At 42.9% G+C, this 61,503-nt stretch overlaps 2 protein-coding genes across 2 annotated transcripts in view; both read right to left on the bottom strand.

Annotated features, from left to right (window-relative positions):
* Positions 1-3,187, bottom strand: part of sorbs2b (sorbin and SH3 domain containing 2b) — a 70,884-nt gene extending 67,697 nt beyond the window's left edge. Inside the window, exon 1 of the mRNA XM_070444633.1 lies at positions 2,818-3,187. Within this exon, the coding sequence (XP_070300734.1) occupies positions 2,818-3,187 (370 nt within the window). The remainder of the gene's footprint in view (positions 1-2,817) is intronic.
* A 32,117-nt stretch (positions 3,188-35,304) lies between these two features.
* mtnr1ab (melatonin receptor 1A b) lies at positions 35,305-54,028 on the bottom strand. The gene is made up of 2 exons (XM_023991904.1): positions 53,730-54,028; positions 35,305-36,637 (listed from the first exon to the last, which is right to left on the bottom strand). Exons 1-2 carry the CDS (start codon positions 53,914-53,916, stop codon positions 35,775-35,777), a joined length of 1,050 nt encoding a protein of 349 aa, XP_023847672.1. The 5' UTR covers positions 53,917-54,028; the 3' UTR covers positions 35,305-35,774.
* Positions 54,029-61,503: the final 7,475 nt, after the last annotated feature.

The following is a 61,503-nucleotide window of genomic DNA, read 5'->3' as shown; positions in this document are numbered from 1 at the left end:
TTTTTTTTACCTGGAATTTGTAAAAGTTACTGCATTTTGCTATGCCTCAGAATAAGTTTATGTATATAATTATTGTCAATAAATAAAATTATAGTGATACCAATCCATCTAGGAACTCACTTTGGTGAACCACAGGACTGAAAATGAATGAGATTACCAATTCATGTTCTTTTCCTAACAATACAGTCATGGTGGTAACTTACAAGTCACAGAAAAGGTAAGGCAACTGGGAAAATATTTTGAGGTATGACTTAGTGGGGGCGTTACTCAAAAGGTTCAAGCTGTCTACAACTCAAATCTCTTACCCCTACAGTAGACTGTTCACCAACCGTGACTGGCAATCTCCAGGGAATTCCTAGTCGATTCACAAACATTTCTGTAAAAAACACAAACGATACAAGCCTTGTGTTACTGATTTTGATCATGGTTGGCGAAGGTGCAAATTGATTCAGCAGCCCTAGCGGCTGGGGAAGGCAAAGTGTTTCATTTTGAATCATTTCATCTGTCTGAAGTTAAATCTCTCCTACACGGCAGGCCCGAAGAGCAAATCAAGCTGCACCTTAGGCCTACCGTGTAGCTAATCAGTAAAGCTCGAGATCAAGCTGAGTCTGCATAAGATTGTAAAAAGAGCTGGAAACAGCAAAGTTGATACTGTGAGATTACAAAACGTTTTAAACCATGACTAAAAAGACTTTGACGATACAGCAAAGAGCTCGCTGTTTTATGAGTAAGTTTAAGGATGTTTAAGTTGTTATTTCAGCACTCAGTGTCAACACTCTTGTCCAATACTTTTATAAGCCATAAAATGTTGTTCTCCCTACTTCCATCCACACTACAACCAGCACTGCAACAAGCTGCCATGAATGAGTATAGCAAAGTGTTCCCATAAGCCTTGCCGCATATTAGCATCTTTTGTCTATTAATTATCAAGGAAATTTAAAACTTTCTCTGATCATAGGAAAACAACATGAATTGGTGGTGAGGCAGAAATAATGCAGTGCGACTGAGTTTCGCCATCAGCTGGAAACCGTGGGCTCCTTTTCCAGCGAGGAAGAGAGCGAAGGATGGGAGTCCGGTGAGAGCAGCCTTACTGCTGCTCTCTCCCCTCAGATGACCATCAGATGCAGGTCATCAGCCAGGAAAAAAAATTATGCTGTATTGTTATGCACACTTCAGCTGTGCCTCACAAAATATAAACCAAATTATCTATACCAGTGTGATCATATACCTACATTTAAAAATATATAATTTCAAATGGTCTGAGAAGAACAACATTGACAGGGCAATTCAAGCCATAGCCCAATTTTGGGTGTAATTATTGGGCCTACTGCACAAACCTTCATTGCTACAAAACTGTTTTTAATTGGTTAAGTGCATAGGCTTATGTTTTTTAATCATGTTTAAAAATAATCGAGCACTATATCTCGGCTTGGCATTTTGACTCAGCATGATCTTGACTCAGAAAAGGTTGGTACCACTGCCCAACAGGGTCACAGTACTTTATCAGTTTGAGTAATGGACTGACAAAATCACTTTAAGTAACGTACTCAGATATATTAAGTGCAACAGATCCTCAAACGTTTTGAGTAATGATGGCACATTGTGGAAAACCCCCCCGGTGAACCCCCCCCCCCACTTAAAAAAAAAACCCATATTCCAATAAAAATGAGTGTCCTTGGATTTACACTTTACTTATGTTACTCAGGTTATGAGACCAGACTGTTGAAAAGGGGAGAGAGCTGAATAAAGCTGCCATATGTAACTGGTAGCTTGACCAACACAAGAAAGGTGAGATAGAGTGTCATCCATGAAGCAAGTCTAATAGCGGAGATCTGTCTAGCGTGGTCCAAGGTTGGTTCCCAGTGTGGCGCGGTAGGACGGAGTTAGGCGCAGGACAGAAACTGAGTAAAACTACTACTCGAATAAAATCACAAAACTAAGTCCATACAGGGGAAAAAGAGTCAGTAGCTATAACGATACAGGCAGGTAGCCTGCGGTGACAGGCAGGAGCAGGGTCAGGCAGGTAGCCTAGAGGTACAGGAGGTAGCTAGAGTACAGCAGGGAGGCCTAGCGGTACAGGCAGGTAGCCTAGCGGTATACAGCAGGTGAGGCAGCGGTAACAGGCAGGAGCTACGGTACAGGCAGGTGCCTAGCATACAGGCAGGTGCCTAGCAGTACAGGCAGTGCTAGCAGTACAGGCAGGTGCCTACGGTACAGCAGCTGCCAGCGGTAGAGAGTGGCCAGTAATCCAAAAGGTGTGGGAATCCAGAGCTGACAGGTGAAAAATCGTCCGTGCCCGAGCAAGGCACTAAACGCTAATGCCCAGGGTCGCCGTCAATGAATGGCTGATTGCCCTGGCGCTTGACAATCGCTCTCTCAGGGTGCTCAGGGGGAAGATGGGATAGCAAAAAAGAAAAGAAAAACACACTGTATAAGTAACAGACTGTCACATGGGAAAAGACACATAAGCACCCACCTACTTATATACTATAGTAACTGGTGCAGGTGGGTAAAGGCCAGTCCCAAACATGTAAACTGGCAAGCTCGTACCTGGTCGGTCGATCGGTGACTTAAATGGTGTAGTGCATACAAAGGTGGATGCAAAGTGTGCTCTCGTCTGTACAGAACTGTGTTTCCATGGCAGGAAGCAGAATGCTATCAAATCACACATCCCAACTGTAGAAGACATCTGTCTATAAAATATGTCCCGCGAGTGATGCCTGTGTCAGACGGTGTCCTCTATAATGAGGTGTAGTAGTCCAAGTGCAACACAGCATGCGCGACCACACTTCAGAGGATACACTCAACCCCCCCCACTCTCTCTATCCCTGCCCTCGCTGATCGCTCTCCCTAGCTCCCTCTCCTTCTCTGCCGTCGCGCGCTGCTGTCGGCTGCTGCGGCTGGCGTCTGTGCGCTGTCTGGTGCGGGCGTCGTCTGCTGGTCGCTGCTGCTGCGGCTGTCTGCGCTGTCTCTGCCGCTTCTTCTCGCTTCTGTCGCGCGTCGCCTGTCGCGTCGCGTCGCGCCTCGTCCCGCGCTCGCGCGCTCTCGCGCGCGCTGCTGCTGTCTGTCTTCCGCTGTGCGCGCGTCCGCTCCTCCTGCTGCTCGTCTCTGCTGTGCCTCGTGCGTCTGCTGTCTTCGTCGTTTTCGGGATGGGCGGCGGGAAATTTTGTTGTTGGATGAGATACATTTTCCTGTACCAATTCACTTTCCTGTACCAATTCACCTTTCCTGTACCAATTCACCTTTCCTGTACCAATTCACCTTTCCTGTACCCATTCACCTTTCCTGTACCAATTCATCTTTCTTGTACTAATTCACCTTTCCTGTACCAATTAACCTTTCCTGTACCAATTCACCTTTCCTGTACCAATTCACCTTTCCTGTACCAATTAACCTTTCCTGTACCAATTTAATCTTCCTGTACCAATCACCATTCTGCCTGTGCAAATTTGCCATTCTCACTGCTGACCAAATTCAACCTCCCTGTACTACCATTAACCGTTCCTCTACAAATCACCATCTTTTTAATCAATTCACCTTCCTCACCAATCACTTTTTCACCTCTAACCAGTTCACCTTTCACTCTACCATTCACAGTTCACCTTTGCCATCTACGCAGTCACCTTTCGCGCACCAGCACCTCACTCTAAATGAGATCAACTGTAATATGCACCCATAATGCATACTGTACACCTTTTTATACCAGAAATCAAACATTACCACTCCTTACATAATGTAGGTTTACATACACTTCCTTATTCTAATGTAGGTTTACATACACTCCTTATCTAATGTAGGTTTACATACACTCCTTATCTAATGTAGGTTTACATACACTCCTTATCTAATGTAGGTTTACATACACTCCTTATTTCATCTGGGGTTACATACACTCCTTATTTCATCTGGGGTTACATACACGCCTTATTTCATGTAGGTGTACATACAATCCTTATCTCATTTACAGTGGGCTGGTACAGTAGGCTGAGGGTAATTTTCCAAAACATGCAACATAGATTCCCACCCGTAGCATGCGCTCCAGCAGGTATATTTCACTGGTCATCCCCAAAGCCAACTCCTCATTTGGCCGCCTTTCCTTCCAGTTCTCTGCTGCCAATGACTGGAACGAATTGCAAAAATCACTGAAGCTGGAGACTTATATCTCCCTCACTAACTTTAAGCATCAGCTGTCACTGCACCTGTACACAGCCCATCTGTAAATACCTCATCCCCATATTGTTACTTATTTTTGCTCTTTTGCACCCCAGTATCTCTACTTGCACATCATCATCTGCACATCACTCCAGTGTTAATGCTAAATTGTAATTATTTCGCCACTATGGCCTATTTATTGCCTTACCTCCCTAATCTTACTGTATATTCTACCAACATTTCAGAAAACTATGAAGCTGCAGGCTCCCTCTGGGGCTTTTCACCTATTTCCTTGTAAAACTGGGAGAATGAACTGGTCAGGGATTTCCTGTGTGTGAGTGTAAATCTGTTTCATGCTATCATTTCGAAGCTATCAACACTGAATCACATTGTATGGTCCTGGACAGGGGTCTTAATGTTATGTGATCCATTTGGGATCCATGAAGACCACTTTAAGGTCTTCTGTAAGTGAGAGGTCCTCCCATCTCATCCTTCCAAGATGCTTAACCTGAAAGAGTCCATAATTCAATGTTCTATAGACTGTCAGAGTTATCACACTGATTAGTTCATTTTGGCTGATTGTCTGGTTTCCAAATGGCACCCTATTCCCTAAATAGGGTGCCATTTGGGACAGCCTGAAGCTGACCAGAGGGTCAAAGGACTGAATATAAAGTCATTTTGTTAATTTTTTTGATAAGGTGTGGGAAAAAGGTTCCACAGGTAGAAACCAGGTCACATTAGACAGAAATAGCCAGACTCTTTTAGTGGAGAGAAATTGGATTGACACCATGTTGACCTGATCTAAGTATGTCACTTAATTAAAAACATCCAGATTTATTCTATTATAGCAGGTTCTTGGAATATTTTTTTTCTTGGCTGTTACTAGGGACATAGTCAGAAGCCTATTAGGGATTCATCTAGAATCTAATTAAGGAGTGACATGGCATAATTCACATTTTCACATTTGAGCTTTACAGATGATTATCTCAAACATTGTTCACAGATATCAAGGGCCAGTTTCCCGGACATAGGTTTAAAATAGTCCTGGATTTAAAAGCATGTTCAATAGAGATTCTCCATTAAAAGTGCATCTTAGTCCAGGACTAGGTTTAATTGGTGTCTGGGAAACCATCCCTAAAGATGTTAAAAGGTTTTCAATGAAATATAAAATATGTTAAATGTTCATTGTGGATTAAACATTTCCATTGAATGTTGAGAGGCAGATACATCAGCCACAGAGCTGTACCATCTGTTGGAAGACCGGAGACTTCAAATGCCGTAAAGGAATCGTAGATTACACTTGTAACTGTAGATTACAACAAAAAACAAAATCAACTATTTTCTGTTGCAGTTGAGAAAATTCTACTTGCCATAGGGGAATTTCTAAAACGCATCTTATTCCCTCTGATGGTTATTTTGCTGGATTGTGCTCAACTTTAGTACAGCATGTTGCCAAAACAGCAGACTAATTGCTGAAAGTCTGCTTGCATTACACATAATCTTCAATGACGACATCTGGTTTTACAGTTACACTGACGTCCTGCTCTCCAATACCCACAATTAAACAGTAGCTATCGGCCGTCAGTGTTCTTGGTGTGTCTCACCTCTAAGTGAACATCCTACCACTAATAGTCCTAAAAACCTTTCATGGCGTCAAACATTTACGTGATGCAGTCTGAGTTTGTCATGTCAACATAGTATCTGCTTAAAAAGTAGTTTGATTGAGGAAAAACGTGCATCTTAAGTGACAAAAAGGTCAAGAAAGCGTAATTAAGGTCTAAGCCATTTGAATAGGTTTCTGAGGTTTGGTTTGCACACTACAGTCCATATAACAACTATTTACACATGTAGTGACATCACTGGACTACGTTTCCTTCCTCGCGGTCATAAGGCCTACTAGTTAGTGTGGCTGACTGGTTGAAGGGACTCCTTAACACTGTGTATCCTTGTAAATTAACATTTACCATTAAGGTGCAACATATCCGTCACATTGATTAAAATGAAAAAAAATATATTTGTCACATGCGCCGAATGCAACAGGTGTAGACCTTACAGTGAAATGCTTACTTAAAAGCCCCTAACCAACAATGCAGTTTTAAGAAAATACCTTAAAAAAAGTAAGAGATAAGAATAACAAATAATTAAAGAGCAGCAGTAAATAACAACAGCGGGGCTATATACAGGGGGTACCGGTACAGAGTCAATGTGGAGGCTATTTATACATGCGGGCAGGGCTGGTACCGGTACAGACGTCAATGTGGTGCTACTATACAGGCGCGGTACCCGAGTACATGAAGGTCAATGTGGCAGGCTCATATAGGCACGGCGGGTACCGGTACAGAGTCAATGTGGAGGCTATATACAGGCGGGTACCGGTACAGATGTCAATGTGGAGGCTAATATACAGGGGTACCGGTACAGAGTCAATGTGAGGCTATATACAGGGGTACCCTACAGAGTCAATGTGGAGCTATATAACAGGGGGTACCGGTAACAGAGTCAATGTGGAGGCTATATACAGGGGTACCGTCAGAGTCAATGTGGAGGCTATATACAGGGGTACCGGTACAGAGAGTCAATGTGGAGGCTATATACAGGGAGGGGTACGGTACAGAGTCAATGTGGAGGCTATATACGGGGGTACCGAGTACACGAGTCCAATGTGGAGGCTATATACAGGGGTACCGGTACAGAGTCAATGTGGAGCTATTATCAAGGGGTACCGGTCAGAGTCAATGTGGAGGCTATATACAGGGGTACCGGTACAGAGTCAATGTGGAGGCTATATACAGGGGGTACCGGTACAGAGTCAATGTGGAGGCTATTACAGGGGGTACCGGTACAGAGTCAATGTGGAGGCTATATATACAGGGGGTACCGGTACAGAGTCAATGTGGAGGCTATATACAGAGGGGGTACCGGTACAGAGTCAATGTGGAGGCTATATACAGGGGTACCGGTACAGAGTCAATGTGGAGGCTATATACAGGGGGTACCGGTACATAGTCAATGTGGAGGCTATATACAGGGGTACCGGTACAGATCAATGTGGAGGCTATATACAGGGGGGTACCGGTACAGAGTCAATGTGGAGGCTATATACAGGGGTACCGTACAGAGTCAATGTGGAGGCTATATACAGGGGGTACCAGTACAGAGTCAATGTGGAGGCCTATATACAGGGGGTACCGCGTACAGAGTCAATGTGGAGGCTATATACAGGGGCGGTACCAGCTACAGAGTCAATGTGGAGGCTATATACAGGGGTACCGGTACAGCAGTCAATGTGAGGCTATATACAGGGAGGTACCGGTACATAGTCAATGTGGAGGCTATATTACAGGGGTACCGGTACAGAGTCAATTGGAGGCTATATTAACAGGGGGTACCGGTACAGAGTCAATGTGGAGAGGCTATATACAGGGCGGTACCGGTACAGAGTCAATGTGGAGGCTATATACAGGGTGCGGTACCGGTACAGTAGTCAATGTGGAGGCTATATACAGGGGTACCAGTACAGAGTCAATGTGGAGGCTAAACACAGGCGGTACCACAGAGTCAATGTGGAGGCTATATACGGGCGGTACCGGTACAGAGTCAATGTGAGGCTATATACAGGGGACCGCGGGTACAGTACAGAGTCAAGTTGGAGGCTATATACAGGCGGGGTACCGGTACAGAGTCAATGTGGAGGCTATATACAGGGGGTACCGTTACAGAGTCCAATGTGGGAGGCTATATACAGGGGGTACCGTACAGAGTCAATGTGGAGGCTATATACAGGGGTTACCGGTAAGCAGTCAATTGTGGAGGCTATATACAGGGGGTACCGGTACAGAGTCAATGTGGAGGCTATATACAGGGGGTACCGGTACAGAGTCAATGTGCGGGGGCACTGGTGTTGAGGTAATTGAGGTAATATGTACATGTAGGTAGAGTTATTAAAGTGACTATGCATAGATAATAACAGAGAGTAGCAGCAGCGTAGAAGCGGGGAGGGCAATGCAAATAGTCTGGGTAGCCTTTTGATTAGCTGTTCAGGAGTCTTATGGCTTGGGGAACAAAATAGCATGATTGGTTAAGAGCCGATAAGACAGCAGCCATCCCCTCCGGCGCCATCATCCTAATATGGAATTCAATATTCCCACTTGAGAAATAGCAGTAGATGAACATTTGTACTATGTCTACAGTGTTTCAGTCTGTTGGCATAGGTAGGTGGGTTACAGAGTGGGTGGTGTACTGTCCCTTAATCATCACTACACGAGGCACTGTCTATTGAATGGAGCTTAAATATATCCTGCTCGACCTGAAATCTCAGGAAAACCAGCTTATTTTGGCTCCACCCCCTCACAGTGCTACTTTCGTATCCTCTGTGTCCCTGCCAAAGTGTGTACTCATCTCACCAACATAAAGCGCTGGCAGAGAAGAGGAGTGGGCCTGAGGGAGAGCTGATTTGAGTTGCATAAAGGGGATTAGAGGTTGCATCTTAAAGCATGGGTTTGCATCCCAAATTGCACCCTATTCCCTATATAGTGCACTCATTTTGACCAAAACCCAATGGGAACAGGGAATAGGGTACCATTTGGGACACCATTGTTATGTCCATCCCAGGGAGTCAGTGATGATACTCCTTAATATGAACTGCGACTAAATTCTCCAGAATAGAGAGGAGCCTTGTACAGTACAGTGGACCACAACTGAGACTGGCCATAGAATCATGTAGCCAATAGAACCTGTATGTGTGAGCCCAGGGTTAAGGCTTTCAGAGAGCACTGACTGAGGCTACATGTTAGGTAACAGCTAGTGTAAAGGACATCGTGCTGCTTGATTAGCGAGCACCACTTCCTCCTGATTCGGCACACACAGAGTTTCAAACCCAGGACCTCTGCCTTGCTAGCACACTTGACCGCCTTCCTGAAGCTTCTTACCAGTCGACGTCAAGCAAAAAGCTAGCTATTCACTGGCACAAGTGGGAAATTTCAGGTTTCACTCTTCTTACACTAGGTTTCTATCATTGAACGTCATCTCTAAGCACAATAGGATATGAATAGGATAAACTAGGTATTGTTACAGAAATAAGCACATATTCTGTACATAGGCTCCCCAACAGTCAACAAACAAAACCCAATGTGTCATGGTGAATTGTCATATTTGCTAAACATATATCCAAAGCATGACCAATATCTCAGTATCAGTAATGTGTTGTTAGGAGATAACAATATGTCAGGGTATAAGGCATGTAATTGTAGTCCTGAATCATGAGCTTCTGATCAATTCACTTTATTTGTAAGGGAAAATGTATCATTGTATCAAATTAATTTAAAATAGCTTCAATAAGGCTTATATTTTACATAAACAAAACACATTTTGTATTGCACATACGAGGAGTATGTTGAAATTCATTTAAATCCTTTCACAACTCCAACTAATCTGTTTCAAATGCTATATTGTTTTGTTGACATTTCTGCCATGCATTGGAACCATACTGATGTAGGATCTTAATTTGATCACTCTTTTGTTGCTGAGGAAATGCAAACTTGTAGTGTATTCGAGGTTTGAAAAGACTTCTAACGTTTGTAATTTCCACTTTAAAATGTCAGACTTGATTTGCAAACTTGTAGTATATTCCAGGTTTAAAAATGCTATTAAAGTTTGTAATTTATACTTTAAAATGTTAGACTTGATTTGCCCTAATGAACCACTACAAAATATGTCCATTAATTATAATCCACATAATAATACTAATTCACATTTCCTGTTGCTGCAGGATTATTTTCCTGCTGTAGCAAATTGGCTCAAATTAAAATCCTACATCTGTATGACACCTTGAGGCAGCACATTTTGAGTGAATAATTTAACTGAAATAGAAACCCTGTTCATATTTTGAGACCTTCAGTCAGAGGCTATGAATAGAGCGTGGTATTCCCAAAGGGTAAAGGAAGTGTGGATAATCTCCTTCTACTAGCTAGCTACATTGATATATACATTGGTGTCTGAAATCATTGACATGCTTGATAAAGATTAGCAAAAATAACTGCATAAAATAAATAATTAAAACACTGAGCTATATTGAAATGATATTATATATAATGCCTTTCAAAACCTTTCAATACCTCACCTTGCGAGGATAACGGCACTGAGCCTTTTCTAAAATGTTTTATGAGATGGAAAACACTTTGAGAGGGACCATTCCTACATACAGAAACCTTCCAGATCCTTGAAATTCTTCATCTGCGCTTATTGACTCCCCTCATCAACTCAAACCACAGGGCCGGAGACTTTAATGGCCATTGCAAAATGTTGATTTTGTGGTCAATTAATCATGTTTTTGTGGATTTTTATGTGTGATTGGAGTTATTGTCTTGTCGAAGATCCACTTGCGCCCAAGTTTCATCCATCTGGAAGAGGCAACCAGGTTATAGGCTAAAATATTGTCGTACTGGGTAAGTTCATGATGCCGTTGACCTTAACACGGGCCTCAGGACCAGTGGAAGCAAAATAGTGCCATAACATCAAAGATCCACCATCATATTTTACAGTAGGTATGGGTTATTTTCTGCTAATTCTCTGCTGGTGTGTGTGGCCAAATAACTTTAATTTCATGTCATCTGACCAAAGCACCACTTCCAATCCAAATGCCAATGCTGTTTAGCAAAATCCAGACGTTTACATTTGTTAGAGGACATGAAAACAGGGGTGCCAATATATATAATATATTTGTTGTACTTGTTAAAACAAAATCTGTTTCTCTGAGCAATTGTATTAGTAAACTAACTGTCTCCATTGGTTGGTCAGGAGGTTCAAAGTCTTTGCCATGCAGATGTGTTTACCTGGATCTCAATGTGAATTCGTTATACCTGTTTTGACAGTTTGGCCCGTGAGAATTCAAATTGTGTACCAAAAGATATTGTGTCTGTGTTGATGAGGAACTATGATGCCTTGAAGCAGCACATTTTGAGTGAATAATTTAACCGAAATAGAAACCCTGCTCATATTTTTAGTCTTCAGTCAGAGGCTATGAATAGAGCGTGACATTCACAAAGGGTGTGTGGGAAGTCCCCTTCTACTAGCTAGCTATATATATAGTGTGTCTGTGTTGATGAGGAGCTATATATATATATATATATATATATATATATATATATATATATATATATATACACACACTGTACGGTGCATTCGGAAAGGATTCAGACCCCTTGACTTGTTTAATCCGCTTTAAAATAAGGCTGTAACGTAACAAAATGTGGAAAAAGTCAAGGATCTGAACACTTTGTGTGTGGACACCCCTTCAAATTAGTGGATTCAGCTATTTCAGCCACTCCCGTTGCTGACAGGTGTATAAAATCGAGCACACAGCCATGCAATCTCCATGGAAAAACATTGACAGTAGAATGCTCTTACTGAAGAGCTCAGTAACTTTCAACGTGGTACTGTCACAGGATGACACCATTCCAACAAGTCAGTTCGTCAAATTTCTGCCCTGCTACAGCTGCCCCGGTCATTGTGAAGTGGAAATGTCTAGGAGCACCAACGGCTCATTCACGAAATGAAAGGCCACACAAACTCATAAAACAGGACCTCCGAGTGATGAAGTGCGTAGCCTGTAAAAATCGTCTACCATTCGTTGGGACCTTCATGAAACGGGTTTCCATGGCCGAGCAACCGTACACAAGCCCAAAATCACCATGCACAATGCCAAATGCTGGAGTGGTGTAAAGCTCGCCGCCATTGGACTCTGGAGCAGTGATGAATCACATTTCACCATCTGGCAGTCCGACTGACAAATCTGAGTTTGGCGGATGCCAGGAGAACACTACCTGCCAGAAGGCATAGTGCCCACTGTAAAGTTTGGTGGAGGAATAATGGTCTGGGGCTGTTTTTCATGGTTCGGGCTAGGCCCCTTAATTCCAGTGAAGGGAAATCTTAATGCTACAGCATATAATGAAATTCTAGACGATTCTGTGCTTCAAACTTTGTGGAAACAGTTTGAGGTAGGCCCTTTCCTGTTTCAGCATGACAATGCCCCCGTGCACAAAGTGAGGTCCATACAGAAATGGTTTGTCGAGATTGGTGTGGAAGAACTTAACTGGCCTACACACAGAGCCCTGACCTCAACCCCATCAAACACCTTTGGGATGAATTGGAACACAGACTGAGAGCCAGGACTAATTTCCCAACATCAGTGCCCAACCTCACTAAGGTTCTTGTGACTGAATGGAAGCAAGTCCCCGCAGCAATTTTCCAACATCTAGTGGAAAACCTTCCCATTGGAGTGGAGGCTGTTATAGCAGCAAAGGGGAGACAAACTACATATTAATGCCCATTATTTTGGAATGAGAGGTTCGACAAGCAGGTGTCCACATACTTTTGGTCATATAGTGTATATACTGAACAAAAATATAAATACAAAATGCAACAATTTCAACGAGTTACAGCTCATATAAGGAAATCAGTCAATTGAAATAAATGTATTAGGCCTTAATCTATGGATTTCACATGAATTGGCAGGGGTGCAACCATGGATGGGCCAGGGAGGACATAGGCCCACACACTTGGGGGCCAATCACTGGGGAGCCAGGCCCAGCCAATCAGAATGAGTTTTTCCCCACAAAAGGGCTTTATTACGGACATAAATAATATTTGGTTTCACCAGATGTCCACTTTGCGCTGTTTGACAAAACTGCATATTTTAGTGGCCTTTTATTGTCCCCAGCACAAGGTGGACCTGTGTAATGATCATGCTGTTTAATCTGCTTCTTGATATGCCACACCTGTCAGGTGGATGGATTATCTTGGCAAAGGAGAAATGCTTACTAACAGGGATGTAAACAAATTTGTGCACAAAATTGCAAAGAAATAAGCTTTTTGTTTATGTGGAACATTTCTGGGATCTTTTTATTTCAGCTCATGAAACATGGGTCCAACACTTTACATGTTGTGTTTATATTTTTGTTTAGTATACAGTAGAAGTCAAATGTTGGACACACCTATTCATTCAAGGGTTCATTCAAGGGTTTTTCTTTGTTTTTACTATTTTCTACATTGTAGAATAATAGTGAACAATCAAATAAGATTGTATTTGTCACATGCACTTGTTTAGCAGATGTTACTGCAGGTGTAGTGAAATGCTTGTGTTTCTAGCTCCAACAGTGTTGTAATTTCTAACAAGTAATATCTAACATTATCACAACAATACACACAATACACACAAATCTAAAGTAAAGGAATGGAATTAGGAATATATGCATATTTGGGTGAGCAGTGTCAGAGCGGCATAGACCAAGATACAGTAGAATAGGATAGAATACAGTATATGCATATGAACATTATTAAAACATTAAACATTATTAAAGTGACTAGTGTTTCATTATTAAAGTGGCCAGTGATTTCAAGCAGCCTCTAATGTGCTACTGATGGCTGTTTAACAGTCTGATGGCCTTGAGATAGAAGCTGTTTTTCAGTCTCTCGGTCCCAGCTTTGATGCACCTGTACTGACCTCACCTTCTGGATGATAGCGGGATGAACAGGCAGTGGCTCGGGTGGTTATTGTCCTTGATGATCTTTTTGGCTTTCCTGTGACATCGGGTGCTGTAGGTGTCCTGGAGGTCAGGTAGTTTGCCCCCGGTGATGCGTTGGGCAGCCAGCATCACCCTCTGGAGAGCCCTGCGATGGTGGGCGGTGCAGTTGCCGTACCAGGCGGTGATACAGCCCGACAGGATGCTCTCAAATGTGCATCTGTAAAAGTGTGTCAAGGTTTTAGGTGACAAGCCTAATTTCTTCAGCCTCCTGAGTTTGAAGAGGCGCTGTTGTGCCTTCTTCACCACACTGTCTTTGTGAGTAGACCATTTCAATTTGTCAGTGATGTGTACGCCCAGGAACTTGAAGCTTTCCACCTTCTCCACTGTGGTCCTGTTGATGTGGATAGGGCGGTGCTGCCTCTGCTGTTTCCTGAAGTCCACGATCAGCTCCTTTGTTTTGTTGACGTTGGGTGAGAGGTTATTTTCCTGGCACCACACTCCCAGGGCCCTCACCTCCTCCCTGTAGGCTGTCTCGTCATTGTTGGTAATCAGGCCTACGACTGTTGTGTCATCTGCAAACTTAATGATTGAGTTGGAGGAGTGCGTGGCCACGCAGTCATGGGTGAACAGGGAGTACATTAGGGGAATGAGCATGCATCTTTGTGGGGCCCCAGTGTTGAGGATCAGAGAAGTGGAGGTGTTGTTTTCTGCCTTCACCACCTTGGGGTGGCCCGTCAGGAAGTCCAGGACCCAGTTGCACAGGGCGGGGTTCAGGCCCGTCAGGATGTCCAGGACCCAGTTACACAGGGCGGGGTTCAGACCCAGGGCCTCAAGCTTAATGATCAAATCAAATCAAATGTATTTATATAGCCCTTCTTACATCAGCTAATATCTCAAAGTGCTGTACAGAAACCCAGCCTAAAACCCCAAACAGCAAGCAATGCAGGTGTAGAAGCACGGTGGCTAGGATAAACTCCCTAGAAAGGCCAAAACCTAGGAAGAAACCTAGAGAGGAACCAGGCTATGAGGGGTGGCCAGTCCTCTTCTGGCTGTGCCGGGTGGAGATTATAACAGAACATTGCCAAGATGTTCAAATGTTCATAAATGACCAGCATGGTCAAATAATAATAATCACAGTAGTTGTCAAGGGTGCAGCAAGTCAGCACCTCAGGAGTAAATGTCAGTTGGCTTTTCATAGCCGATCATTAAGAGTATCTCTACCGCTCCTGCAGTCTCTAGAGAGTTGAAAAACACAGGTCTGGGACAGGCAGCACGTTCAGTGAACAGGTCAGGGATCCATAGCCGCAGCAGAACAGTTGAAACTGGAGCAGCAGCACGGCCAGGTGGACTGGGGACAGCAAGGAGTCATCATGCCAGGTAGTCCTGAGGCATGGTACTAGGGCTCATGGCTTCCTCAGAGAGAAAGAAAAGAGAATTAGAGAGAGGTATACTTAAATTCACACAGGACACCGGATAAGACAGGAGAAGTACTCCAGATATAACAAACTGACCCTAGCCCCGACACATAAACTACTGCAGCATAAATACTGGAGGCTGAGACAGGAGGGTCAGGAGACACTGTGGCCCCATCCGATGATACCCCGGACAGGGCCAAACAGGAAGGATATAACCCCACCCACTTTGCAAAGCACAGCCCCCACACCACTAGAGGGATAACTTCAACCACCAAACTTATCATCCTGAGACAAGGCCGAGTATAGCCCACAAAGATCTCCACCACGGCACAACCCAAGGGGGGCGCCAACCCAGACAGGAAGACCACGTCAGTGACTCAACCCACTCAAGTGACGCACCCCTCCTAGGGAAGGCATGAAAGAGCACCAGTAAGCCAGTGACTCAGCCCCTGTAATAGGGTTAGAGGCAGAGAATCCCAGTGGAGAGAGGGGAACCGGCCAAGGCAGAGACAGCAAGGGCGGTTCGTTGCTCCAGAGCCTTTCCGTTCACCTTCACACTCCTGGGCCAGACTACACTCAATCATATGACCCACTGAAGAGATGAGTCTTAAAAGTTGAGACCGAGTCTGCGTCTCTCACATGGGTAGGCAGACCATTCCATAAAAATGGAGATCTATAGGAGAAAGCCCTGCCTCCAGCTGTTTGCTTAGAAATTCTAGGGACAATTAGGAGGCCTGCGTCTTGTGACCATAGCGTACGTGTAGGTATGTACGGCAGGACCAAATCGGAAAGATAGGTAGGAGCAAGCCTATGTAATGCTTTGTAGGTTAGCAGTACAACCTTGAAATCAGCTCTTGCCTTAACAGGAAGCCAGTGTAGGGAGGCTAGCACTGGAGTGATATGATCAAATTTGGGGGTTCTAGTCAGGATTCTAGCAGCCGTATTTAGCACTAACTGAAGTTTATTTAGTGCTTTATCCGGGTAGCCGGAAAGTAGAGCATTGCAGTAGTCTAACCTAGAAGTAACAAAAGCATGGATTCATTTTTCTGCATCATTTTTGGACAGAAAGTTTCTGATTTTTGCAATGTTACGTAGATGGAAAAAAGCTGTCCTTGAAACAGTCTTGATATGTTCGTCAAAAGAGAGATCAGGGTCCAGAGTAACGCCGAGGTCCTTCACAGTTTTATTTGAGACGACTTTACAACCATCAAGATTAATTGTCAGATTCAATAGAAGATCTCTTTGTTTCTTGGGACCTAGAKCAAGCATCTCTGTTTTGTCCGAGTTTAAAAGTAGAACGTTTTCAGCCATCCACTTCCTTATGTCTGAAACACAGGCTTCTAGCGAGGGCAAATTTGGGGTTTACCATTTTTCATTGAAATGTACAGCTGTGTGTCATCCACATAGCAGTGAAAGTTAACATTATGTTTTCGAATGACATCCCCAAGAGGTAAAATATATAGTGAAAACAATAGTGGTCCTAAAACGGAACCTTGAGGAACACCGAAATGTACAGTTGATTTGTCAGAGGACAAACCATTCACAGAGACAAACTGATATCTTTCCGACAGATAAGATCTAAACCAGGCCAGAACTTGTACGTGTAGACCAATTTGGATTTCCAATCTCTCCAAAAGAATGTGGTGATCGTTGGTATCAAAGGCAGCACTAAGGTCTAGGAGCACGAGGACAGATGCAGAGCCTCGGTCTGACGCCATTAAAAGGTCATTTACCACCTTCACAAGTGCAGTCTCAGTGCTATGATGGGGTCTAAAACCAGACTGAAGCATTTCGTATACATTGTTTGTCTTCAGGAAGGCAGTGAGTTGCTGCGCAACAGCTTTTTCAATTTTTTTTGAAAGGAATGGAAGATTCGATATAGGCTGATAGTTTTTTATATTTTCCGGGTCAAGGTTTTGCTTTTTCAAGAGAGGCTTTATCACTGCCACTTTTAGTGAGTTTGGTACACATCCGGTGGATAGAGAGCCGTTTATTATGTTCAACATAGGAGGGCCAAGCACAGGAAGCAGCTCTTTCAGTAGTTTAGTTGGCATAGGGTCCAGTATGCAGCTTGAAGGTTTAGAGGCCATGATTATTTTCATCATTGTGTCAAGAGATATAGTATTAAAACACTTGAGTGTCTCTCTTGATCCTAGGTCCTGGCAGAGTTGTGCAGACTCAGGACAACTGAGCTTTGGAGGAATACGCAGATTTAAAGAGGAGTCCGTAATTTGCTTTCTAATGATCATGATCTTTTCCTCAAAGAAGTTCATTAATTTATTACTGCTGAAGTGAAATCATCCTCACTTGGGGAATGATGAGCTTGGAGTGTACAATGGTGTTGAATGCTGAGCTATAGTCAATGAACAGTATTCTTACATAGGAATTCCTGTTGTCCAGATGGGATAGGGCAGTGTGCTGTGCGATGGCGATTACATCGTCTGTGGATCTATTGGGGCGGTAAGCAAATTGAAGTGGGTCTAGGATGTCAGGTAGGGTAGATCCTTTACTAGTCTCTCAAAGCACTTCATGATGACAGAAGTTGAGTGCTACGGGGCAATAGTAATTTAGTTCAGTTACCTTTGTTTTCTTGGGTACAGGAACATGGGTGGACATTTAAAGCATGTGGGGACAGCAGACTGGGATAGGGAGAGATTGAATACGTCCGTAAACACTCCAGCTGGTCTGCGCATGCTCTGAGGACGCAGCTAGGGATGCCATCTGTAGTTACCTAAAAATAGTTAAACAAATCAAAATATATTTTAGATTTTAGATTCTTCAAAGTAGCCACCTTTTGCATTGATGACTTTTCACATTCTTGACATTCTCTCAACAAGCTTCATGAGGAATGCTTTTCCAACAGTCTTGAAGGAGTTCCCACATATGCTGAGCACTTGTTGGCTGCTTTTCCTTCACTCTGCGGTCCAACCCATCCCAGACCATCTCAATTGGGTTGAGGTCAGGTGATTGTGGAGGCCAGGTCATCTGATGCAGCACTCCATCACTCTCCTTCTAGGTCAAATAACCCTTACACAGCCTGGAGGTGTGTCTTGAGTCATTGTCCTGTTGAAAAACAAATGATAGTCGCAAACCAAATGGGATGGCGTATCGCTGCAGGATGATGTGGTGGCCTTGCTGGTTAAGTGTGCCTTGAATTCAAAATAAATCACAGACAGTGTCACCAGCAAAGCACCCCCACACATCACACCTCCTCCTCCATGCTTCACGTGGGAACCACACATGCGGAGATTATCCGTTCACCTACTCTGCATCTCACAAAGACAAGGCAGTTGGAACCAAAAATCTCAAATTTGGACTCATCAGACCAAAGGACAGATTTCCACCGGTCTAATGTCCATTGCTCGTGTTTCTTGGCACAGCAAGTCTCTTCTTCTTATTGGTGTCCTTTAGTAGTGGTTTCTTTGCAGAAATTTGACCATAAAGGCCTGATTCATGCAGTCTCCTCTGAACAGTTGATGTTGAGATGTATCTGTTACCTGAAATCTGTGAAGCATTTATTTGGGCTACAATCTGAGGCTGGTAACTCTAATGAACTTATCCTCTGCAGCAGAGTAACTCTGAATCTTCCTTTCCTGTGGCGGTCCTCATGAGAGACAGTTTTATCATATGGCTTGATGGTTTTTGCAACTGCACATGAAGAAACTTTCAAAGTTCTTGAAAATTGACTGACCTTCAAGTCTTAAAGTAATGATGGACTGTCATTTCTCTTTGCTTATTTGATCTGTTCTTGCCATAATATGGACTTGGTCTTTTACCAAATAGGTCTATCTTCTGTATACCACCCCTACCTTGTCACAACCCAACTGACTGGCTCAAACGCATTAAGAAGGAAAGAAATTCCACAAATTAACTTTTAACAAGGCACATCTGTTAATTGAAATGCATTCCAGGTGACTACCTCATGAAGCTGGTTGAGAGAATGACAAGAGTGTGCAAAGCTGTCATCAAGGCAAAGCGTGGCTACTTTGAGGAATCTCAATATATAACATACATTTTGATTTGTTTAACGCTTTTTTGGTTACAACATGATGTGTTATTTCATAGTTTTGAAATGTAGATTTTACATATACAATGTAGAAAATAGTATAAATAATGAAAAACCCTGGAATGAGTAGGTGTGTCGAAACTTTTGACTGGTACTGTATATCCAAGCTTTTTCCTACCGTGGATGATGATGATGTAAACTACCTCCTCTCTATGTAATTCAGAATTGATTATCATGCTATTTTACATGCTTGAGACAATAGTCTTTACAGTGTATCCTTATAGTCTCTGTCTCTTCCGAACCTCTGCATACCTCAGACCATGATGGTTGTGGAATGGGATGGAATCTAATTGGATCCCTTACATTTCTTCAGATTGACCTCATCTGGCTCCTCGCGTCCCTGACAACAATATTGGACTCCATTTCCTGATCCCATTTTAGGTGGCCGTTGTCTGCTTCACAAATGGCACCCTATTACATATATAGCACACTACCCTATGGGCCCTGGTCAAATGATGTCCAATATATAGGGAGCCATTTGGGACTCAACCGCGGGCTGCCCATGTCCTTTTGGAAGACTGGCCCCTGGTAATGGAATTACAAAACAAGGAAGAAACTAATCAATATTGTTAATTTTGAAAAATGGGTCTGTAAGATGACCTCTTGCAGCAGGTGTCCAGGCTACATCTTATTTCCTTTATTGCCGTGAGACAGTTATAGGATCCTCTGAAAACACGCAAACACGGGACTTCTTTGCTGAGGAATGTAATAATTTTTCTTGAGTGTGTTTGTAATTGTGTATATTTGTATTTTATAGTATTTTCTAAATTGTGTGCATGCAGGACTCCCTTGCAAAAGAGACCTTGGTTTCAATATGACTCCGTTAAAATTAAGGTAAAATAAAAACAACTTTAGCTCAGTCCCTCAGCCCTATCCGTCTTTCCACATATATACAGTTACCCCAACTTCCTACATCTACAACACAAAGTTTAAGAGGAACATTTGTTAACAAGAGAGTAAATCAACTTTAAGGAGGCTCCGCATTTGAAGGCAATTGGAGAATATATCCAGTTTATAATTTGGAAAATGTATTAGAAATGGCAAAAGGTATTATTATAAATTCAGCATATAATAGACATTTATGTAATCAAATTAAGTGAATGTCAGATATTGTAACCTCATTCTTAACATTACAAGGAGGGAGAAATAAATATGAAATTATTTGAGTAATTAAAAGTGTTTGTAGCTGTCACTTCATGATTTAATTTGATTTGCAACAAGAGTTGTAAACGGGACTGAAATATATATTTTTTTTAAAGACTAAACACGATATATACAGGACCATGTGACCTGCTGTCATGCCCTGACCGTAGAGAGCCTTTTTATGTCTCTATTTGGTTTGGTCAGGGTGTGATTTGGGTGGACATTCTATGTTCTTTATTTCTATGATTTGTGTTTCTATGTTTTGGCCGGGTATGGTTCTCAATCAGGGACAGCTGTCTATCGTTGTCTCTGATTGGGAATCATACTTAGGCAGCCATTTTTCCTTTTGGGATTGTGGGTAGTTATCTTTGTTAGTGGCACTTAGCCCTGTAAGCGTCACTGATGTTTCTTCGTTTGTTGTTTTGTTGGTGTCATTTACTAAAATTAAAGGAATATGTACGCTCACCACGCTACACTTTGGTCCACTTCTTTTGACGGCCGTGACACCTTCCCATGTGACCTGACCAATAAAACTACTTACACATGCCATAGTTTGTTGTACGGGGATCTGATAATTTTACTCATCGACTATGAAGAGCAGAAATCAGGGGTGACGTTACTGGAGTAATCCTGTCTCAGAATGCAGCGGGAGAGTGCGTGTGCGTTTGTGTGTTGAAGAGAACAGTGATGAGGATGGACATGATATCAACACAAGGAAACAGCTGTCTCACAACAACACCGTTAGACATGATAGAACAACAGCATGCTTTATTATGAGGTTCCACAGAGACACTACTGCAAAAACTTGTTTACCAGATATTTCGGCTTCAATTCCTTGAATTTCCTCAAACAAATCTTTCATATCTAACTATTTGTACTGAAACATAATCAAACACTGTTTGGGATTTTCACACATTGCAGCATTGGTACCGGTATTACATAAAACAAGAAATATTGAATTAAAGCAAGCCTCTGCTGTGGAGAAGAGAAGCAGTCCCCTGTGAACTAGGAGGCTCCTCTCTCTATATATATACCTCCCATTGAAAAGAGCATGTCTCAGATGAATGGGTTATAGGAAAGGAAAAACAAGGCTATTTTTAGACCTCACATTCATACATTTATACATTTATATGAATCAGTTTGCTCTCCTCTCTTGCCTGTAGCAAATCTGCACATCCCTGGCTGGCTTGCCTACAATACATACAGGCTGATTGAATGGCAGTACATGTTTATTCGGATGAAAGGTAATCATTTGTGACAGGTTTAAGGACACCCGTGAACTGGGAGGGAGGAGGGCGGGGAGCAACATAGGCAGGCGCAGCAGGAAGTGTAACTGCCTCAGGGGCTTCTGAAACTATTAGGGGAAACCTGACAGACACTGGAGTCTATTCTCCAACATTAATTAGAGAGAGAGACTGCAGATCATGATGAGCAGAGAGATGCAAGGGATGAGAGAAGATGAGAACGCATACTTGTGGATGTGAATAGGTTCTCACATAAAATTAATCATATTTCTATTCAGAATTCATCAAAGAATGTGAATCTGTAACAGTTTCTTATCTACTAGCTTTTCATCTATATTTACTGATGCCCATTGTGGTTTAAACAGAAGTACAGTACACACCCATGTACAACTAACTGCCAAAGCAAAGGAAACAGCAAAATGAAGTGTCTTAATAGGCTGTTGGGCCACCATGAGCCAGAACAGCTTCAATGCACATTGGCATAGATTCTACAAGTGTCTGGAACTCTATTGGAGGGATGAGACACCATTCTTCCATGAGAAATTCCATCATTTGGTGTTTTGTTGATGATGGGTGGGAAACACTGTCTCAGGTGCCGCTCCAGAATCTCTCATAAGTGTTCAATTGGCGAGAGATCTGGTGACTGAGACAGCCATGGCAGACACTGGAAGGCTTATATAGTTTTCATGCTCATCAAACCAATCAGTGACCACTTCATGCCCTGTGGATGGGTCATTGTCGTCCCATAGCCATGGAAGCCAAAATAATGTCCTGCCCAACATTCTATACATGACACTAAGCATGATGGGATGTTAATTGCGTAATTAGCTCAGGAAACACACCTGTGTGGAAGCACCTGATTTCAATATACTTTGTACCCCTCATTTACTCAAGTGTTTCAGTTTGGCAGTTACCTGTAAATTGTATGTTTTGATGTTGGATTGTTGGAATATGAGCTCAGCTACACCCTTGGTTTGGTTGCTAGGGATGAGGGGTGGTGGGGGTTCTATTTCTCAAATAAGGGTCTTTATCCAATCAGGGAATGTTGCACTTCAACAGACACCCATCATATAATTGGTTTTATCACTTTACCCACTAAAAGCTGTTTTTAACAAAAAATGTATATTTTAAAATCTTAATTTGTGCTAATTGTTCTGAGGGTTAACCTGCCTGGGAGCCAGATTGCAGCAGGGGGCAGTACGCTGGCTGCTAGATCAGCTTGCATGGCTGAGTGTTTTGTAACCACAGTGGAAAAGTTAATTCTCTGTGGGAGGGAATAATGTCCCATAGTGCCCTAACCTGCAGTCATGAACCGTGATTTATTTAGATTCAAGTGACTGAAAAGTGATGGGCAATGATTTATTGAGACATCTACAGTGTGCTATACAGTAAATCAATTCAGTGTAATGGAAGGTATCTACAGTATATCAGTATAGCCCACAGAGTATAAACCTCTTCAGTTCTGGTCCCCTCCTCCTACAAGGCCAAAATCAAAGAATTGACATTTCAGAGAATCACACCGCCTGCCACTCCTCTCCCACACTGTTAACAGTTTGTCCATCCTCTGATCTCTGAAAGGTATAGAAGTGCATTGTGGGACTGGACAGGTACAGGTATGGGTTCCCTCCCTTAGATGGATGATAGCAATGAACCTCACCCACCCTGCATCACGTCTATCTGGATCCCCATATCATTTTTCAGTCACACACTTAACCTAAATATATTAGTAAGCAGCAGTTGACTTTGCAACAGGTGGAAATAAACGTGTCGATATAAGGCAGGCGGGAGGAATGACTGTGGTATCCGCTCCTCATTAAATGCACACCAACTTAATTTGCCATCCCAGCGGCCAGCAGATGGAGAGAGGCTGTGTCTCAGTTAGTGGATGGAGAGAGGCTGTGTCTCAGTTAAGTGGATGGAGAGAGGCTGTGTCCCAGTTAGTGGATGGAGAGAGGCCTGTCTCCAGTTAGTGGATGGAGTGAGACTGTGTCTCAGTTAGTGGATGGAGAGGGCTGTGTCTCAGTTAGTGGATGGAGAGAGGCGTGTCTCAGTTAGTGGATGGAGAGAGCTGTGTCTCAGTTAGTGGATGGAAGAGGCTGTGTCTCAGTTAGTGGATGGAGAGAGGCTGTGTCTCAGTTAGTGGATGGAGAGAGGCTGTGTCTCAGTTAGTGGATGGAGAGAGGCTGTGTCTCAGTTAGTGGATGGAGAGAGGCTGTGTCTCAGTTAGTGGATGGAGAGAGGCTGTGTCTCAGTTAGTGGATGGAGAAGGCTGTGTCTCAGTTAGTGGATGGAGAGAGGCTGTGTCTCAGTTAGTGGATGGAGAGAGGCTGTGTCTCAGTTAGTGGATGGAGAGAGGCTGTGTCTCAGTTAGTGGATGAGAGGAGGCTGTGTCTCAGTTAGTGGTGGAGAGAGCTGTGTCTCAGTTAGTGGATGGAGTGAGGCTGTGTCTCAGTTAGTGGATGGAGAGGCTGTGTCCTCAGTTAGTGGATGGAGAGAGGCTGTGTCTCAGTTAGTGGATGGAGAGAGGCTGTGTCTCAGTTAGTGGATGGAGAGAGCTGTGTCTCAGTTGTGGATGGAGTGAGGCTGTGTCTCAGTTAGTGGATGGAGAGAGGCTGTGTCTCAGTTAGTGGATGGATGAGACTGTGTCTCAGTTAGTGGTAATTGGCAGAGCGGCTCTCTCTACTCACAGGTCTCCTCTGCTGCTTTAAGTGCTGTGTGTTCCTCATAGTGCCAAATCCTGGGCTGCGTCCCAAATGGCACATGTCATGGCTCTGGTCAAAAGTAGTGAACTATATAGGGAATGGGTGCCATTTGAGATGCAGCCCTAGGCTGGCTCCACTCATTACAGCTGGTCTGGAGGAGAAAGAGAAGGAAGGACAGAGGAACAGCTCTTCAGGGTCAAACCTGGGATATCCTCCCTCACTCCCTTCCCTCAAAACCGCTCCTACTCCCTCCCTCCCAACCCCTCCCTCCCTCCCTTCCAAACCCCTCCCTTTCTCCCAACCCCTCCCTCCCTCCCAACCCCTCCCTCCCTCCCAACCCTCCATCCTCCTCTCACCCTCCCTCCTCTCAACCCCTCCTCCCAAACCCAGATTCATCCATCGGACTGCCAGATGGTGAAGCGTGATCCATCATTCCAGAGAACACGTTTCCACTTTCCAGAGTCCAATGGCGGCGAGCTTTACACCACTCCAGCCAATGCTTGACATTGCACATTGTGATCTTAGGCTTGTGTGCAGCTGCTCGGCCATTGAAAACCATTTCATGAAGCTCCCGACGAACAGTTATTGTGCTGACGTTGATTCCTGAGGCAGTTTGGAACTCAGTAGTGAGTGTTGCAGGTAGCCTAGTGGTTAGAGCGTTGGGCCAGCTGGGCCAGCCGTAAGGTTGTTGTTTCAAATCTGTATTTTTGCCCCTGAACAAAGCAGTTAACCCACTGTTCCCCGGTAGGCTGTCTTTGTAAATAAGAATTTGTTCTTAACTGACTTGCCAAGTTAAATAAAAAATGTAAAACCGAGGAAAGACGATTTTTACACGTTACTCGCTTCAGCACTCGGCAGTCCCGTTCTGTGAGCTTGTGTGGCCTACCACTTCACGGCTGAGCCGTTGTTGCTCTTAGACGTTTCCACTTCACAATCACAGCACTTACAGTTGACCGGGGCAGCTCTAGTAGGGAAGACATTTGACGAACTGACTTGTTGGAAAGGTGGCATCCTATGACGGTGCCACGTTCAAAGTCACTGAGCGCTTCAGTAAAACCATTCTACTGCCAATGTTTGTCTATGGAGATTGCATGGCTGTGTGCTCGATTTTATACACCTGTCAGCAACGGGTGTGGCTGAAATAGACGAATCCACTAATTTGAATGGGTGTCCACATTCTTTTGTATATACAGTATAGTGTTACTTGGGTCACTTCTGTTCAACACAAGTGAAGGTGTCTCACCTTTTAGCCAGGTCAATTTCTTTAGCAACGAATCTTTCAGCTCTAACATGCTCCAGGGCAGGCTAACTCCTGAAGGAAGTGATGATTCCCACCCTCTTGCAAAGTTTGCATCATCCCATTCATTGGAGAAAGACTACTGATTATATATTTTATTCGTCAAATGTTTGTGTTATTTTTATATTATTGTTTTACCTATCACATTACACATTTAGTAATGACAGGATGAATTTGAAACCACGCACAGTAAAAAAAAAAGAAGTACATTATTTTATCGATAGGAGTAGGAAAAAAGCACACCAACGATGGCATGAACGATACCTAATGACTGAAAGACATTCTAGTTCACACAATACCCTGCTGAATTTGCAAGATAACTTTTGATTTAGGCAAAAATGTAAACGTTGCACTGACTCACCCATGGATGGGTGTTCAGCATTGTCTAAATAAAGAGTTCGGCGTTCGACTCGCTGGGCTTATTCACGTGCGACATGCAAGCGTAGTTACAAGCCTGGCTGGAATTAACAGCAGGGGGAGGACCAATTTCCACCTTTGTAACATGGAAGTGGAAGTATGAGTTGGAATGTGAAACTAACTGAAGCTGGCTAGCTTTATAAATTCCTGAGTAGATCTAGCGTCATAATACACCCCTCTGAACTACATGAACAGTCCATGGAAATCTAAATACAAAATAGACCCATCTTGGCTGATCTTGGCTGATGCTGGTCTCATGCTAAGTGTAACAGTGGAAGTAACTAACCAGTAATTAATTAAGCCAGGCTGTAGAGGAGAGGAAGAGAGGAGAGGCTGAGGAAAAAATAACGCCCTTCTCTAATGATTTAAGTGTCTATTGTAAATTGGGTGGTTCGAGCCCTGAATGCTGATTGGTTGACAGCCGTGGTATATCAGACCGTGTACCATGGGTATGACAAAACATTTATTTTTACTTCTCTAATTACGTTGGAAACCAGTCAATAATAGCAATAAGGCACCTTGTGGGTTTGTGGTATATGGCCAATATACCACGGCTAAGGGCTGTATCCAGGTACTCTGTGTTGCGTCCTACATACTGTAAGAACATCCCTTAGCCTTGGTATATTGGCCGTATACCACACTCCCTTGTGCCTTATCGTTTAAGTAACCAACTATAGTTCAATCGAGTACAGGATTAACTGAATGACAACAGATGCAATGTTACAGTCTGGCAGTCTCTATGGGGGTGCCACAGGGTTCAATTCTCGGGCCGTCTCTTTTCTTTATATATAACAACGATGTCGCTCTTGCTGCTGGTGATTCTCTGATCCACCTCTACGCAGACGACACCATTCTGTATACTTCTGGCCCTTCTTTGGACACTGTGTTAACAAACCTCCAGACAAGCTTTAATGCCATACAACAGTCCTTCCGTGGCACCATAGCAGCACCCACCCGTAGCATGCGCTCCAGCAGGTATATTTCACTGGTCATCCCCAAAGCCAACTCCTCATTTGGCCGCCTTTCCTTCCAGTTCTCTGCTGCCAATGACTGGAACGAATTGCAAAAATCACTGAAGCTGGAGACTTATATCTCCCTCACTAATTTTAAGCATCAGCTGTCAGAGCAGCTTACCGATAACTGCACCTGTACACAACCCATCTGTAAATACCTCATCCCCATATTGTTACTTATTTTTGCTCTTTTGCACCCCAGTATCTCTACTTGCACATCATCATCTGCACATCACTCCAGTGTTAATGCTAAATTGTAATTATTTCGCCACTATGGCCTATTTATTGCCTTACCTCCCTAATCTTACTACATTTGCACACACTGTATATAGATTTTTCTATTGAGTTATTGACTGTACGTTTGTTTATCCGATGTGTAACTCTGTGTTGTTTTTTGAGTCGCACTGCTTTGCTTTGTCTTGACCAGGTCGCAGTTGTAAATGAGAACTTGTTCTCAACTGGCCTACCTGGTTAAATAAAGGTGAAATAAAAAAATAAATTGAATTTTCTTGAATCGCTTGGTGGGGGCCTCGTCTCCGCGGTATGCTCCTCAGACCCAGATGCTGATGACAGGTTGCCCTATGCAGCTGGCATCGAACCCCCCCCCCCCCCCCCCCTTCAAAAAATTAAATAAGTTACTCACCAGGGAGAAGGGAGCAATGGTTGGATCTAAAGATTGAAGACAAGATAACTAGATGTAAAAGAGATGCATGCGAAGAATAGAACACAAGTGGTTATGCTGTAATGAAAAGTATTCTATGGAATGTTTATTACTGCAAGGTGTGCTGAGCGCAGGATGAAAATCCTGAGTATGATATATGATTGACCTGGAACACTAAGTGAGCGTTGAACCAAACAGTGTATGCCGAAATGCGGGAAGATGTGGGCACCTGTCCATGTCTCGGCCCAATGTTGACCTGCAGAGTGCCTCACATTGTTACACTGATGTGTTGAGATGAAATGTTACGCATGCTTGTAAGTAGAGCCCAACCACTCATGCAGTCATGCGATCAGTAAAATATGAGACATTTGCTGCTTCAAACCCAGTCATGCATGCGGTAAGGAAGCAATAGGGACACATGCCAAGGAGTGTCTGACCCAAAACCAGGTGTAATAATGAATGACCGCCACACGCTTGAGTGTCATTGGAACCTCGCCAACTAATGTAACTATTGATAGCTATGGTAAAGGGGCCATTGCTGAGAGGATGGCAAATAGATTGGGCCTATCATATGAGGTGTAGGCGGAGCATGACCTAGTTGCTGGAGAGTGCGGACGGAATTATAGCTAATGTAGCTGCGCACCAGTTGTGAAGGAAAGACCAGTCTAGCGTAGAGGAGAAAGATAACACCTGTATATTACTTGAGAAGTGAAACAGATGAGGGTTAAAGAGGAGGGCTGAAAAGAGTATGATGAGGAGCAGACCACGGTCGAATGTAAAGCATGAGAAAGTATTACATGTACAGTGCATTGGGAAAGTATTCAGACCCCTTCACTTTTTCCACATTTTGTTACATTACAGCCTTATTCTAAAATGGATTAAATAGTTTTTTCCCCTCATCAATCTACACACAATACACCATAAGGACAAAGCAAAAACAGGTTTTTATAAATTTAATAAAAATTAAATATCACAATTACATAAGTATTCAGACCCTTTACTCAGTACTTTGTTGAAGCACCTTTGGCAGCAATTACAGCCTCAATTCTTCTTGGACATGACACTACAAGCTTGGCACACCTGTATTTGGGGAGTTTCTCCCATTCTTCTCTGCAGATCCTCTCAAGCTCTGTTAAGTTGGATGGGGAGCATCGCTGCACAGCTATTTTCAGGTCTCTCCAGAGATGTTAGACCGGGTTCATGTCCGGGCTCTGGCTGGGCGACTCAAGGACATTCAGAGACTTGTCCCGAAGCCACTCCTGCGTTGTCTTGGCTGTGTGATTAGGGTCGTTGTCCTTATGGAAGGTGAACCTTCCCCCCGTGTCTGAGGTCCTGGGCGTTCTGGAGCAGGTTTTCATCAAGGATCTCTCTGTGCTTTGCGCTGTTCATCTTTTCCTCATCCTGACTTGTCTCCCAGTCTCTGCCGCTTGAAAAACATCCCCACAGCATGATGCTACCACCACCATGCTTCACTGTAGGGATGGTGCCAGGTTTCCTCCAGACGTGACGCTTGGCATTCAGGCATTCAGGCTTCAGAGTTCAATCTTGGCTTCATCAGACCAGATAATCTTGTTTTTCATGGTCTGAGAGTCCTTTAGGTGCCTTTAGGAAAACTCCTTGAGGAAACCTGGCACCATCCCTACTGAGAAGCACGGTGGTGGCAGCACCATGCTGTGGGGATGTTTTTCAGCAGCAGGGACCGGAAAACTAGTCAGGATCAAGGGAAAGATGAACAGAGCAAAGTACAGAGGGATCCTCGATGAAAACCTGCTCCAGAGCGCTTAGGACCTCAGACTGGGATAAAGGTTCACCTTCCAACACGACAACAACCCAATCACACAGCCAAGACAGCCCAAGAGTGGCTTCGGGACAAGTCTCTGAATATCCTTGATTGGCCCAGCCAGAGCCCGGACTTGAACCCGATCGAACATCTCTGGAGAGACATGAAAATAGCTGTGCAGTAACGTTCCCCATCCAACCTGACAGAGCTTACAGTATGTCGCTGCTACACCATTGTTGATGCTGTTTTTTGTAACTATGGTACTAGTTCCAGTTATGGTAAAGTCACATCCCAATTATAAAGGGTAAATAAATCTCTAAATACCACCATACACAGTATACTGTATACAATTATATTTGTCCTTGGGCCAGGGGACCTTATGTTCATGCTTCATAGTTTCATACGCATTACATTTCATTTCCATTTCAGTCAAGAAAGCCATTTGTATTGAAGGGTGTTTGATATTATCATAGAGAGGGAATGAAGGTCCATATCATATAGATGACGTAACATTCCATCCTACACCTCCCAATTAACCTTCCATGCAAGCACCCCACAGACTAAACATAGAGTACTTACCGCCTCTGTTAAAAGAACAATGACTGCGGCTGATTGTAAATAATGCAATGTCCAGGATTGGAGATCACATTTATATCAATGCTAAACCACAAAAACAACTGACTGACTGTCACAGCAATGGACAGTACTGGGTGTAGTGTAGTGTACTGACTGACAGACTCAGCAAAGGACAGTACTGGGTGTAGTGTAGTGTACTGACTGACAGACTCAGCAAAGGACAGTACTGGGTGTAGTGTAGTGTACTGACTGACAGACTCAGCAAAGAACAGTACTGGGTGTAGTGTAGTGTAGTGTACTGACTGACAGACTCAGCAAAGGACAGTACTGGGTGTAGTGTAGTGTAGTGTACTGACAGACTCAGCAAAGAACAGTACTGGGTGTAGTGTAGTGTAGTGTACTGACTGACAGACTCATCAAAGGACAGTACTGGGTGTAGTGTAGTGTCCTAACTGACAGACTCATCAAAGGACAGTACAGGGTATAGTGTAGTGTCCTAACTGACTGACTCAGAACAGTACAGGCTGCCAACAATGTGTGTTTGTGGTAGTAATCAGACAGAGCAGGCTAGGCTCAACCTTTACGCATAGTCTCATTTGGTCATAGTCTTCCAGTTTCATGTTATGTCCCAAATGACACTCTATCCCCTATATAGTGTACTACTTTTGACCAGAGCCCTATGGTTCCTTGTCAAAAGGAGTGACCTATAAAGGGAATATGGTGCCAATTGGGACATAATCTATGTATCTACCAGAGCTGTAACATAAAGGTATAAAGATGTCCTTATGGATAATTTTAGAGCTAATAGAGCTTGTGCCCGTATACTCTGGATGACTATGATGTTCCAAACGGCTCCACAACGCCAAGCGATGCCGTGAAGGCAGGCACAGCAAGCACAGGTAATGTTTAATGTCAGCCCCTGGGGACATAATGGCTCCAACACCTCAGTTATTTCCAGTCTCCCCGAGGCCACAGAGCAACTCCACTCTCAGGGCAAACAAGCCTCTGCTGAACATTAATGCCTCCAAGAGGGGTTCGAATGGAGATGGATCCACACGCTCAACATGAAGCTTAAAGTAGAATTTGGGGAAAAGATTGGATGCATCGTTGTAAAATTGTGTTGTTTAATATTAGAACATTGTACAAATTGTGATAAAAGTAACACTTTTGCTTTCAATACCTTCCCCCTATCTAGAAGGGTGACTAAAAAACCCATACATATGGCCAGTCTACATAGGGCCAGTCTACATATGGCCAGTCTACATAGGGCCAGTCTACATAAGGCCAGTCTACATAGGGCAAGTTTACATAGGGCAAGTTTACATAGGGCCAGTCTACATAGGGCCAGTCTACATAGGGCCAGTCTACATATGGCCAGTCTACATATGGCCAGTCTACATAAGGTCAGTCTACATAAGACCAGTCTACATAGGGCCAGTCTACATAAGGTCAGTCTACATAAGATCAGTCTACATAGAGCCAGTCTACATAGAGCCAGTCTACATAAGGCATGTGCATAACATACTTTTAGTAACTTAAGTGTAGGTCATAATCAAAATATGAATTATGTGCTAATATAATATATGTTTCTTAGAACAATTGAATGCACATTCCCCTTTGAGCATTTTGTTCTGAGTGATCATTTATTAAAGAAATGTTAAGCCTGACTAAAGTGCACAGGGAATTTGTAATCATGTTTGTTTTCCAACTTGAATAACATTTTGTAAAACCAAAATGTATTAACATTTTGTAACAGACAATGCCAAGTTAAGGGTTGGCTGGATGACAGTACAAAGAAGGCCTGTTAACATTTGCATTGTTTGATGAATGAACCAACTAAGTAAAAGAAGCCCCGTGTGTGCTCGACAAATAAAGAGTATTTCAGGAGGAAATGTCACCGATTTATATGACAGACAAATAATACAAGACGGGTTATTGAATACCACCAAAGTTTGTTACACATTCCCAGTGACAGATGATATCTATGTCTCAGGGTTGGAAAAACAATGGGTATAATTTTAGTAGCTAGTAAACTAAGATAACTCTCATGACCTCTCATGACACTGTTTTCCTAGCTAGACAAAAAGAACATGTAAATATTAGTCAGCCTGATTACTGGGCTGATAACGTTTTCCAGGACTCATAAAGGAAAACCATTGTTCTGAGTGTTGTGGTATGGCTCCTGCTCAGAGGGAAAGTTGTTGAAAGTGGCAAGTTCCTGTCTCAAAACACGCACACACGCACACGCACGCACGCACGCACGCACGCACGCACGCACACACACACGCACACACACACGCACACACACGCACACCATACCCCACCAATTGACCAGAGAAACCCCATATGACCAAACCTAGAGAGCACATTGCCCATGCATGAGTAGGTCTTCTGGAATGATGCTTCTCTACATGTGTTGCCATGGTGATCGATAACATTCACAGCTCGTCAGCTGTGTGCTGTTCTGACATGGACGCAGCAGGCTTATGTAACATGGTTGCAATCCAATGGTTCAGGGTGTATGTAGTACAACGATGGGCCATCTTGTCCCAGAGTGAGTTAGTGTCAATTTGTTTGGCTCATTTCTACAAAGCGTCCATTCTCATAGCGTTAGGTTTTTACCAATAAGGGATGCAGCTGCGTAGAGAAAGGACCCTGTCAGATGTGGATGAGGACGGTACTGGAAGATAGAGTTGCTTTAGTGGAACAATTATCCTTCCTACATTACAGTAGAGATGACTCATGATTCGATTGCTTTCATCATCACTCTATCAAGGAAAAAAAGAAACAGAAAACAGTCTAGCTGCTCCACAATACAGGTCTACACCGGACATCCTGGGGTTGCCTGTGACGGAGGAAGGTTTCACTGTATATATCATCCTCCTATTCAAGTTCATTAAAAAAACACACTCACTACAGCCAGCTAGTTATAGAGAGGGGTGGCTGCTAGTTCCCCCGAATAGCCATGATCCTTTGTAAAGCCATTTTAGAAGAGACAAACACAATTACTGCAGCCTACTCAGCTCTTTGCAACACCTTTTCATCTGAAAATCTAGAAATAACCAATTGTGGGCATGGAAGCAGTTCAATCTATAGAACCACTGCAATGTGTTGTATTTAAATATAGCACAACGGAATTGTACAAGCTGTGTACAGTCGTGGCCAAAAGTTTTGAGAATGACACAAATATTCATTTTCACAAAGTCTGCTGCCTCAGTTTGTATGATGGCAATTTGCATATACTCCAGAATGTTATGAAGAGTGATCAGATGAATTGCAATTAATTGCAAAGTCCCTCTTTGCCAACTGAATCCCCAAAAAACATTTCCACTGCATTTCAGCCCTGCCATAAAAGGACCAGCTGACATCATGTCAGTGATTCTCTCGTTAACACAGGTGTGAGTGTTGACGAGGACAAGGCTGGAGATCACTCTGTCATGCTGATTGAGTTTGAATAACAGACTGGAGGCTTCAAAAGGAGGGTGCATTGTTCTTCCTCTGTCATTCATGGTTACCTGCAAGGAAACACGTGCCGTCATCATTGCTTTGCACAAAAAGGTCTTCACAGGCAAGGATATTGCTGCCAGTAAGATTGCACCTAAATCAACCATTTATCGGATCATCAAGAACTTCAAGGAGAACGGTTCAATTGTTGTGAAGAAGGCTTCAGGGTGCCCAAGAAAGTCCAGCAAGCGCCAGGACCATCTCCTAAAGTTGATTCAGCTGCGGGATCGGGGCACCACCAGTACAGAGCTTGCTCAGGAATGGCAGCAGGCAGGTGTGAGTGCATCTGCACGCACAGTGAGGCGAAGACTTTTGGAGGATGGCCTGGTGTCAAGAAGGGCAGCAAAGAAGACACTTCTCTCCAGGAAAAACATCAGGGACAGACTGATATTCTGCAAAAGGTACAGGGATTGGACTGCTGAGGACTGGGGTAAAGTCATTTTCTCTGATGAATCTCCTTTCCGATTGTTTGGGGCATCCAGAAAAAAGCTTGTCCGGAGAAGACAAGGTGAGCGCTACCATCAGTCCTGTGTCATGCCAACCGTAAAGCATCCTGAGACCATTCATGTGTGGGGTTGCTTCTTAGCCAAGGGAGTGGTCTCACTCACAATTTTGCCTAAGAACACAGCCATGAATAAAGAATGGTACCAACACATCCTCCGAGAGCAACTTCTCCCAACCATCCAGGAACAGTTTGGTGACGAACAATGCCTTTTCCAGCATGATGGAGCACCTTGCCATAAGGCAAAAGTGATAACTAAGTGGCTCGGGGAACAAAACATAAATATTTTGGGTCCATGGCCAGGAAACTCCCCAGACCTTAATCCCATTGATAACTTGTGGTCAATCCTCAAGAGGCGGGTGGACAAACAAAAGCCCACAAATTCTGACAAACTCTAAGCATTGATTATGCAAGAATGGGCTGCCATCAGTCAGGATGTGGCCCAGAAGTTAATTGACAGCATGCCAGGGCAGATTGCAGAGGTCTTGAAAAAGAAGGGTCAACACTGCACATATTGACTCTTTGCATCAACTTCATGTAATTGTCAATAAAAGCCTTTGACACTTATGAAATGCTTGTAATTATACTTCAGTATTCCATAGTAGCATCTGACAAAAATATCTAAAGACACTGAAGCAGAAAACTTTGTGGAAATTAATATTTGTGTCATTCTCAAAACTTTTGGCCACGACTGTATATTATCAAAATGTATGAGTCACAATATAAAACATGTATGTATGGGAATGTGTCCAGTATTTGAAGCATCAAACATTTCTGCTGCACTGCAGAAGTTATGGATATCCGTCTTAATGTGTTTATATGCCAATGATGTACAAGCTGCCTTTTATCTTAGGATTCTTTGTCATCAGTTTTTGAGACTAAATACATACTGTTTTAGAAATAGCACAGTATATAGATGTAGACTGAAATATTATACATATAAGTATATATAGTATAAAATATATGATTTGGACTTTAAATGTCTTTTACACACACATCACCTCAGATAGCCGTATATGACAGTTACAGTAAGGAGATTGACAGTTTATATTCCCTCTGGCCCTGACTTCTTGAAACCCACCTGCAGCACATATTATTTACTTCCTTATTTATTTCAGTACAGACTAGTCACATTTCACTACTCTAGAATTAAACAAGCAAACACTTTTGTTGTAAACAATGTGTTAACACTATTTAAATGATTGGTCTTGTGGCAATGGACTATTTGGAGTTTTTCTTCATATAGCCATGACTAGAGCCGAGCCCATCTGTGGAATGTGCATGTTACCATGTTTGTGTCACATTTCACAGTGCATATGAAACACTTCACAACAAACATATTGCTTTTCAAGCTTCTGAATTTACTTTACATCAGCAACCTACGGTATGTAATACAACTTTGATGTTATAGTCAGAAGTAACAATCATTACTATGTTATTTCTCATACAGATACAGATAAAGTACTGTAGACTGGTAAAGATAGCAGAACGTAAGAAACCCTTTCAGCTCTATTCTGTGAAATGATGCCATACTATCCATTGTCAATATAAAATAAATACATACATCTATAGTTCATTATTGTAAACATTTAAACAGAGGGGAACATACAGCTACTGTAATGCACCTTGACTGAGAAGAATCTGTTTAAAAACTGCATACACGCTGTTAGAGTCATTGGCTTCAGTTCAGTACATATACATCATGAATAAGCCTGCAGTCTGGAAGCAGTAGAGATGTGTTTTTAGTATGTCTTTGTTCACAGTGCTCCCTTTATGACCTCTCACACGCAGTCTACTTTCACTTGGTTGTTGTTGGTTATTAAAGGGGATGGCTTGACTCTCTCCGCAGCGTCGTTGGAACTGTCAGGGAACAACAACGTCACAGTGCAAAGCGAGACAACTATCCGTTTGTACTCCCTCCGGAAGTTCTGGTTGAGCAGTCCATAGACAATGGCATTAAGGCAGCTGTTGAAGTAGGCCATGAAATAGCTGAACACGAACAGCCACTCTGGAATCATGGGTATTACTGCGGCGGGGTTGACGGCCACTGCCAGTCCGATGAAGTTCAGCGGTGCCCAGCACACAGCAAACAGGACGAACACCACAAACATGGTGACAAAGTTCCTCACATCATGCGGCGTGAGCCTAGGCCTGAACTCGGGCTTCACCCTCCGCCTCACCTGGATAACCAGGATCCAGATCCTCAGGTAGCAGTAGGTGACGATCATGATGGGCAGGATGAAGTGGAAGAAGACCACGGCGATGGTGTACGCTGAATTGGCCGACTGGACGAACGTACATGAATACACCCTGGGATCGTACTGCAGCGAGCCCACAAAGAAGTTGGGCACCAGGGCCACCACAGTCAACAGCCAGATGAGCAGGACATAACACAGGGAGTTCTTGTCACTGTACAGCTTGTGGTATTTAAGACTGTGACATATATAGCAGTAGCGGTTGATTGCGATGCCGGTGATATTGAAGATGGAGCCGATGACGCTGAGTCCCATAAGGAAGCCGCTAACCTGACAGTGAATGAAGCCCAGGTTCCAGCCGTTGTTGAAGATGGAGGAGAGGACCAGAGGGTAGGGGTAGAAGGCCACCACCAGGTCTGCTACAGCCAGGCTCACCACAAACACGTTGCCTGGAAAACAAAGGAACGCTCTGTTTATTTATAATATCCTAATATCCTTATCTGAAAGGATCAACATCTTATACCCCTCGAAACCAGTACTGTTTTGATATTTCAGCTGTGTACAAGTGCATGTTGATTCCCAACGCTTTCATTTAGGATTTGAAATGACATAAAAAATAAATCAATGGATCATATTCCCCAGTCTATATTCCCCAATAATAAAAGGTTGACTGAAATGGAATGACCTTTACTGCTCTCTCTCTCTTAGAGGGGATTTAACCACACATGGTGCTGAATCTCTGGGAAAAGTTGATCTCCTGCTTACCCCCCCCCTCCACACACACACACAAACACACACACACATGTCATTCGAGCTATTATGATCAAATAAATGTCTTAGGCTATGTCATAAATGGCACCATATTTCCTGTACCCTATTCTTTATGGTAGTGCACTATATAGGGAATAGGGCACCATTTTGGACGCCACCATATTATAACCTGTCCACTGGTGACCTGGACTGGAACTTGTTTTGCTATGTCTAGCCTCATTAATGCTAATCCTGGGTGACAGTGTGCCTCTTTGTTAGCAATGGTTTGGAACCATGACGCACTGTGGGGAATACATTTATAAAAGGTCCCAAAATGTGAGCTATGCCCTAGTCCCCTTAAACTCAACTCTGGATCTCGAAGCCAGTTCCACTGCCTTTTTTAATTGTTCCCTTCAAATCAGGGACTGATTTAGACCTGGGACACCAGGTGGGTGCAATTAATTATCAGGTAGAACAGAAAACCAGCAGGCTCCGGACCTAGTAGGGTAAGAGTTGAATACCCCTGGCTAGTCTTGGCTCAGACTATTGGCTCTGTTGCAGAATTACTAGTCTTAATATAGCTACTGTACTAGCTAGTCTTCATAGTGTTGAGAACTGTTATGACCAGTCTGTGGTGACCAGTCTGTGGTGACCAGCCTGTGGTGACCAGCTTACAGGAATGTCTCTTTGAACAACTCCACTTATTCATTGTGGTTTCAAAAACAACAATGTTAATTTGTTCAAGTAGGAGTAACTAGATCTCCAACCTACAACATATGATATAAGAATATGACATTTTTAAAGGCCATAAATCCATGCACTATGGTTATATTTATAGAATGTGCAATGTAGGTCAAGTTACCAAACATGCAAACATTTAGTATGCTGGAAAGGGTCCACCCTGATGGTCATTGTAAAGCAATGCATTTCCTTCTCCATCTACATTACCTTGCATGCATCCTCCATATGCGCCATTGAGCTAGCTCATCATTTACAATTGGAAAAGTAAATGGGAAAAGGAGTTTGAAGTTTCCTGACCTGTCTGTTGTTTTTGCTTTTTTTTTTACTCCATAACTTGAAAGCCCTGATCTCTAAAATAATTTGAATATGTCAGGCTTGAAAATTCATTCAGCCATTTTGGCACATTGACTCACTACCCAAACCACACTCAACTGGTTTCTAGTGGTAAGAAATGTCATGTGATCACCTTTTGCCATCTAGTGGACGATCTGGGAATCAGTTGGGGGATATATTTACATCAATGGATAGGTAGAATAGGTATTTCAGCTTTCTCCTCATGTGTATATCATTCCTGTAAGATGACAAATAAAGGCATGGCATGTTGGACAGGCCTTGCACTTTTAAAATGGCTCTTCCTATGTGAATTTGTGCATGTTTAGAGCGTCACCATCAACCACCACATTCACCCACCCACATCAACCCCCAACGATCAAAACACGACATCAACCCCCCATCCCACATCACAAACCCCCACTTCAAACCCTCCCACATCAAACCCCCCCCCATCAAACCCCCACAGCAAAGCCCCCCACATTAAACCCCCACATCAAATCCCACATCAACCCCAAACAACCCCCAACATCAACCCCCTCCATATAAACCCCCTCACATCGACATCAAAGCTCCACAGTGTCAAGCTCCATATCAATTTCCCCAATCAACACCCACATCAACCCCCAAATTAACCCCCCACATCAACTCACATATCAAACCCCAGACATCAACCCCCACATTTGACATCAAAGCTCCACATATCAACCCCCATATCAACCACTAAACATCAACCCCCATATCAACCCCCCTACATAAACCGTCCCACATCAACCCCCCCACCATCAACCCCTCCACATCAACCCCCTATCAACCGTCTACATCAGCCCCACATCAACCCCCAAATAATCCCCCCACATCAACGCCCCACATCAACCCCTCCACATCAACCCCAAATCCCCCCTCCAAACATCAAGCCCCCCACATCAACCCCCCAACATCAATCCCCAAATCAATTCCCCAAATCAAACTGGCTGAAATAGCCGAATCCACTAATTTGAAGGTGTGTCCACATACTTTTGTATAGTGTATACACACATAATTTGAACTACTGGTCATCTCTGCTTCATGCTCTACCATGATGAATAAGACTCATACTCTCAAACATCAACAGACCGAAAACAGATACCATGCTATAACTCTGCAGTTGCTTTGCTACAGATACAGTATATAACAAAACATTTCTACAACATGATTAAACAAGTGCCATGATACAGAATATGATGTCTTCGAACCTCCTGCGGAGACATTCTAGATGTATTTTCCCTCAAATTCATGAGGGATTGTTTTGTTTGGAAATAATCATAAAATATTTGACATCTTTATGATACATTACTTTGGAAATAATCATTCAATGTTTTATGTCTTTTTGATACATTACTTTGGAAAGAATCCTTAAATGTTTTACATCTTCATGATAAATGATATAACTTGGATTTAATGATCAGTTTTCCTCATTTGACAACCTCTTTTTGACGCTGCAGGGAAAGTGAGTGAAAGAGAGGCTTAGGGCTGGGTTCAATCTGTACCGCGGAAGTATCGCTTAAGATCTGCATTAAAATGTAATGGTACTTTCTGATTAAGTCGACATATGCAGCGTTTACTGTGATAGCAGTCTCCGCGAACGTGGGATCATTGCCTTTACATTAAAATCGAGCTTTAACGCGGATAAACAAACATAACAAAAATATATAGAAATAAAAACGAAGAAATGTTGGAAACAGTATTTATATACACAGTACAAAATCCAATGGCAAAAATTATGGAATTGCAAGACATTAACACCCATAATAACAAAGCAAAAACAGTTTTTCATAAATGTTTGCACATTCATAAAAAAAAGAAAACAGAAATTTTACATTTACATAAGTATTCAGACCCTTTACTCAGTACTTTGTTGAAGCACATTTGGCAGGGATTACAGCCTGAAGTCTTCTTGGGTATGATGCTGCATGCTTGGCACACCTGTATTTGGGGAGTTTCTCCCATTCTTCTCTGCAGATCCTCTAAAGCTTTGTCAGGCTGGATGGGGCATGTCGCTGCACAGCTATTTTCAGGTCTCTCCAGAAATGTTCGATCGGGTTCAAGTCCAGGCTCTGGCTGGGCCACTCAAAGACATTCAGAGACTTGTTCCAAAGCCGCTCCTGCGTTGTCTTGGCTATGTGCTTAGGGTGTTTGTCCTTACGGAAGGTGAACCTTCCAACACCCCAGTCTGAGGTCCTAAGAGCTCTGGAGCAGGTTTTCATAAAAAAACTCTTTACTTTGCTCTGTTCATCTTTCCCTCGATCCTGACTAGTCTCCCAGTTCCGGCTGCTGAAAAACATCCCCACAGCATGATGCTGCCACCACCATGCTTCACCTTAGGGATGGTGCCAGGTTTCCTCCAGACCTACCACTTGGCATCCAGGCCAAAGAGTTCAATCTTGGTTTCATCAGACCAGAGAATCTTGTTTCCCATGGTCTGAGAGTCCTTTAGGTGCCTTTTGGCTAACTCCAAGCTGGCTGTCATGTTCCTTTTACTGAGGAGTGTCTTCTGTCTGGCCACTTTACCATAAAGGCCTGATTGGTGGAGTGCTTCAGAGATGGTTGTCCTTCTGGAAGGTTCTCCCATCACCACAAAGGAACTCTGGAGCTCTGTCAGAGTGACCATCGGGTTCCTGGTCACCTCCCTGACCAAGGCCCTTCTCTCCCTGATTGCTCAGTTTGGCCAGGCAGCCAGCTCTAGGAAGAGTCTTGGTGGTTCCAAACGTCCTCCATTTAAGAATGAAGAAGGCCACTGTGTTCTTAGGGACCTTCAATGCTGCAGAAGTTTTTGGTACCCTTCCCCAGATCTGTGCCTCAACACAACCCTGTCTCGGAGCTATACCTTCAACCTCATTGCTTGGTTTTTGCTCTGACATGCACTGTGAACTGTGGGACCTTATATAGACTGGTGTGAGACTTTCCAAATCATGTCCAATCAATTGAATTTACCACCGGTGGACTCCAATCAAGTTGTAGAAACATTTCAAGGATGATCAATGGGAACAGGATACATCTGAGCTCAATTTCGAGTGTCATAGCAAGGGGTCTGAAAACTTATGTAAATAAGGTATTTCTGTTTTTTATTCGTAATGAATTTGCCAAAAAATGACTGTTTTTGCTTTGTCATTATGGGGTATTGTGTGTAGATTGTTGAGTAAAATTCTTTATTTATTAATACATTTTAGAATAAGGCTGTAAAGTAACAAAATGTGGAAAAAGGGAAGGGGTCTGAATACTTTCTGAATGCACTGTAAATATGTGAATGGTGTGTATGGACAGTACGGGCACTATGTGAATAGAAAAGGTGTTTACAGCAGTAGTTATATAGGATGAGCCTTGACTAGAATACAGTATATACATATGAAGTGGGTAAAACAGTATGTAAACATTATTAAAGTGACCAGTGTTCCATGACTATGTACATAGGGCAGCAGCCTCTAAGGTACAGGGTAGAGTACCTGGTGCTAGCAACAGTGTCTAAGGTTCAGGGCAGGGTGCTGCTAGTGATGACTATTTATTAACAGTCTGATGGCCTGGAGATAGAAGCTGTTTATCAGTCTCTTGGTCCCAGATTTGATGCACCTGTACTGTCTCCACCTTCTAGATGGTAACGAGGTGAACAGGCCATGGCTCTGGTGGCTGAGGTCCTTGATGATCTTCTTGGCCTTCCTGTGACACTGGGTACTGTAGTTAGGCAGTGAGCCCCCCGGTGATGCATTGGTTGTGACCGCACCACCCCCTGGAGAGCCCTGCGGTTGCGTGTGGTGCAGTTGCCGTACCATGCGGTGCTACAGGATCTGTAGAAGTTCATGAGGGTCTTAGAAGATGTCCAGTGGAACAGCAGTAATCTCGTCAACATAACAATCACTCAACATTCAGCAGAGCCTAAATCATTCATTTAGAAATACAGTACCAGTCAAAAGTTTGGACACACCTACTCATTCCAGGGTTTTCTTTATGCCAAGAGTGTGTAAAGCTGTCATCAAGGCAAAGGGTGGCTACTTTGAAGAATCTCAATATATAAAATATATTTAGATTTGTTTAACACTTTTTTGGTTACTACATGATTCCATATGTGTTATTTCATAGTTTTGATGTCTTCACTATTATTCTACAATGTAGAAAATAGTAAAAATAAAGAAAAACCCTTGAATGAGTAGGTGTGTCCAAACTTTTGACTGGTACTGTACATGTTATTCAATCATTGCACCTACACTGCCCGCGCACGTCAACGAGCATCTGCGTAGCCAGGCACTAAAATAGAACTTGGTTCTTTTTGTGAAGCTTGACGCGCTGCAAGTCCCGCCTCTCCCATCTCCTCATTGGTTTTTAGGAGCATAAACCAACGTGGGTGACTGAATGATGAAGTGAGGTTCACACTCAGTCCAGTTGGTAGTGGTAATGCACCTTAAAGTTGGTTGCTAACCGCCATATGAAGTCAGAAGAAGAAGCCTGAAGAAGGAGAGATTACTAGAAACTAACTCGGTTTACCCTTTAATCTGTGGATTAATTGTCGGCGTAGAGGACCTTGTGCATTTCAGGTAAAATAACAACCCAATGTTTATATCCCAGGACAAATTAGCTAGCAACAGCAAGCTAGCTAGCTAAATTGCAATACATTTTTAATGCTTTTCGACCTGTCCGCAAATTAATACAATTGGTTCAGAGTTCGTTTTGATATTTCAACATGTGTGTCCTGATCACATCTGGTGTGGGTGGACAAAATAAACATGCACGCAATGACGCACGTGGACGCACGCGCACGAGCAGTCTGATCAGCATGTCAGCCTCAACAGTTTTGGCCCCAGGACACTGCAGGCCTGTCAGACTAATCATACTGCATTGTATCCCTAACAGATGCATCACATATACTGTACTTAACTACTTCCTTGTTCTTCTTGTACTGCGGAGACAAGATAGTTCATAGATTATAGTCATTACACGTTTTTTGGTCAATTTGCATAAAAAAAACAGGAACAATAATAAGAAATCAATAGTAGTGGGACAAAAACTATAATCTATAATAATCATACCGAATAAGATGCAACAGTTTGACAGAGAGCTCAACAGGCCATGTGAGTGTGGAATGGAAACAAGGATTCTAGGTTCTCCACTGGAATAGAGGCGGCGTGGTGCTGGAGTCCCACTCTATTTAACATAAACTGTAGATGTGTAATGTGTAACAGAGTTCCCCTTGAATCAGTAGTGAGCTTCAGTTGATATGACTGCCCCAGGCACCCAATTCACATCAGACCCACTAAGAGAGACTGGGAGAGAAGAAAGCAGCAGAGAACAGCTCTACTCTACACTACACTGCTCTGCTCTACACTACTCTAATCTGCTCTACACTACTATGCTCTACACTACTCTACTCTACACTACTACGCTCTGCTCTACTCTACACTACTCTACTCTGCTCTACACTACTCTACTCTGCTCTACACTACTACGCTCTGCTCTACTCTACTCTGCTCTACACTACTCTGCTATACTCTGCTCTACTCTGCTCGGCTCTACACTACTCTGATCTACACTACTCCATGCTATACTCTACACTACTCTGCTATACTCTACACTACGCTGCTATACTCTACACTACACTACTCTGCTCTGCTCTACACTACGCTGCTCTACACTGCTCTGCTCTGCACTACTCTGCTCTACTCTACATTACTCTATGCTGTACTCTACACTACTCTATGCTATAGTCTACTCTGCTCTACTCTGCTGTACTTTACTCTACAGGACTCTGTTATACTCTACACTACTCTGCTCTACACTACTCTATGCTATACTCTACTCTGCTGTACTTTACTCTACACGACTCTGTTATACTCTACACTACTCTGCTCTACACTACTCTATGCTATACTCTACACTACTCTGCTCTACTCCGCTGTACTTTACTCTACAATACTCTGCTGTACTCTACACTACTCTGCTGTACTTTACTCTACTCTGCTCTGTTTACACTACTCTGCTCTGCTCTACACTACACTACTCTAATTGTCTCTGCTCTACACTACACTACTCTACTTTTCTCTGCTCTACACTACTCTACTTTTCTCTGCTCTACACTACACTACTCTGCTCTACACTACACTACTCTACTCTATTCTGCTCTACACTACACTACTCTGCTCTGTTTACACTACTCTGCTCTACTCCATTCTGCTCTACACTACTCTACTTTTCTCTGCTCTACACTACACTACTCTACTTTTCTCTGCTCTACTCTACACTACTCTGCTCTACTCAGATACTTTTGTGTTTTGTTGGTTTGCTCAGTGCAAAAAAAACAGATGCTCAGTTCTGCTAACTTGATCTCAAATGACATGTAACATTTCCAAGGTCTCTCCCTTGGTTGTGGCGTTGTATACAGGGGAACAGCAGAACCTTAAGCTGCATATTAGTTCCATAAGCGGACGGTGGGTGAGGTGAGCTGATGCATTGGTTATTGGCAGAGTGACGCTGTAGTTACCCAGGGTGTGTTAAGATCATTCTTACCAAGCAGCCCATGCTGACTAACGCAAACAGACAGTGGTGGCTCAGTATACAGAGTCTCACGAGCTGCATTTGTTTAATAGAAAAAAGAGACAGCGGGCGGAGCGACTGTGGCGTGTCATTCAGGAACAATGAGAGTGCAATTAGGTTCTAAATACATGCTTGGTTGGGTCTTGGTTGGAGATATTATGTGGCTGTGGCAGGGTCTAGTGGGAGGGAGTGTCTGCTCTGGTCATTACGTATTCCTCTGTGGACCAGGGGGACAGTTTTACAGCACACTGGACAAACAGAATGAACAGGAGGCTAATGGGAGTGTTGGTGGGTAGGGGGGAGGCCCGAGAACATACAGTAGATACTGGAGGAAGAGATGGTGGTGGAGACGATAGCGGTACATACCAACTACCTTATACGGTGTATCTTTAGAATGAAACATCACAGGCCAAAGTAAAGAAAGTGCCTAAAAAAACCAAAACAAAGACCTACTCATCCTGAGAAAATAACATTGTCTTATAAGGTCTCATTCAGTTAATGAAGTGTAGCTGTCCAGATGGGAAATACTGCTGGACCTTACCTCCAGATCTAATGTCACATGGCCACGGGATCGATGAATGAATCAATGAAATACATGCAAAGACACAAGAACAAAACAATAATGACCTCTACCACTCCTTGTCTCTCATATGCAGAGAAAGAGAGAGAATTTGTGAATATTTATTAGGATCCCCATTAGCTAACGCCGTAACGCTAGCTAATCGTCCTGGGGTCCAACACCAATTAACAAGACATTACAAACAATTACAAATGATGACTTTACAAACATTTAACAAGTAGACAATACAGACAATTAAAATACCTGACAGGAAACACATTTAACATTCAGTTGATGCTTTCTATTTCCTGTCCAGTCATATGGTCTATCTCATTAGACGTTCTTTTATTTTTTTCTTGAGGGTGGATTTACTTTCTGCCTGAGAAATATGGATTGGTAAAGAGTTCCGTTCAGCTATAGCTCTATATAAAACTGTAGATTTAAGACGATTTGTCCTTGGCTTGGGTTGTCTTAGATGCCCTGAATTTACCTGTCTAGTTTGGTGGTTATGCATGTTTAATTTTTTTATTTAACCTTTATACAGATAGAGCAATGAAGAGCTAATCTGGCAGCCCTGTTTTGGGTGATTTTGAGCTTTAAAAAAAACATTTGCTGCAGATGACCATATAACTGGACAGTACTCTAAGTGTGATAGGACCAGGGATTGACCATATAACTGGACAGTACTCTAAGTGTGATAGGACCAGGGATTGTACCATATAACTGGACAGTCTCTAAGTGTGATAGACCAGGGATTGACCATATAACTGGACAGTACTCTATAGGTGTGATAGGACCAGGGATTGACCATATATACTGGGCAGTGGCTTCTAAGTGTGATAGGACAGGGATTGACCATATAACTGGCGTGCCTGCTAAGTGTGATAGGACCAGGATTGACCATATAACTGGAGCAGTGACTCTTAGGTGTGATAGGACCAGGGATTGGACCATTATACTTACAGACAGTACTGCCTAAGTGTGATAGGACGCAGGGATTGAATCAACCTGATTTCAGAGTGCTAGATGTTACCATTCTGAACATTTTCTTGTAAACAGGCAATTCCCTTACCATCTTAATACATAATTATCTATGTTGTTCTGATCCAGGATAAAGCTGCGTCCAACATGAGAACTAGTTAGTTTCGTTTTCCCCCTTGCTCTAGCATGCTTCTATCATAACCATTCAATTGGGGATCATCAGCAAGCATATATCTTGAACCAAATACAATACATTTAGTTTTAGAAATGTTCAACACCAATTTGTTCATATCAACCCACCATTCTTAGTTCACTACTCAGTACATCGTGTAGCGCATTACATTCGGATGCTGCGCTATACATTGTAGAGTCATCAGCATACATTAAACCTCTTGCTTTGTTCATTACTGAAAGTAAATCATTAGTAAAGATAGAGTAGAGAAGTGGGCCTAGGCAGCTTTCTTGAGGAACACCACAGCGTATATCTTTACTTTTTGAAAAGCTACCATTAAAGAACACTTTTGCCTTCTCCTGGATAGATAGATTTCCATCCAGGATAGAGCTGCAGACTTAAAACCATAACGTTTGAGTTTATCTAGTGACAGTTCATGATCAATTACATCAAAAGCAGCACTGAAATCTAGCAACACTGCACCAACTAACTTCCTGTCATCCATACTCTTTAACCAATCATCTGTCATTTGTGCTGAGGCCGTACTCGTAGAATGCTCTTCTTTGCATGCTGGAAACCCGTTATCAGATCATTACATGAGAAATAATCCTTGATTTGTACAGATAAAATCTTTTCCAATAATTTACTGAACACAGGCAGCAAGCTTATAGGACGACTATTAGGACCAGTGAATGCAGATCTTTTATCCTTAGGTAGTGGAATAACCTTTGACTCTTTCCAGACTTCTGGGCACACCCCATACATGAAGCACTTATTAAAAATATAGATATTTGGTTAGCTGTAACTGTAAGCAATTTGGCGTCCAGATGATCTGTACCGGGTGACTTGTCATCCGAAAGAGACAACAGCATCCTTTCTACCTCTTCCTGTTCTACTTGGTGAAATTCAAACCTGCATTGCCTCTCCTTCATGATACAATCCCACAATGTTATAAGGGTATATGACATGGAGCCATCAGCTGGAATCATAGCATTCCTGGACTTTCCACTTTGCCTGTAAAATATGAATTAAAGTAGTTTGCGATGTCGTTTGATTTTGTAATAAATATAGCCTCTGATTCAACAAAAGAGCTGGACATGTTCGAATTCCTACCCATAATCACGTTCAACGTTCTCCACAGTTATTTTCATCACCCTTTACTTCATACATTTTTAAACAAACTTAGTGACATTTCAGGATCATCCTTACTACACACTTCTAACCATTGCACATTCTTAATCTCATCCACAAATGAGTCCTGATTGAACCCTCTGTAGGACCTGCGGTATATTACCTTAGGGCCAGCCTTGGGTATTTTAGTTTTCCTAGTGAGTGAGTCCTGATTGANGAGTGAGTCCTGATTGAACCCTCTGTAGGACCTGCGGTATATTACCTTAGGGCCAGCCTTGGGTATTTTAGTTTTCCTAGTGAGTGAGTCCTGATGGAACCCTCTGTAGGACCTGCGGTAAATTACCTTAGGGCCAGCCTTGGGTATTTTAGTTTTCCTAGTGAGTGCAACCAAGTTATGATCACTGCAACCTAGTGCCACTGATACAGCTTTAGAACAATGTTCAGCCATGTTGGTTAAAATGTGATCGATACAAGTTGATGATGTAATACCGGACCTATTAGTGAACGTTCTGGTTGGTGATGTCATACCTTGGGTCAGGTTACATACGTTGGCAACAGAAATACGTCTATTGTCATTGGACAGTTGGTGTTAAAAAAATCCATATTCATATCTCCCCAAAAATATATTTCCCTATTTTCATCAGATACCTTATCCAACATTTCACAAAGTACATCAAGATATTTCACATCAGCACTAGGTGGCCTATAGCAGCAACCAACTAGTATTGGTTTCAAATGTGGTCAATGCAGCTGTACCCATAGTGCCTCTAATCCATTCAACATTAAGTCCTTACGTTGTTTTGCTGGAATATGATTCTGGATGTAAACTCCACCCACACATCTATTTCGGTCCCTCCTGAACAGATTGTCTCCATGTATAGAGATCTCAGCATCCTCAAAAGAAGAGTCCTTGTGAGTCTCTCATATTGCCAATACATGAATACTGCACTAGACAGCATATTTCATGTATTTTGTTCCTTAAACTGCATATATTCAGGTGAGCAATTAACAGCCCTTTCTTTGGTAGATTTACAGTATTTCTATGTCCAAACATGAGTCAGTCAGCAGTTGGAATCTGAAAGAGAGATACTCAGACAGTGTGTGTGTGAGGGGGGGGGACTAGAAAGAGAGAGGGAGAGCGAAAGAGTAAAAGAGAGAGTGAGAGGTATGGGAGACAGAGAGAGAGTGATAGAGAGACAGACAGACAGACAGAGACAGAAAAAGGAGAGGTATGGGAGACAGAGAGAGAGCGAGGGAGACAGACAGACAGACAGAGAGGGAGAGCAAGGCGTGGGGGGGAGAGCGAGGCGTGGGGAGAGAGACCGAGGTGTGGGGAGAGAATGTCTTAGCGTGTTTTTGGGATGGTCATGGGAGTACCATGCGATTATTTGCATGTGGTGGTTGATGGAGAGGGGACTGACCCGAGAGCATTATGGTCTGGAGGATGTTGGATGAGAGCGAGTGGCTGTGGTCGGAGCGATGAGAGCGAGATGAGAGAGAGGGCGTGAGCAGTAAGGCAGAGAGGAGTTAGAGAAGAGCGAGGTGTGGGAGCAGAGAGAGGGAGGCCATTGGGGAGCAGGAGAGCGAGGCAGTGGGAGAGAACCCGAAGGCGTGGTAGCAGAGAGCAAGGCCGGGGAAAGAGAGAGAGCGAGGCGTGGAGCAGAGGAGAGCGAGGCGTGGGGACGCATAGAGGAGAGCGAGGCGTGGGACGGCAGAGACAAGCGAGGGCGGGAAGAGAGAGAGCGAAGGCGTGGGAGGCAGAGAGGGAGAGCGAGGCGTGGGAGGCAGAGAGAGAGCGAGGCGTGGGAAGAAGAGAGATGACGAGGCGTCGGAAAGAGAACAGACGCGAGGCGTGGGAAGAGAAGAGCGAGCCGCGTGACGAAAGAAAGAGAGCGAGGCCGTGGGGAAGAGACGCAGAGCGAAGGCCGTGGGAGGCAGAGAGAGAGAGCGAGGCATGGGAGCAGAGAGAGGAGAAGAGAGAAGAGGGAGACATCTGGGAGAGAGAGCGAGGCGTGGGGGAGAGAGAGGGGGAGGCATTGGGAGAAAGAGCGAGGCATGGGGTGAGAGAGCGAGGCGCGGGGGAGGGAGAGAGGCATGGGGGAGAGAGAGAGGCGTGAAAAAAGAGAGAGGGAGAGACGTGGGGGAGGGAGAGAGACATGGAGGAGGGAGAGAGATGTGGAGAGAGAGACATTTGCAATAATTTAATTTCCAAAGCAAAGTTTTTTTAAACATGAGGCTACTACTGCACTAAATTTACAAACACTTCTAAAATTGCTGACAATAATTTTTACAATATCAGAAAATATTTAGCTGACTTTAAAAGGGCAATTCAATTTGCTCCGTGCTTATCAGTACGTTATATTTAAGCACTTAACTTTATGGTAATTGGCAACAATTTATATTCAGTCCAGGTAAGTACTGTATAAGCTATTAGGGATCATAGCATTGAACTGGACTCACCTGGTCAGTCTATGTCATGGAGAGAGCTGGTGTTTCTAATGCTTTGTCCACTCAGTGTCCAGGAGTCACAGTCAGAGTTAACAGCATGTAGGCTCTATAATGCATTATGCACATATACTGTATATTCTCCTGAATAAATAAACCATAAAGTGACTATATTTATATCTAAACGTTATGTTATAAAGCACTCATGAATAATCTGGTGGCTGCCATTCCCTCTTTGGTGCAGATTAAAGAATGCAATAGGAATACATTTATAGATTAAACTGTGACTGTACTTTGTAGCAAAGGTGATTCCCCAGGCCAGACATCCTGTCTAACTGGCAGAGGAGGAGGGTACCAGAAGGTTTGGTGGTAGCACCAGCGATAACCCCTCCACGAACATGACACAAGAGAAACTATCGGCTGGGTCCAATGTTGCCTGTTAAGATGTTGCTCGTTCGGAGGTCTTTATCCCTTTTTCTTTTTTTTGTATTATGCGTGTATTGTTATTGTATTGCTGACTGTTGGAGCTACAAACATAAACATTTCGCTGCACCTGCAATAACATGTGTACGCGACCAATACATTTAGATTTTATTGATCTGTTTGATAAGGTGCCAATTACCTGCTGCTGCTAAAAATAATGGCCTAAGCAGCAATATGATTGTGTTCCACTCATGTGGTAACCTAAGGTTCCAACAATGAAGGTTAACTCAAATGAAAAGGACTTCATGGAATAAAATAACAGCAGCTCTACAGAATAAATGTTGGTTTTACAACTAGGGTTGCAATCTTTCAGGAACTTTCAATAAATTACCTGGTTTACCAGAAATCCCCCAACCAAGATTTCTGGAAAACCAGGGAATTTATTGAAAGTTCTTGGAATTTTGCAACCCTAATCATGACACTTACAGCACTACAGTAGCTGCACCAATACCAGTCAATGTTGCTCTTTTGTAAAGTGATTTTTAATCTAGAGGATCATTAAGTTGCCACTTGAGCCCCCACAACAACACACACCTCTCTGTATAATGCTGTGTGACCGTACACCGCAGCTAGCCTGTTTCACACATCATTCATATCTTCTCTGTGATGTAGAACAGAATAAGGTTACAGTAATGAGGATAAATCTACTCTGTGATCAATGTTCCCTCTAAGCTGCGCACACGGGCGCACAGCTCCCCCAGGACTGCCGCGCAGAAGAAATATCAGCCTGCACAGAGAATCATGAGGTTGAACTTCACTTAACTTTCTAGAGTTTTCCCCATTAGTTAGCACTATCAATGTTTCCTTTTACTGTGGAAATTGTGATCGATTCAACGCAATATTAGCCACTTTCAATGCAACATACAAAAACAAAATGCCATAACCAATCACAGCTGCAGGAGGCATATATGCAAATAGACCATTGCCATATATGGATCTGTGGCCAATCACTTTGAACTGGACTGTGTTTACAGCATAAGCATAAGAGCTGCATGTAGCCAGGTGTGCACATTTGTTCATATCCTTTGCTAGATAGTGAGTTATTAGCCCAGTTATAGATCATTTGTAATCAGCAATGGGGGAGTGATTGCTCCTTCAAGAGCACAAAACATGTACACTTCTAGACATCTTTGAAATGCGAGTCAGGTAAAGAGGTTTTTTTTGTCTTAAAGGGGCAGTGTTGTATTTTGAGAGAGGCTTGAATAAGCTAAGTAGCCAATAGGCAGAGAGTAGCATAATTTATCTGATTCTCTGTAATAATGGTATGGGAATAATAATGCATTTTATTTTGTAAAGTGTTTTTTGCATCAAACAACAGAACAACATTTTCAGTCACCTCCTTATCTGAAGAACAAGTGGATAAACCGGTTAATCTCAAGCCCTGTATGTTTTTTTCCCAAAAGTCTCATGGAATGTTACCTGACTGATATAACAGCTATTTACATGTTAAAATGTTATGGGATGCATTTTCTCAATTGTAGGCCTACCAGCCACTCTGGTAGGCCTACATTATGATAAAATAGCTACAGTAGCCTACTTGACCACTGTTCAAACTGGAACTTAAAGCGGGTACAGCTTCAGTGTTCTAAGTAAACGCATGCTGGAAGTTGCACAGAACTTTTACAAGGTTAAAGTTTGCGCTCAGCAGACCTAACATTTTCTCAGTACCAACATTTTTTTGAGGGAACATTGTCTGTGATGCTGAACAGAATGAGGTTACAGTAATGAGGATAGATCTACTCTGTGATGCTGAACAGAATGAGGTTACAGTAATGAGGATAGATCTACTCTGTGATGCTGAACAGAATGAGGTTACAGTAATGATGATAGATCTACTCTGTGATGCTGAACAGAATGAGGTTACAGTAATGATGATAGATTTTCTCTGTGATGCTGAACAGAATGAGGTTACAGTAATGATGATAGATTTNTGAACAGAATGAGGTTACAGTAATGATGATAGATTTTCTCTGTGATGCTGAACAGAATGAGGTTACAGTAATGATGATAGATTTTCTCTGTGATGTTGAACATCACAGAACATCGGGCTCCCGAGTGGCACAGTGGTCTAAGACACTGCATCTCAGTGCAAGAGGCGTCACTGCAATACCTGGTTCGAATCTTGGCTACATCACATCTGGCCGTGATTGAGAGTCCCAGAGGGCGGTGCACAATTGACCCAGCGTCGTCTGGGTTTGGCCAGGGTAGGCCGTCATTATAAATAAGAATTTGTTCTTAACTGACTTGCCTAGTTCAATAAATAAAAATATTTAAAACATGAGGATAGATCTGCTCTGTGATGCTGAACAGAATGAGGATAGATCTACTATGTGATGCTGAACAGAATGAGGTTACAGTAATGAGGATAGATTTTCTCTGTGATGCTGAACAGAATGAGGTTACAGTAATGAGGATAGATATTCTCTGTGATGCTGAACAGAATGAGGTTACAGTAATGAGGATAGATCTACTATGTGATGCTGAACAGAATGAGGTTACAATAATGAGAAGAGAATGAAAGGTCACTCTGAATCAGATATCATTTTAACATGGCATAAGCCATGGCAAAATGTGTAGAATTTGAGAAAAGTTGCTTTAAAACTGCAACATTTTCTCTACACCCCATTGTAAAATGTGTAGCATTGCAGGAAATTAATTTTAGAACGTAAAGGAGGTACACACCAAGGTACACACTTGGTCCTATCACACTTAGAGTACTGTGATACACGCCCGGTCAGAAATTTGGCCATGATTACTACAAGTTTAGATAGCTGGGTAGACTAATTAACCAATCTAATTTATTTTTGCTGACATGGCTAATTGAGTGACTGTCAGTGACTGACATAACAAGAGGAACACTGCTGATGAAATTGCACCTTGTGTATTCTACTATTCTAACGCTCAACAGTTCAACAGACCCCGACTGAGTTCCTAAGTGAGGGTCTGTCGAGGGCCCTCTGCGACCGCCTATGTCGCTTATGCCCAGGGCAATGCCCAGCAATGCTCTCATAACCTTGTACTTATGCAGAATACAGGTGTAGGATCTTAATTTGAGCCAGTTTGCTAAAGCAAGAAAATAATCCTGCAGCAACAGGAAGTGTGAGTTATGTGAATAACTTTTTTGTTGGGGTTGCTACATTTTTCGTAAGAGAACATCATGTCTGAAATATCAAAGTGGAAATTACAAACTTCAGAAGTCTTTTTTTAAACATTAAATACACAAAAAGTTTTTAATTTCCTGCATTACTGGAAAGTTCTCCTGCAACAGGGTGATACAACTAAGAAATGAAGATAGACAAATAAGTTTCCTTTTGTTGTAAAAGACTACAGCAAATGGCAGTATTCTTTTCAAAATACATACGTTTTATTGGGTTAGGCTACTTTGACTTACCTGCGTTTCTGAGTTTTTTGTTTCTGTACACGGAGATAATGACCAAGAGGTTGCCCAAAATATCAACGACAATGGTGAAAATCAGAAAGCATCCCAAAGTTGTCGCAACCCATGGAGGGCGATTCAGGGTAGTGTCGTGGGGGGCCACTGAAGAACCGTTCGTCAGACCGCTTTCATTTCTTATCATTTTATCGTATCTCTTCACCTTCTCCCAGTCTCGTAATACATCTCAGGTTTGCGCTCCATATTAGCCGTCTTTGCTAAACTGAAACTTCTATTTCACCTGCTGTAGCTTGGTCCTCTTCTGAGTGCCCAAGTTCAATTATTCTGCCACTACACGCAGTTACACTTTTATAGCCCTGCATCGTCTTCCATCACTTTGCGCGTCTGTCACATTCCACGGCAACTTCAGTGCCGGATTCCAAGACTAAACTGTAGCCTAAGTGGTGAAAATACTGACACCTAGTGGCCGAACGTGGTAAGCACTTCTCCACTCCATGTTTGACTGCTGGTGCTCAATTCATATCAAGTCTTCACGACGCTTTTCACTCGCACGAGTCTATAATTTATTAATGTGGTCATTCATTACTGTCAGTCATTCATGCTTTATTTATACCAAACCATAGATTTTATTAGAAGAGTGTATTACACTGTATTTATACTATTGTTTCCTTCTATAATCTGTAGTGACACTTTATTTTATTCTACCCCGCCACTGTTTCGGTAAACAGCTGAGGAATAGGACTGGAGAAACGTAACCCCTTATCCAATTCATAGACAGCGCTATGGATGCAAGGACTGACCATCCAATACATTACAATTATAGTTTTAACCGTGTTTTGTGGGTATACAGTGATGGTTTACATTACAATAACATTGCTTCCAAACAAAATAATAAAACAAGTTTATATGTTGGGTTCTGATGGGGTAAGACAGTTGAACTGATCTCATGAGGTTAAGTTATATTCTTGAAGAATCAATGGCTATACAGAACACAGTGTACATAACATTATGAACACCTCTTTCCTGTTTCCTGTTCCTCTTTTCCGCCAGGACTGACTAGGCGAATCCAGGTGAAAGCTATAATCCCTTATTGATGTCACTTGTTACATCCACTTCAATCAGTGTAGTTGAAGGGTAGGAGACAGGTTAAAGAAGGTTTTTATGCTTTGTGACAATTGAGACATGGATTGTGTATGTGTGCCATTCAGAGGGTGAATGGGCAAGACAAAAGATTAAACGCGGTATGTTAGTATGTGCCAGGCGCACCAGTTTGAGTGTGTCAAGAACTGCATCACTGCTGTTTTTTTACGCTCAACAGTTTCAAGAGTGGTCCACCACCCAAAGGACATCCAGCCAACTTAACACAACTGTGGGAAGCATTGGAGTCAACATGGGGCAGCATCCCTATGGAACGCTTTCGACACCTTGTAGAGTCCATGCCCTGACGAATTGAGGCTGTTTGGAGGGCGAAAGGGGGTGCAACACAATATTAGGAAGGTGTGCCTCATGTTTCGGACACTCAGTGTTCATTTAAAAGTAAAGAAATGTAATCACAGATTGCCCCTTTAAAGGCAGAGTAGAAAAACAGATATTTCCTCTTTTAAAAAATGTCAAAGTTTTCAATACAAAGTAATCTAAAGTAGGTTTCATGACCATGTCTTTAAAACCAAGGTCCTCAATATTGCAGCTATACAAATATCTTACAGTCCGTTTCTTATTGTTGCAACTCTGTTTATAACCAACGGTTGAACAGTGAGATTCTTGGGAAAAATGAACAGAAAAGTGTGTTTTTTGTTACCAGGGTTCTTACCTGCAGATAAATGAGCCAACAATCTAATGAAGAAGAATTCAATGCGACTTTGCATTTGGTCATTTATCAAGATAATGTCCCACCCCACATATTGATTTCCCCTCCTACTTGACCTCAGCAAGCCTTAGTAATGGTTTTCATCACTGTGTGTATCTACAAGTCTGTATATCTGTATCTATATACACAGAGTATACTAAACACTAGGAACACCTTCCTTCAAACCAGTTTGCCTGGCACATACTACCATACCCCATTCAAAACACTTCAATATTTTGTCTTGCCCATTCACCCTCTGAATGGCGCACACACACAATCCGTCTTGATTGTCTCAAGGCTTAAAAATCCTTCTTTAACCTTCTCCCTTCTCCTAAAACACATCATCATCCCCATAAAGATCTGATGCCATCAGTATAATGTACGGAAGGGGTATCTCTGATTGTTATTCTTGTGATGTGAGTAAACAGACAAGAGCTTAATGTGATGGAGCATGATTAGGAAGAGAATTGCACCACTCACACACACACACACACACACACACCACACACACACACACACACACACACACACACACACACACACACACACACACACACACACACACACACACACACACACACACACACACAACACACCCTCGCCTGCATGATGTACCCAGCCTTAGGTCTACATCATTCTCAGCGCCAGACTCTCTCATCACTTACAGTAAGCCTCTTTTTCCACCACCTGTCCTTTAATCTGCCAGTGTTTTCTTCTCCCCTGTAGAGCAAGATTCTCCAAATGGCAGCCTGCGGTTGGAAAAACTTGGCCCCCCAAGTTTTCTGAGCAAAAAAACATTCATTGTTGGACATAAGACTGTAAAAACACCAGTAAATCAGCTCCAAATGATTTAAATTTTGGAACTCTGTTCCCAAGTATTGCCATGCATAATAGAAAGACACGTGATCATATACAAATGCAAGAAGGTTTGAAATGATTGTTTTAGTCAAATATTATATCTGTTTGGGCTTCTTGCTCAAGAAAAAACATCCCGCAGCTGAATCTAGTTCATGACTCCTGATGTAGAGCGTGCAATTCAGATTGTTTTCAAAGTGACAACGCTGCTGGCTGATGAGTTCATGTGTAGGTTATAAAATGATCTGTTTTGTGTTAATAGATGACAAGTTGATACCAACTCTCTTAGAGCGTAAGCAACTGTGTTTCACGGGAAACACAAACGATTGAAAAAATCAAAGAATATGTTTTAATTGACAAGAGTATTTGAAATGGGGGTTGTGCTTCAATTCTCCCCCGTTTGCTCACTGCTCAGGAGTCTGGGTTTTTTGAAGGGCCGTGTGAGGAGTGTGTGTTGTTGACGGCACTGTGAGGTGTGTGGGTTGGTTGACGGGCGCTGTGGGAGTGTGGGTTGGTTGACGTGCGCTGTAAGGAGTGAGGTTGGTTGACGGCGCTGTGAGGAGTGTGGTTGTTGACGGCTGGGCGGTCGGTGGTTGCGAGCAGTGTGGTGCTGGTTGACGGGCGCTGTGCGCCGTGTGGGTTGGTTGACGGGCGTTGTGAGGAGTGGGGGTTGGTTGACGGGCGCTGTGAGGCGTGTGGGTTGGTTGATGTGTGCTGTGAGGCGTGTGGGTTGGTTGACGGGCGCTGTGAGGCGTGTGGGTTGGTTGACGGGCGCTGTGAGGTGTGTGGGTTGGTGGACGGGTGCTGTGAGGAGTGGGGGGTTGGCTGTCCTCAGACAGCTGTCAGCAGGGTGTGAACCTTGCTCTCTACAAAAGAGACTGTGAGAAAGCAGATAAAAGACTACAGGCTTTAATATACCATTGAAGCTCCTTGGCTACAGCCAGTTCAGTCTGAGTGGGAGTTCCTCTCATTCAGTTACAGACTGGATTGTTGAGGAAACACACCACAAAGACACAGTCCAGTTTTACTTCAGGTTGAACAGAAATGTGCAACAAAATGCTTGCATAATAAACTATGGCCTGGCCTCTCAAATTATACACCTGGTGTATGTCCTGGCCAGTTGATCCACAAATTAAATTTATCCAGCCTATATTGGACCTAGCAGGACACCGTCCATTGTGCCAAGCACTTAGTAGCAAGGTTAGAGTGTTTGGAAGGAGTTGAATATGGAGCCCTCTTTATCACACTGGCATCCAAAGGGCCTCCATGTGTCACTCAGCAGGCACAGGCTATTTTCAAATGCAAGAGCAGGTAGCATCAATTCATTCCAATATAGACTTTGACGGTGGCCATAGTGCCCTACCAGGCATGGTTGTTCTCCTGGAAGTGGCAACTCAAGTGATAGGTTTGATCATTACAAAATAGGAATAAGATGTTCCCCACAGGACAACAAACAGCAGTGCAGCGCTCTAGGAAGCAATAACTTTACTAGAGGTCATTGCGGTGCCTCTATCCCAACAGATCTACCCTCTCAGAAAAAAACGGTTCCATAGGGGTTCTTTGGGTGTCCCTATAGTAGAACCCTTTTTGGTTCCAGGTAGAACCCAGGGTTACCACTGGGCAAACACTGGTTGAATCAACATTGTTTCAATGATATTTTAAACAAAAGAATCAATGTGATGATGTTGAATCATTGAAATTCACGTTAGTTGAAAACTCAAATGTAAATCAAAACTAGACATTGAACTGACGTCTGTGCCCAGTGGGTTCTACCAAACAGGTTCTAACTAGAACAACAAAGGGTTCTTAAAAGGGTTATCCTATGGCAGTGGTCACCAACCGTCGACTGGTCGATCTCCAATGCATTCCTAGTTGATCACCAAACATTTCTGTCAAAAACCCAATAGATTAAGCCTTGCGATCCTATTCTCTTTAATTGTTTCATGCTGTTGGCGGTAGGTGCACTTGATTCAACAGCCCTAGTGCCGGGAAGTCAAAGTGTTCCCATTTTGAACCATCCACGTGTCTGAAGGTTGAACTCCGCCTAACCGCCAGGCCCAGGGAGCAGGGTTACCAGGTCTAGCTAAAATTTCTAGGCCAATGACCCCTGAAAACCCACCCACAAGGCCTGAAAACTAGCCCCCCAAAAAATGTAAATGTTGCATCAAGAGAGGAGTTGCCACATTTATTTGACCCTTTTTCCATAACGTTATCGAGCAAATTAAGAAGGAATATCAACAGCATTTTTAACGACGTAGGCTAAGAAAAAAAATGTGGTTTTCCATCAAAATAATAATTATTGCAAGTTTAAGAATATGTCGCAAGAGAAAAGATAAATCGCCCTTATTAAACTCTCCAGATCATTTCCCATCAATGGATGTCGATTTAACTTGTTTTTACTGCTATGATTAAGCAATACGGCCCGAACAGGTGTGGTATATGGCTATATATACCACAAAACCCTAAGGTGCCTTATTGCTATTTTAAACTGGTTACCAAAGTAATTAGAACAGAAAAATATATATTTTTTGTCATTCCCGTGTCAACCACTCGTCTGATATACCATGGGTTTCAACCAATCAGCCTTCAGGGCTCAAACCACCCAGTTTATAATTGTAAATAAATCCTGTTTGCGCATGTGCATAACTATAGATAAATTCAACAGGAGAGTTTGAGTGATGAAAGTAGGATAGAGGATCTCAATCTCTGTGCAAGAAACACTTGGACGAACTTCAAAAATCGATTTTCTGGCAATTGTGCCTTTATTATGTGCCAGATGTTAACCGTTATAAATGCCCTAATTGCGAGATTGACTTGTTATTTCAATAGGCATAGGCTACTGACTAAAATCTGGGTTATAATTGCAATTCAACTTTACCATGGTTTGATGAACTATGCAGGTAGCCTATAGGCCAACATGGAAAAGTCCACAATGAAACTGATATTAAATTTGGAGAATAATTGATACATTTGCGATAGAGCTGAGACCATGATCACAATTTATAACTTCCAATTGAATGAACTAAACATGGCCATTAATATTTGCGTAATAACACGAGGCCACGACAACAAGCTGAGTTATAGTTTATTTATTAAATCCATTTACCAGCCCCTGGAAGGCTACACAAGTGGCACAAATTGATTTGTAATGACTCCAGTGATATCGTCATTTCAATATATTTATTGTATCAAATAGTAGGCTCCATTCGCCTGCAATGGAAAATAAATTAATAGACTACTTGATGGCCAACAGATGCAAATGTAGCCTATCATTCTCCACATTTAATGTAATTTTCATTGTGGACCTTTTCCCATAACAAGCATGAGAGAGTTCTATAACTTCCATTTCAAATGTTCAATCGCACAGCGCTCCAGACCCTAGAACTGAGCATGAGTAAAACCACTCGCTTGATCCTGTTATTCATAAGAAAAGTCGACATTAGAATTCAGTTTACTCTGAGCGAATTCATCTAAAGAGCTCTAGTGCGCCTAACACCGTTTCCCAACGCTTTGTGGTCGTTATATCAGTTGTAGCGCGTTAATATGTTTAATGGAAAAAGCGTGTCTCGATAATGACCAATCTAAATAGCCTACCTACAACTGGTCAAATGTTATCACGACGTGCGCGCGTGTTGCTCTGTCTCAGATGCCTCTGCTGCTGCGCTCTCTCAACGAGTGCTGTTAAAGCACACCCCCCCCCCCCCCCCCCGGCCCTCCCCCTCTCCACCACTCATTCGCTCACTACCAGCCTGCTCACTACCTGATAGTCAGCAGCAGGTCACAGTGAAATATATATTTTTAAGAGAAATGACATGGCGGCCGCGGTGCAATTTAGAAGTAGCACAAAAAGCTGCCACCCGCGACCAATACATTTTCACCCGCGACGTCGTCTTCAAAGTGGCCCGATTTTTCTGAAAAACCAAGAATATAGCAACACTGCCAGAGAGCAAATCAAGTTCAGTTATAGGCCTACTGCTGGCCAATCAGATAGCTCAGATCAACGTGTCTGCAGGTTCCTTGAGCCATAGACTGTCAAAGTAAGCGTCGAGCGCACAGCTAAATTGATACTGTGATATTTCAAAACGTTTAAACCGTGACTAGAGATACTCAACGAATACTGTTTTTCTGAGTGAGTTCATATTTAAGTTGTTATTCATCACTGTCAACACGTTGTTCAACATTTTTATAAGCCATAAAATGCGATACAACCAGCTCTGCAGCTGCAATGAATGAGTTATTATTATTAGCAGCTTGTCTCTTTTTTATATCGAGTAATATTTCACTGGACATCGGATTGACAACATGAATTTGTGCCTGAGGCAGAAATAATGCAGTGCAACTTGAATTTCGCCATCAGCTGGAAGACAGTGTCCCCTTTTCCCCGCAAAGGGAGGGTGAGCGGTGAGTCGGTTCTCTCGCTCCCCTGACTGACCATCAGGGACAAGCCATCAGTCCAGTAAAATAAAAAAATTGCTAATGATTCTGATCACTTAGTTGTGCCTCAAAAGTAATACAACAAAGTATCTATTACAAGTGTGATCATGTATGGCTACCTAAAATTTTGAAATATAATTTCATAATGGTCTCAGAACAACACTGGCAGGGCAATTCAAGTATAGACAATATGCAGTGTTAATGTATTGGGCCTATAGCCTATGACAAATCTCATTGCTACAGAACTTTTTTTAATAGGTTAATGTTGCATAGGCTTACATTTTTTAAGTCATATTTAATCTGTGCAGTAGAGCAGTAGATCTTGCCTTGCATTTTGACTCAGAAAGCGATGTTGACTCAGAAAAGGTAGGTGACCACTGTCCTATGGGGACAGCCGAAGGACCCTTTTAGGTTCTAGATAGCACCTTCTTTTCTAAGTGTACATCAATTTAAGAGAGTCACTCCTCAGAGTTAAAGGCATGGACCAGAAGAACAAGGTAGGGGAGTGAGACAATAAAGACCAAGGGAACATTGTGGTAACAGAGGCCAGAAACAGACTAGTCTCTGGTGGACAGACAAAACATTAAGACTGTAGAGGCCAGAAACAGACTAGTCTCTGGTGGACAGACAAAACAT

This window comes from Salvelinus sp. IW2-2015, linkage group LG8, assembly GCF_002910315.2.
Source record: "Salvelinus sp. IW2-2015 linkage group LG8, ASM291031v2, whole genome shotgun sequence".
NCBI lineage: Eukaryota > Metazoa > Chordata > Actinopteri > Salmoniformes > Salmonidae > Salvelinus > Salvelinus sp. IW2-2015.
The sequence above is the reverse complement of the archived record's forward strand: the minus strand, read 5'-3'. Positions and strand labels throughout refer to the sequence as shown.

Coding starts and splice junctions, on each gene's coding strand:
- mtnr1ab (XM_023991904.1), bottom strand. CDS start 53,916: ATGATAAGAAATGAAAGCGGTCTGACGAACGGTTCTTCAGTGGCCCCC. Junction 36,638..53,729: donor CAAAAAACTCAGAAACGCAG/GTAAGTCAAAGT, acceptor TTTGTTTTCCAG/GCAACGTGTTTGTGGTGAGC.